The sequence below is a fragment of the Tachypleus tridentatus genome, chromosome 9, assembly GCF_004210375.1.
Source record: "Tachypleus tridentatus isolate NWPU-2018 chromosome 9, ASM421037v1, whole genome shotgun sequence".
NCBI lineage: Eukaryota > Metazoa > Arthropoda > Merostomata > Xiphosura > Limulidae > Tachypleus > Tachypleus tridentatus.
The window spans coordinates 71,136,632-71,204,051 of record NC_134833.1 but is presented as its reverse complement, the minus strand read 5'-3'; the positions used below and the strand labels follow the sequence as shown (position 1 = coordinate 71,204,051).

Sequence of the window (67,420 nt, the reverse complement as noted above, 5' to 3'; positions counted from 1 at the left end):
ATAATATTCATCACCTAGTAAACATAGAAGTTGTACAGAGACGATAATATTCATCACCTAGTAAACATAGAAGTTGTACAGAGACGATAATATTCATCACCTAGTAAACATAGAAGTTGTACAGACGATAATATTCATCACCTAGTAAACATAGAAGTTGTACAGAGACGATAATATTCATCACCTAGTAAACATAGAAGTTGTACAGAGACGATAATATTCATCACCTAATAAACATAGAAGGTGTACAGAGACGATAATATTCATCACCTAGTAAACATAGAAGTTGTACAGAGACGATAATATTCATCAACTAGTAAAAATAGAAGCTGCACAGAGACGATAATATTCATCACCTAGTAAACATAAAGCTGTACAGAGACGATAATATTCATCACCTAATAAACATAGAAGTTGTACAGAGACGATAATATTCATCACATAGTGAACAGTACAATAAGTCCCCTGAGACGATAATATTCATCACCTAGTAAACATAGAAGTTGCAGGGAGAGATAATATTCATCACCTAGTAAACATAAACACAAGACGATAATATTCATCACCTAGTAAACATAGAAGTTGTACAGAGACGATAATATTTATCACCTAGTAAACATAGAAGTTGTACAAAGACGATAATATTCATCACTGTAAAGAGACGATAATATCCATCAGTAAACATAAAAGCTGTACAGAGACGATAATATTCATCACCTAGTAAACATAGAAGCTACACAGAGACGATAATATTCATCACCTAGTAAACATAGAAGTTGTACACAGACGATAATATTCATCACCTAGTAAACATAAAAGTTGTACAGAGACGATAATATTCATCACCTAGTAAAATAGAATAGAATAAATTCATCACCTAGTAAATAATAGAAGTGCAGAACGATAATATTCATCACCAAGTATAAAAATAAGTTGTACAGAGACGATAATATTCATCACCTAATAAACATAGAAGTTGTACAGAGACGATAATATTCATCACCTAGTAAACATAGAAGTTGTACAGAGACGATAATATCCATCACCTAGTAATATAGAAGCTGTAAAAAGACGATAATGTTCATTACCTGGTAAACATAGAATTATACAGAGACGATAATATCCACCACCTAGTAAAGATAGAAGTTGTACAGAGACGATAATATTCATCACCTAGTAAACATAGAAGTTGTACAGAGACGATAATATTCATCACATAGTAAACATAGAAGCTGTACAGAGACGATAATATTCATCACCTAGTAATAATAGAAGTTGTAGAGAGACGATAATATTCATCACCTAGTAAACATAGAAGTGTACAAAGAGACGATAATATTTATCACCTAGTAAACATAGTTGTACAGAGACGATAATATTCATCACCTAGTACAAAGTTGTACGAGAATAATATTCATCACCTAGTAAAATAGAAGCTGTACAGAGACGATAATATTCATCACCTAGTAAACATAGAAGCTGTACAGAGACGATAATATTCATCACCTAGTAAACATAGAAGCTGTACAGAGACGATGAAAACAGACGATAATATTCATCAAGAGTACAAAATAATAGAAGTTGTACAGAGACGAGACGATAATATTCATCACCTAGTAAACATAGAAGTTGTACAGAGACGATAATATTCATCACCGAGTAAATATAGAAGTTGTACAGAAACGATAATATTCATCACCTAGTAAACATAGAAGCTGTACAAAGACGATAATATTCACCACCAAGTAAATAAAGAAGTTGTACAGAGACGATAATATTCATTACCTGGTAAACATAGAATTATACAGAGACGATAATATCCACCACCTAGTAAAGATAGAAGTTGTACAGAAACAATAATATTTATCACATAGTAAACATAGAAGCTGTACAGAAACGATAATATTCATCATCTTAAAAACATAGAAGATGTAAAGAGACGATGATATTCATCACCTAAATAAACATAGAAGTTGTACAGAAACGATAATATTCATCACCTAGTAAACATAGAAGCTGTACAGACGACGATAATCTTTATCTTAAAAATAGAACCTAGTAAATTATACCCTAGAAGTTGCTACAGAGACGATAATATTCATCACCTAGTAAACATAGAAGTTGTACAGAGACGATAATATTCATCACCTAGTAAACATAGAATTGTACAGAGACGATAATATTCATCACCACCTAGTTCTCACCAGTAGTAGATAGAAGTTGTTCAGAGACGATAATATTCATCACATAGTAAACATAGAAGCTGTACAGAGTCGATATTATCCATCACCTTGTAAACATAGAAGCTGCATAGAGACGATAATATTCATCACCTAGTGAAAATAGAAGGTGTACAGAGACGATAATATTCATCACCTAGTAAACATAGAAGTTGTACAGAGACGATAATATTCATCACACAGTAAACATATAAGTTATACAGAGAGATAATATTCATCAAATAGTAAATATAAAGTTGTACAGAGACGATAATATTCATCAAATATTGAGTATTAAAGTTGTACAGAGACGATCATATTCATCAATTACCAAACATAGAGGTTGTACAGAGACAATAATATTCATCACATAGTAAACATAGAAGCTGTACAGAGAAGATAATATTTATCATCTAGTAAATAGAGAAGTTGTACAGAGACGATAATATTCATCACCTAGTAAAAATAGAAGTTGTATAGACACGATGATAGTAATCACATAATAAACGTAGAAATTGTAGAGAGACGATAATATTCATCACCTAGTAAACTAAGAAGTTGTACAAAGACGATAATATTCATCACATAGTAAGTAGTAAGGTTGAACAGAGACGAAAATATCCATCACCAAGTAAACATAAAAGCTATACAGAGACGATATTACTCATCACCTAGTAAACATAGAAGCTGTACAAATACGATAATATTCATCACACAGTAAACATAGGAGCAGTACAGAGACGATAATATTCATCACCTAGTAAACATAGAAGTTGTACAGAGACGATAATATTCATCACCTAGTAAAAATAGAAGCTGTACAGAGACGATAATATTTATCACCTAGTAAACATAGAAGTTGTACAGAGACGATAATATTCATCAATTAGTAAAAATAGAAGTTGTATAGAGACACGATAATATTCATCACATAATAAACATAGATTTGTAGAGACGATAATATTCATCACCTAGTAAACTAAGAAGTTGTACAAGACGATAATATTCATCACATAGTAAGTACTAAGTTTGTACAGAGACGAAAATATTCATCACCTAGTAAACATAAAAGCTATACAGAGACGATAATATTCATCACCTAGTAAACATAGAAGCTGTGCAGAGAAAAATATATCCATCACCTTGAAAACATAGAAGCTACACAAAGACATAATATTCATCACCTAGTAAATTTAGAAGTTGTACACAGACGATAATATTTATCACCTAGTAAATATAAAAGTTGTAGAAAGACGATAATATTCATCACATAGTAAAAATAAAAGCTGTACATAGACGATAATATTCATCAGCTAGTAAAAATAGAAAATGCACAGAAACGATAATATTCATCACCTAGCAAACATAGAAGTTGTACAGAGACAATAATAATCATCACATAGTAAACATAGAAGTTGTATAGACACGATGATATTAATCACATAATAAACTTAGATTTGTAGAGAGACGATAATATTCATCACCTAGTAAACTAAGAAGTTATACAAAAACGATAATATTCGTCACATAGTAAGTATTAAAATTGCACAGAGACAATGATATTCATCACATAGAAACATAGAAGCTGTACAGGGACGATAATATTCATCAGCTAGTAAAATAAAAAGCTGCACGGACACGATAAAAATCATACCCTAGTAAACATAAAAGCTGAACAGAGACGAGAATATTTATCACCTAGCAAACATAGAAGTTGTACAGAGACAATAATATTCATCACATTGTAAACATTAAAGCTGTACAGAGACGTCAGTATTAATCACCTAATAAAATAGAAGCTGGACCGACAACATAAAAATCATACCATAGTAAACATAAAAGCTGAACAGAGACGAGAATATTTATAACCTAGTAAGAATAAAAACTGTACAGAGTCGATATTATCCATCACCTTGTAAACATAGAAGCTACTCAGAGACGATAATATTCATCACCTAGTGATAATAGAAGGTGTACAGAGACAATAATATTCATCACCTAGTAAACATATATGTTGTATAGAAACGAAAATATTCATCACCTAATAAACATAGAAGTTTTACAAGGACGATAATATTTATCACATAGTAAGTATTAAGATTATACAGAGACGATAATATCCACCACCTAGTAAAGATAGAAGTTGTACAGAAGAAATAATATTTATCACATAGTAAACATAGAAGCAGTACAGAGACGATAATATTCATCATCTTGGAAACATAGAACATGTAAAGAGACGATGATATTCATCATCTAATAAACATATAATTTGTACAGAAACGATAATATTCATCACATAGTAAAAATAAAAGCTATACATAGACGATAATATTCATCAGCTAGTAAAAATAGAAGATGCACAGAGACGATAATATTCATCACCTAGCAAACATAAAAGTTGTACAGAGACAATAATATTCATCACATAGTAATAATAGAAGTTGTAGTATACGATAATATTCATCACATAGTAAACATAGAAACTGTACAGAGACGATAATATTCATCACCTAGTAAATATAGAAGTTGTACAGAGACGATAATATTCATCACCTAGTAAACATAGAAGCTGTACAAAGACGATAATATTCATCACACAGTAAACATAGGAACTGTACAGGAAAGATAATATTCATCACCTAGTAAATATAGATGTTGTACAGAGACGATAATATTCATCACCTAGTAAACATAGAAGCTGTACAGAGATGATAATATTTATCACCTAGTAAACATAGAAGTTGTACAGAGACGATAATATTCATCACCTAGTAAAAATAGAAGTTGTATAGACACGATGATATTCATCACATAATAAACTTAGAAATTGTAGAGAGACGATAATATTCATCACCTAGTAAACTAAGAAGTTGTACAAAGACGATAATATTCATCACATAGTAAATACTAAGGTTGTACAGAGACGAAAATATCCATCACCAAGTAAACATAAAAGCTATACAGAGACGATATTACTCATCACCTAGTAAACATAGAAGCTGTGCAGAGAAAAATATATCCATCACCTTGTAAACATAGAAGCTGCACAAAGACATAATATTCATCACCTAGTAATCATAAAAGTTGTACACAGACGATAATATTTATCACCTAGTAAATATAAAAGTTGTAGAAAGACGATAATATTTAACACCTAATAAACATAGAAGTTATACAGAGAGATAATATTCATCACATAGTGAGTATTAAGGTTGTACAGAGACGATAATATTCATCACCTAGTAAACATAGAAGTTGTACAGAGACGATAATATTCATCACCTAGTAAATATAGAAGTTATACAGAAACGATAATATTCATCACCTAGTAAACATAGAAGTTGTACACAGACGATAATATATCCATCACCTAGTAAACATAGAAGTTGTACAAGGACGATAATATTCATCACCTAATAAACATAGAAGTTGTACAAAAAGACGATAATATTCATCACATAGTAAACATAGAAACTGTACAGAGAATATAATATTCATCACCTAGTAAATATAGAAGTTGTACAGAGACGATAATATTCATCACATACTAAACATAAAAGCTGTACACAGACGATAATATTTATCACCTAATAAACATAGGATTTATACAGATAGATAATATTCATCACATAGTAAGTTTTAGGAGATGTACAGAGACGATAATATTCATCACCTTGTAAACATAGAAAGTGTACAGAGAGATAATATTCATCACCTAGTAAATATAGAAGTTGTACAAAGACGATAATATTCATCATTTTAGTAAATATAGAAGTTGTACAGAGACGATAATATTCATCACCTAGTAAACATAGAAGTTGTACAAAGACGATAATATTCATCACATAGTAAACATAGAAACTGTACAGAGAATATAATATTCATCACCTAGTAAATATAGAAGTTGTACAGAGACGATAATATTCATCACATAGTAAACATAAAAGCTGTACACAGACGATAATATTTAACACCTAATAAACATAGGATTTATACAGAGAGATAATATTCACACATAGTAAGTTTTGAGGATGTACAGAGACGATAATATTCATCACCTTACAAACATAGAGGTTGTACAGAGATAATAATATTCATCACATAGTAAACATAGAAGCTGCACAGGGAAGATAATATTCATCACCTAGTAAACATAGAAGTTGTACAGAGACAATAATATTTATCACATAGTAAACATAAAAGCTGTACAGAGACGATAATATTTATCACTAAGTAAACATAGAAGTTCTACAAAGACGATAATATTCTTCACACAGTAAACATATAAAGCTGCACGGAGACGATAATATTCATCACCTTGTAAACATAGAAGCCACAGAGACGATAATATTCATCACCTAGTAAACACAGAAGCTGTACACAGACGATAATATTCATCACCTAGTAAACATAGAAGTTGTACAGAGACGATAATATTCATAACCTAGTAAACATAGAAGTTATACAGAAACGATAATATTCATCAGCTAGTAAAAATAGAAGCTGCACAGAGACGATAATATTCATCACCTAGTAATCATAGAAGCTGTACAGAGACGATAATATTCATCACCTACTAAACATAGAAGTTGTACAGAGACGATAATATTCATCACCTAGTAAACATACAAACTCTACAGAGAAAATAATATTCATCACCTAGTAAATATAGAAGTTGTATACAGACGATAATATTCATCACCTAGTAAACATAGAAATTGTACAAGGATTATAATATTCATCACATAGTAAGTATTAAGGTTGTACAGAGACGATAATATTCATCACCTGGTAAATGTAGAAGTTGTACAGAGACAAAATATTCATCACATAGTAAACATAAAAGCTGTGCAGAGAAGATAATATTCATCATCTACTAAATATAGAAGTTCTACAAAGACGATTCTAATATTTTTCACATAGTAAAAATAAAAGCTGTACAGAGACAATAATATTCATCACCTAGTAAACATAGAAGTTTACACAGACGATAATATCCATCACCTAGTAAACATAGAAGTCGTATAGAGACGATAATATTCATCACATAGTAAACAAAGAAATTGTACAGAGACGATAATATTCATCACATAGTAAACATAGAAACTATACAGAGAAGATAATATTCATCACCTAGTAAACATATATGTATAGAGACGATAATATTCATCACCTTGTAAATATAGAAGTTGTACAGAGACGATAATATTCATCAACTTGTAAATATAGAAGTTGTACAAAGACGATAATATTCATCACCTAGTAAACATAAAAGGTGTACACAGACGATAATATTTATCACCTAATAAATATAGAAGTTATACAGAGACAAAATATTCACCACATAGTAAGTCTTAGGATGTACAGAGACGATAATATTCATCACCTAGTAAAATAGAGGTTGTACAGAGAGAATAATATTCATCACATAGTAAACATAGAAGCTGTACAGAGACGATAATATTCATAAGCTAGTAAAAATAAAAGCTGCACAAAGACGATAATACTCATCACCTAATAAACATAGAAGTTGTACAAAGACATAATATTCATCACCTAGTAATCATAAAAGGTGTACACAGACGGTAATATTTATCACCTAGTAAATATAAAAGTTGTAGAAAGACGATAATATTTATCACCTAATAAACATAGGAGTTATACAGAGAGATAATATTCATCACATAGTAAGTCTTAAGATGTACAGAGACGATAATATTCATCACCTAATAAACATAGAAGTTGTACACAGACGATAATATTCATCACCTAGTAAATATAGAAGTTGTACAGAGACGATAATATTCATCACCTAGTAAACATAGAAGTTGTACAGAGACGATAATATTCATCACCTAGTAAACATAGAAGTTGTACAAGGACGATAATATTTAACACCTAATAAACATAGAAGTTGTACAAAGACGATAATATTCATCACATAGTAAACATAGAAACTGTACAGAGAATATAATATTCATCACCTAGTAAATATAGAAGTTGTACAGAGACGATAATATTCATCACATACTAAACATAAAAGCTGTACACAGACGATAATATTTAACACCTAATAAACATAGGATTTATACAGAGAGATAATATTCACCACATAGTGAGTTTTGGGGATGTACAGAGACGATATTATTCATCACCTTGCAAACATAGAAAGTGTATAGAGACGATAATATTCATAAGCTAGTAAAAATAAAAGCTGCACAAAGACGATAATACTCATCACCTAATAAACATAGAAGTTGTACAAAGACATAATATTCATCACCTAGTAATCATAGAAGTTGTACACAGACGATAATATTTATCAACTAGTAAACAGAGAAGTTGCACAAAGACGATAATATTCTTCACACAGTAAACATAAAAGCTGCACAGAGACGATAATATCCATCACCTTGTAAACATAGAAGCTACACAGAGACGATAATATTCATCACCTAGTTATCATAGAAGTTGTACACAGACGATAATATTCATCACCTAGTAAACATAAAAGGTGTACACAGACGGTAATATTCATCACTTAGTAAATTTAGAAGTTGTACACAGACGATAATATTTATCACCTAGTAAATATAGAAGTTGTAGAAAGACGATAATATTCTTCACATAGTAAACATAGAAGTTGTACGGAAACGATAATATTCATCACACAGTAAACATAAAAGCTGTTCAGAGAAAATAATATTCATCATCTAGTAAATATAGAAATTGTACATAGACGATAATATTTATCACCTAATAAACATAGAAGTTATACAGAGACGATAATATTCATCACCTTGTAATCATAGAAAGTCTACACAGACGATAATGTCCATTACCTGGTAAACATAGAATTATACAGAGACGATAATATTCATCACATAGTAAACATAGAAACTGTACACAGACGATAATATTTAACACCTAATAAACATAGAAGTTATACAGAGAGATAATATTCATCACATAGTGAGTCCTAAGGATGTACAGAGACGATAATATTCATTACCTAGAAAACATAGAAGTTGTACAGAGACAATAATATTCATCACCTAGTAAACATAGAAATTGTACAGAAACATAATATTCATCAAATAGTAAATATTAAGGCTGTACAGAGACGAAATATTCATCACCTAATAAATATAGAAGTTGTACAGAGACGATAATATTCAAAAGCTAGTAAAAATAAAAGCTGCACAAGGACGATAAATTTCATCACATACTAAACACACAAGTTGTACAGAGACAATAATATCCATCACCTAGTAAACATAGAAGCTGTAAATAGACGATAATATTCATCACCTAGTAAACATAGAAGCAATGCAGGGAAGATAATATTCATCACCTTGTAAACATAAAAGCTGCACAAAGACATAATATTCATCACCTAGTAAACATAGAAGTTGTACACAGACGATAATATTTATCACCTAATAAACATAGGAGTTATACAGAGACGATAATATTCATCACATAGTAAATATTAAGGTTGTACAGAGGCGATAATGTTCATCACATAGTAAACATAGAAGCTCTAAAGAGACGATAATATTCATCTGCTGCTAAAAATAGAAGCTGCACAGAGACGATAATATTCATCACCTAGTAAACATAGAAGTTGTACACAGACGATAATGTCCATCACCTAGTAAACACAGAAGTTGTACAAGGACGATAATATTTATCACATTGTAAGTATTAAGGTTGTACAGAGACGATAATATTCATCAGATAGTAAACATAGAAACTGTACAGAGACAATAATATTTACCACCTAATAATCATAAAAGGTTTACCCAGACGATAATATTCTTCTCCCTAGTAAACATAGTGGTTGTACAGAGACAATAATATTCATCACATAGTAAACATAGAAGCTGTACAGAGACGATAATATTCATCAGCTAGTAACAATAGAAGCTGCACAGAGACGATAATATTCATCATCTATTAAACATAAAAGTTGTACAGATACAATAATATTTATCACATAGTAAACATAAAAGCTGTACAGAGACGACAATCTTTATCTCCAAGTAAACAGAGAAGTTCTACAAAGACGATAATATTTTTCACACAGTAAACATAAAAGCTGCACGAAGACGATAATATCCATCACCTTGTAAACATAGAAGCCACAGAGACGATAATATTCATTACCTAGTTATCATAGAAGGTGTACACAGACGATAATATTCATCACCTAGTAAACATAGACGCTGTACAGAGACGATAATATTTATCACCTAATAAACATAGAAGTTATACAGAATCGATAATATTCATCACCTTGTAAACATAGAAGCTGCACAGAGACGATAATATTCATCACCTAGTGATCATAGAAGGTGTACACAGACGATAATATTCATCACCTAGTAAACATAGAACTTGTACAGAGACGATAATATTCATCACATAGTAAACATAGGAACTGTAAATAATATTCATCACCTAGTAAATATAGAAGTTGTACAGAGACGATAATATTCATCACCTAGTAAACACAAAAACTGTACACAGACGATAATATTTAACACCTAATGAACATAGGAGTTATACAGAGAGATAATATTCACCACATAGTGAGTATTAAGGTTGTACAGAGACGATAATATTCATCACCTAGCAAACATAGAGGTTGTACAGAGACAATAATATTCATCACATAGTAAACATAGAAGCTGTACAGAGACGATAATATTCATCAGCTAGTAAAAATAGAAGCTGCACAGAGACGATAATATTCATCACCTAGCAAACATAGAAGTTGTACAGAGACAATAATATTTATCACATAGTAAACATAAAAGCTGTACAGAGACGACAATATTAATCACCTAGTAAACATAGAAACTGTACAGAGAAGATAATATTCATCACCTAGTAAACATAGAAGTTGTACACAGACGATAATATCCATCACCTAGTAAACATAGAAATTGTACAGGATTATAATATTCATCACATAATAAGTATTAAGGTTGTACAGAGACGTAAATATTCATCACCTGGTAAATGTAGAAGTTGTACAAAGACGATAATATTCATCATATAGTAAACATAAAAGTTGTACAGAGACAAAAATATTCATCACATAGTAAACATAGAAACTATACAGAGAAGATAATATTCATCACCTAGTAAATATAGAAGTTGTAAGAAGAGACGATAATATTCATCACATAGTAAACATAGAAGCTGTACACAAACGGTAATATTCATCACCTAGTAAATTTAGAAGTTGTACACAGACGATAATATTTATCACCTAGTAAATATAGAAGTTGTACAAAGACGATAATATTCTTCACATAGTAAACATAAAAGCTGTACAGAGACGATAATATCCATCACCTTGTAAACATAGAAGCTGCACAGAGACGATAATATTCATCACCTAGTAAACATAGAAACTGTACAGAGGATGATATTCATCACCTAGTAAATAAAAAAGTTGAACAGAGACGATAATATTCATCTGCTGCTAAAAATAGAAGCTGCACAGAGACGATAATATTCATCACCTAGTAAACATAGAAGTTGTACACAGACGATAATATCCATCACCTAGTAAACATAGAAGTTGTACAAGGACGATAATATTTATCACATTGTAAGTATTAAGGTTGTACAGAGACGTAAATATTCATCACCTGGTAAATATAGAAGTTGTACAAAGACGATAATATTCATCATATAGTAAACATAAAAGTTGTACAGAGACAAAAATATTCATCACATAGTAAACATAGAAACTGTACAGGGAAGATAATATTCATCACCTAGTATATAGAAGTTGTAAGAAGAGACGATAATATTCATCACATAGTAAACATAGAAGCTGTACACAAACGGTAATATTCATCACCTAGTTAACATATATGTATAGAGACGATAATATTCATCACCTTGTAAATATAGAAGTTGTACAGAGACGATAATATTCATCACCTAGTAAACATATAAGCTGTACAAATACGATAATATTCATCACACAGTAAACATAGGAACAGTACAGGGAAGATAATATTCATCACCTAGTAAACATAGATGTTGTACAGAGACGATAGTATTCATCACCTAGTAAACATAGAAGCTGTACAGAGATGATGATATTTATCACCTTGTAAACATAGAAGTTGTACAGAGACGATAATATTCATCAATTAGTAAAAATAGAAGTTGTATAGACACGATGATATTCATCACATAATAAACTTAGATTTGTAGAGAGACGATAATATTCATCACCTAGTAAACTAAGAAGTTGTACAAAGACGATAATATTCATCACATAGTAAGTACTAAGGTTGTACAGAGACGAAAATATCCATCACCAAGTAAACATAAAAGCTATACAGAGACGATATTACTCATCACCTAGTAAACATAGAAGCTGTGCAGAGAAAAATATATCCATCACCTTGTAAACATAGAAGCTGCACATAGACATAATATTCATCACCTAGTAATCATAAAAGGTGTACACAGACGGTAATATTTATCACCTAGTAAATATAAAAGTTGTAGAAAGACGATAATATTTAACACCTAATAAACATAGGAGTTATACAGAGAGATAATATTCACCACATAGTGAGTCTTAAGGATGTACAGAGACGATAATATTCATCACCTAGGAAACATAGAAGTTGTACACAGACAATAATATTCATCACCTAGTAAATATAGAAGTTGTACAGAAACGATAATATTCATCACCTAGTAAACAGAGAAGTTGTACACAGACGATAATATCCATCACCTAGTAAACATAGAAGTTGTACAAGGACGATAATATTTAACACCTAATAAACATAGAAGTTGTACAAAGACGATAATATTCATCACATAGTAAACATAGAAACTGTACAGAGAATATAATATTCATCACCTAGTAAATATAGAAGTTGTACAGAGACGATAATATTCATCACATACTAAACATAAAAGCTGTACACAGACGATAATATTTAACACCTAATAAACATAGGATTTATACAGATAGATAATATTCACCACATAGTGAGTTTTGGGGATGTACAGAGACGATATTATTCATCACCTTGCAAACATAGAAAGTGTACAGAGAAGATAATATTCATCACCTAGTAAATATAGAAGTTGTACAAAGACGATAATATTCATCATTTTGTAAATATAGAAGTGGTACAGAGACGATAATATTCATCACCTAGTAAACATAGAAGTTGTACAAAGACGATAATATTCATCACATAGTAAACATAGAAACTGTACAGAGAATATAATATTCATCACCTAGTAAATATAGAAGTTGTACAGAGACGATAATATTCATCACATACTAAACATAAAAGCTGTACACAGACGATAATATTTAACACCTAATAAACATAGGATTTATACAGATAGATAATATTCACCACATAGTGATTTTTGAGGATGTACAGAGACGATATTATTCATCACCTTGCAAACATAGAGGTTGCACAGAGACAATAATATTCATCACATAGTAGACATAGAAGCTGCACAGAGACGATAATATTCATCATCTATTAAAGATAGAAGTTGTACAGATACAATAATATTTATCACATAGTAAACATAAAAGCTGTACAGAGACGACAATCTTTATCACTAAGTAAACAGAGAAGTTCTACAAAGACGATAATATTCTTCACACAGTAAACATAAAAGCTGCACGGAGACGATAATATCCATCACCTTGTAAACATAGAAGCCACAGAGACGATAATATTCTTCACCTAGTTATCATAGAAGGTGTACACAGACGATAATATTCATCACCTAGTAAACATAGAAGCTGTACAGAGACGATAATATTTATCACCTAATAAACATAGGAGTTATACAGAAACGATAATATTCATCACCTTGTAAACATAGAAGCTGCACAGAGACGATAATATTCATCACCTTGTAATCATAGAAGGTCTACAGAGACGATAATATTCATCACCTACTAAACATAGATGTTGTACAGAGACGACAATATTAATCACCTAGTAAACATAGAAACTGTACCGAGAAGATAATATTCATCACCTAGTAAACATAGAAGTTGTATACAGACGATAATATCCATCACCGAGTAAACATAGAAATTGTACAAGGATTATAATATTCGTCACATAGTAAGTATTAAGGTTGTACAGAAACGTAAATATTCATCACCTGGTAAATGTAGAAGTTGTACAGAGACAAAAATATTCATCACATAGTAAACATAAAAGCTGTGCAGAGAAGATAATATTCATCATCTACTAAATATAGAAGTTCTACAAAGACGATTCTATTTTTCACATAGTAAAAATAAAAGCTGTACAGAGACAATAATATTCATCACCTAGTAAACATAGAAGTTTACACAGACGATAATATCCATCACCTAGTAAACATAGAAGTCGTATAGAGACGATAATATTCATCACATAGTAAACAAAGAAATTGTACAGAGACGATAATATTCATCACATAGTAAACATAGAAACTATACAGAGAAGATAATATTCATCACCTAGTAAATATAGAAGTTGTAAGAAGAGACGATAATATTCATCACATAATAAACATAGAAGCTGTACACAAACGGTAATATTCATCACCTAGTAAACATATATGTATAGAGACGATAATATTCATCACCTTGTAAATATAGAAGTTGTACAGAGACGATAATATTCATCAACTTGTAAATATAGAAGTTGTACAAAGACGATAATATTCATCACCTAGTAAACATAAAAGGTGTACACAGACGATAATATTTAACACCTAATAAATATAGGAGTTATACAGAGACAAAATATTCACCACATAGTGAGTCTTAAGGATGTACAGAGACGATAATATTTATCACCTAGCAAAAATAGAGGTTGTACAGAGAGAATAATATTCATCACATAGTAAACATAGAAGCTGTACAGAGACGATAATATTCATAAGCTAGTAAAAATAAAAGCTGCACAAAGACGATAATACTCATCACCTAATAAACATAGAAGTTGTACAAAGACATAATATTCCTCACCTAATAATCATAGAAGTTGTACAGAGACGATAATATTTATCACCTGGTAAACAGAGATGATGTACAAAGACGATAATATTCTTCACACAGTAAACATTAAAGCTGCACGGAAACGATAATATCCATCACCTTGTAAACATAGAAGCTACACAGAGACGATAACATTCATCTCCTAGTTATCATAAAAGGTGTACACAGACGATAATATTCATCACCTAGTAAACATAGAAGTCGTATACAGACGATAATATTCATAACTTAGTAAATATAGAAGTTGTACACAGACGATAATATTCATCACCTTGTAAATATAGAAGTGGTACAGAGACGATAATATTCATCACCTAGTAAACATAGACGGTGTACAGAGACGATAATATTCATCACATAGTAAACATAAAAGCTGTTCAGAGAAAATAATATTCCTCATCTAGTAAATATAGAAATTGTACATAGACGATAATATTTATCACCTAATAAACATAGGAGTTATACAGAGACGATAATATTCATCACCTTGTAATCATAGAAAGTCTACACGGACGATAATCTTCATCACCTACTAAACATAGATGTTGTACAGAGACCATAATATTCATCACATAGTAAACATAGAAACTGTACACAGACGATAATATTTAACACCTAATAAACATAGGAGTTATACAGAGATAATATTCACCACATAGTGAGTCCTAAGGATGTACAGAGACGATAATATTCATTACCTAGAAAACATAGAGGTTGTGCAGAGACAATAATATTCATCACCTAGTAAACATAGAAATTGTACAAGAAACATAATATTGATCAAATAGTAAATATTAAGGCTGTACAGAGACGAAATTATTCATCACCTAATAAATATAGAAGTTGTACAGAGACGATAATATTCAAAAGCTAGTAAAAATAAAAGCTGCACAAGGACGATAATATTCATCACCTACTAAACACAGAAGTTGTACAGACACAATAATATCCATTACCTAGTAAACACAAAAGCTGTAAAGAGACGATAATATTCATCACATAGTAAACATAGAAGCAATGCAGGGAAGATAATATTCCTCACCTTGTAAACATTAAATCTGCACAAAGACATAATATTCATCACCTAGTAATCATAGAAGTTGTACACAGACGATAATATTTATCACCTAATAAACATAGGAGTTATACAGAGACAATAATATTCATCACATAGTAAGTATTAAGGTTGTACAAAGACGATAATATTCATCACATAGTAAACATAGAAGCTCTAAAGAGACGATAATATTCATCTGCTGCTAAAAATAGAAGCTGCACAGAGACGATAATATTCATCACCTAGTAAACATAGAAGTTGTAAACAGACGATAATGTCCATCACCTAGTAAACACAGAAGTTGTACAAGGACGATAATATTTATCACATTGTAAGTATTAAGGTTGTACAGAGACGATATTATTCATCAGATAGGAAACATAGAAACTGTACAGAGACAATAATATTTACCACCTAATAATCATAAAAGGTTTACCCAGACGATAATATTCTTCCCTAGCAAACATAGTGGTTGTACAGAGACAATAATATTCATCACATAGTAAACATAGAAGCTGTACAGAGACGATAATATTCATCAGCTAGTAACAATAGAAGCTGCACAGAGACGATAATATTCATCATCTATTAAACATAAAAGTTGTACAGATACAATAATATTTATCACATAGTAAACATAAAAGCTGTACAGAGACGACAATCTTTATCTCCAAGTAAACAGAGAAGTTCTACAAAGACGATAATATTTTTCACACAGTAAACATAAAAGCTGCACGAAGACGATAATATCCATCACCTTGTAAACATAGAAGCCACAGAGACGATAATATTCATTACCTAGTTATCATAGAAGGTGTACACAGACGATAATATTCATCACCTAGTAAACATAGACGCTGTACAGAGACTATAATATTTATCACCTAATAAACATAGGAGTTATACAGAATCGATAATATTCATCACCTTGTAAACATAGAAGCTGCACAGAGACGATAATATTCATCACCTTGTAATCATAGAAGGTCTACACAGACGATAATATTGATCACCTACTAAACACAGATTTTGTACAGAGACGATAATATTCATCACATAGTAAACATAGGAACTGTAAATAATATTCATCACCTAGTAAATATAGAAGTTGTACAGAGACGATAATATTCATCACCTAGTAAACACAAAAACTGTACACAGACGATAATATTTAACACCTAATGAACATAGGAGTTATACAGAGAGATAATATTCATCACCTTGTAAATATAGAAGTTGTACAAAGACGATAATATTCTTCACACAGTAAACATAAAAGCTGTACGGAGACGATAATATCCATCACTTTGTAAACATAGAAGCTACAGAGACGATAATATTCATCACCTAGTAAACATAGAAACTGTACAGAGGATGATATTCATCACCTAGTAAATAAAAAAGTTGAACAGAGACGATAATATTCATCTGCTGCTAAAAATAGAAGCTGCACAGAGACGATAATATTCATCACCTAGTAAACATAGAAGTTGTACACAGACGATAATATCCATCACCTAGTAAACATAGAAGTTGTACAAGGACGATAATATTTATCACATTGTAAGTATTAAGGTTGTACAGAGACGTAAATATTCATCACCTGGTAAATATAGAAGTTGTACAAAGACGATAATATTCATCATATAGTAAACATAAAAGTTGTACAGAGACAAAAATATTCATCACATAATAAACATAGAAACTGTACAGGGAAGATAATATTCATCACCTAGTATATAGAAGTTGTAAGAAGAGACGATAATATTCATCACATAGTAAACATAGAAGCTGTACACAAACGGTAATATTCATCACCTAGTTAACATATATGTATAGAGACGATAATATTCATCACCTTGTAAATATAGAAGTTGTACAGAGACGATAATATTCATCACCTAGTAAACATATAAGCTGTACAAATACGATAATATTCATCACACAGTAAACATAGGAACAGTACAGGGAAGATAATATTCATCACCTAGTAAACATAGATGTTGTACAGAGACGATAGTATTCATCACCTAGTAAACATAGAAGCTGTACAGAGATGATGACATTTATCACCTTGTAAACATAGAAGTTGTACAGAGACGATAATATTTATCACATAATAAACATAAAAGCTGTACAGAGACGACAATATTAATCACCTAGTTAACATAGAAACTGTACAGAGAAGATAATATTCATCACCTAGTAAACATAGAAGTTGTACACAGACGATAATATCCATCACCGAGTAAACATAGAAATTGTACAAGGATTATAATATTCGTCACATAGTAAGTATTAAGGTTGTACAGAGACGTAAATATTCATCTCCTGGTAAATGTAGAAGTTGTACAGAGACAAAAATATTCATCACATAGTAAACATAAAAGCTGTGCAGAGAAGATAATATTCATCATCTACTAAATATAGAAGTTCTACAAAGACGATTCTATTTTTCACATAGTAAAAATAAAAGCTGTACAGAGACAATAATATTCATCACCTAGTAAACATAGAAGTTTACACAGACGATAATATCCATCACCTAGTAAACATAGAAGTCGTATAGAGACGATAATATTCATCACATAGTAAACAAAGAAATTGTACAGAGACGATAATATTCATCACATAGTAAACATAGAAACTATACAGAGAAGATAATATTCATCACCTAGTAAATATAGAAGTTGTAAGAAGAGACGATAATATTCATCACATAATAAACATAGAAGCTGTACACAAACGGTAATATTCATCACCTAGTAAACATATATGTATAGAGACGATAATATTCATCACCTTGTAAATATAGAAGTTGTACAGAGACGATAATATTCATCAACTTGTAAATATAGAAGTTGTACAAAGACGATAATATTCATCACCTAGTAAACATAAAAGGTGTACACAGACGATAATATTTAACACCTAATAAATATAGGAGTTATACAGAGACAAAATATTCACCACATAGTGAGTCTTAAGGATGTACAGAGACGATAATATTTATCACCTAGCAAAAATAGAGGTTGTACAGAGAGAATAATATTCATTACATAGTAAACATAGAAGCTGTACAGAGACGATAATATTCATAAGCTAGTAAAAATAAAAGCTGCACAAAGACGATAATACTCATCACCTAATAAACATAGAAGTTGTACAAAGACATAATATTCCTCACCTAATAATCATAGAAGTTGTACAGAGACGATAATATTTATCACCTGGTAAACAGAGATGATGTACAAAGACGATAATATTCTTCACACAGTAAACATTAAAGCTGCACGGAAACGATAATATCCATCACCTTGTAAACATAGAAGCTACACAGAGACGATAACATTCATCTCCTAGTTATCATAAAAGGTGTACACAGACGATAATATTCATCACCTAGTAAACATAGAAGTCGTATACAGACGATAATATTCATAACTTAGTAAATATAGAAGTTGTACACAGACGATAATATTCATCACCTTGTAAATATAGAAGTGGTACAGAGACGATAATATTCATCACCTAGTAAACATAGACGGTGTACAGAGACGATAATATTCATCACATAGTAAACATAAAAGCTGTTCAGAGAAAATAATATTCCTCATCTAGTAAATATAGAAATTGTACATAGACGATAATATTTATCACCTAATAAACATAGGAGTTATACAGAGACGATAATATTCATCACCTTGTAATCATAGAAAGTCTACACAGACAATAATCTTCATCACCTACTAAACATTGATGTTGTACAGAGACCATAATATTCATCACATAGTAAACATAGAAACTGTACACAGACGATAATATTTAACACCTAATAAACATAGGAGTTATACAGAGAGATAATATTCACCACATAGTGAGTCCTAAGGATGTACAGAGACGATAATATTCATTACCTAGAAAACATAGAGGTTGTGCAGAGACAATAATATTCATCACCTAGTAAACATAGAAATTGTACAAGAAACATAATATTGATCAAATAGTAAATATTAAGGCTGTACAGAGACGAAATTATTCATCACCTAATAAATATAGAAGTTGTACAGAGACGATAATATTCAAAAGCTAGTAAAAATAAAAGCTGCACAAGGACGATAATATTCATCACCTACTAAACACAGAAGTTGTACAGACACAATAATATCCCTTACCTAGTAAACACAAAAGCTGTAAAGAGACGATAATATTCATCACATAGTAAACATAGAAGCAATGCAGGGAAGATAATATTCCTCACCTTGTAAACATTAAATCTGCACAAAGACATAATATTCATCACCTAGTAATCATAGAAGTTGTACACAGACGATAATATTTATCACCTAATAAACATAGGAGTTATACAGAGACAATAATATTCATCACATAGTGAGTATTAAGGTTGTACAAAGACGATAATATTCATCACATAGTAAACATAGAAGCTCTAAAGAGACGATAATATTCATCTGCTGCTAAAAATAGAAGCTGCACAGAGACGATAATATTCATCACCTAGTAAACATAGAAGTTGTACACAGACGATAATGTCCATCACCTAGTAAACACAGAAGTTGTACAAGGACGATAATATTTATCACATTGTAAGTATTAAGGTTGTACAGAGACGATATTATTCATCAGATAGGAAACATAGAAACTGTACAGAAACAATAATATTTACCACCTAATAATCATAAAAGGTTTACCCAGACGATAATATTCTTCCCTAGCAAACATAGTGGTTGTACAGAGACAATAATATTCATCACATAGTAAACATAGAAGCTGTACAGAGACGATAATATTCATCAGCTAGTAACAATAGAAGCTGCACAGAGACGATAATATTCATCATCTATTAAACATAAAAGTTGTACAGATACAATAATATTTATCACATAGTAAACATAAAAGCTGTACAGAGACGACAATCTTTATCTCCAAGTAAACAGAGAAGTTCTACAAAGACGATAATATTTTTCACACAGTAAACATAAAAGCTGCACGAAGACGATAATATCCATCACCTTGTAAACATAGAAGCCACAGAGACGATAATATTCATTACCTAGTTATCATAGAAGGTGTACACAGACGATAATATTCATCACCTAGTAAACATAGACGCTGTACAGAGACTATAATATTTATCACCTAATAAACATAGGAGTTATACAGAATCGATAATATTCATCACCTTGTAAACATAGAAGCTGCACAGAGACGATAATATTCATCACCTTGTAATCATAGAAGGTCTACACAGACGATAATATTGATCACCTACTAAACACAGATTTTGTACAGAGACGATAATATTCATCACATAGTAAACATAGGAACTGTAAATAATATTCATCACCTAGTAAATATAGAAGTTGTACAGAGACGATAATATTCATCACCTAGTAAACACAAAAACTGTACACAGACGATAATATTTAACACCTAATGAACATAGGAGTTATACAGAGAGATAATATTCACCGCATAGTGAGTCTTAAGGATGTACAGAGAGGATAATATTCATCACCTAGCAAACATAGAGGTTATACAGAGACAATAATATTCATCACATAGTAAACATACAAGCTGTACAGAGACGATAATATTCACCAGCTAGTAACAATAGAAGCTGCACAGAGACGATAATATTCATCATCTATTAAACATAGAAGTTGTTCAGAGACAATAATATTTATCACATAATAAACATAAAAGCTGTACAGAGACGACAATATTAATCACCTAGTTAACATAGAAACTGTACAGAGAAGATAATATTCATCACCTAGTAAACATAGAAGTTGTACACAGACGATAATATCCATCACCGAGTAAACATAGAAATTGTACCAGGATTATAATATTCATCACATAATAAGTATTAAGGTTGTACAGAGACGTAAATATTCATCACCTGGTAAATGTAGAAGTTGTACAAAGACGATAATATTCATCATATAGTAAACATAAAAGTTGTACAGAGACAAAAATATTCATCACATAGTAAACATAGAAACTATACAGAGAAGATAATATTCATCACCTAGTAAATATAGAAGTTGTAAGAAGAGACGATAATATTCATCACATAGTAAACATAGAAGCTGTACACAAACGATAATATTCATCACCTTGTAAATATAGAAGTTGTACAGAGACGATAATATTCATCACCTTGTAAATATAGAAGTTGTACAAAGACGATAATATTCTTCACACAGTAAACATAAAAGCTGTACGGAGACGATAATATCCATCACTTTGTAAACATAGAAGCTACACAGTGACGATAATATTCATCACCTAGTAAACATAGAAACTGTACAGAGGATGATATTCATCACCTAGTAAATAAAAAAGTTGAACAGAGACGATAATATTCATCTGCTGCTAAAAATAGAAGCTGCACAGAGACGATAATATTCATCACCTAGTAAACATAGAAGTTGTACACAGACGATAATATCCATCACCTAGTAAACATAGAAGTTGTACAAGGACGATAATATTTATCACATTGTAAGTATTAAGGTTGTACAGAGACGTAAATATTCATCACCTGGTAAATATAGAAGTTGTACAAAGACGATAATATTCATCATATAGTAAACATAAAAGTTGTACAGAGACAAAAATATTCATCACATAGTAAACATAGAAACTGTACAGGGAAGATAATATTCATCACCTAGTATATAGAAGTTGTAAGAAGAGACGATAATATTCATCACATAGTAAACATAGAAGCTGTACACAAACGGTAATATTCATCACCTAGTTAACATATATGTATAGAGACGATAATATTCATCACCTTGTAAATATAGAAGTTGTACAGAGACGATAATATTCATCACCTAGCAAACATAGAGGTTGTACAGATACAATAATATTTATCACATAGTAAACATAAAAGCTGTACAGAGACGACAATATTTATCACCAAGTAAACAGAGAAGTTCTACAAAGACGATAATATTCTTCACACAGTAAACATAAAAGCTGCACGGAGACGATAATATCCATCACCTTGTAAACATAGAAGCTACACAGAGACCATAATATTCATCACCTAGTTATCATAGAAAGTGTACACAGACGATAATATTCATCTCCTAGTAAACATAGAAGCTGTACAGAGACGATAATATTTATCACCTAATAAACATAGGAGTTATACAGAGACGATAATATTCATCACCTTGTAAACATAAGAGCTGTACAGTGACGATAATATTCATCAGCTAGTAACAATAGAAGGTGCACAGAGACGATAATATTCATCATCTATTAAACATAGAATTTGTCCAGAGACAATAATATTTATCACATAATAAACATAAAAGCTGTACAGGGAAGATAATATTCATCACATCGTAAGTATTAAGGTTGTACAGAGACGTAAATATTCATCACCTGGTAAATATAGAAGTTGTACAAAGACGATAATATTCATCATATAGTAAACATAAAAGTTGTACAGAGACAAAAATATTCATCACATAGTAAACATAGAAATTGTACAGGGAAGATAATATTCATCACCTAATAAACATAGGAGTTATACAGAGACGATAATATTCATCACATTGTAAACATAAAAGCTGTGCAGAGACGATAATATTCATCACCTTGTAAATATAGAAGTTGTACAGAGACGATAATATTCATCACCTTTTAAATATAGAAGTTTTACAGAGACGATAATATTCATCACCTTGTAATCATAGAAGGTCTACACAGACGATAATATTCATCACCTAATAAACATAGATGTTGTACAGAGAAGATAATATTCATCACCTAGTAAACATAAAAGCTGTACACAGACGATAATATTTAACACCTAATAAACATAGGAGTTATACAGAGAGATAATATTCACCACATAGTGAGTTTTAAGGATGTACAGAGACGATAATATTCATCACCTTTCAAACATAGAGGTTGTACAGAGACAATAATATTCATTTCATAGTAAACATAGAAGCTGTACAGAGACGATAATATTCATCAGCTAGTAACAATAGAAGCTGCACAGAGACGATAATATTCATCATTTATTAAACATAGAAGTTTTACAGAGACGATAATATTCATCACCTACTAAACATAGAAGTTGTACAAAGACGATAATACTCACCACCTAGTATACATAGAAGCTGCACAGAAACGATAATATTCATCACCTAGTAAACATAGAAGTTGTACAGAAACGATAATATTCATCACATAGTAAAGATAGAAGTTGTACACAGTCGATCATATTCATCACATAGTAAACATAGAAGCTGTACAGAGACGATAATCTTCATCACAGAGTAAATATAAAAGTTGAACAGAGACGATAATGTTCATCACATTGTATGTATTAAGTCTGTATAGAGACGATATTATTCATCACATAGTAAACATAGAAGTTGTACAGAGATGATAATATTCATTACATAGTGAATATAAAAGCTGTACTTATCTGGAAGAGACAATATAACAAAAACATCCTTATTGGTCTGAATGATAGTAATTGTTTATACTGAAACAATTAAAGGGCCTCTGATTTAAAGACAAGAAGAATTTGCTCTTTCTCTCTCATAGGTATTTGGGTATTTATGTTGATATACCCAGGAGGATCTTCCTTCCTTTATATTTGTTTCAATATTTGTCATTGTACATGATGGCTGGAGTAACCCTGATTTACTCAGGCCCCTCTTATGGCAGTGTTCATGCACAATCTACATATTCACTTAGTGTAAATAAATCTTTTCTCTTTATAGTTCCATAAGTATTTGCATTTTCATTAAATAGGTATTAACTATAAGACATTTATATAAAACCCTTTTAATGTTTGTTAGTTAATCCCTAAACTTATATGAAATCTAGTTTATAGGTGGCCTCTTTTTCTTTTGTTTTGAAAATATATATTCACTGGAGAAAGGTGTTTATGACTATCCTCATCAGGTTTGCAGTACCTGTTTAGTTCGCGTACTAGTTCATTTTTTCTCTAATTTTTTTAAAAATAATTTATTGTACTATGTAGGGATCTATCTGCTATTGTTTATATGTGTGTGTGTGTTTGTGTTTTTCTTATAGCAAAGCTACCTTGGGCTATCTGTTGAGCCCACCCAGGGAATTCGAACCCCTGATTTTAGCGTTGTAAATCCGTAGACTTACTAGCGGGGAGCTTGTTTCTACATGTGCGTATTTGAGCATGAATTCTGATGATGTTGTTCTAGGTACTTTATAAGCTGTTGTAAGTAGTGTGTTTTGTGTTGTTTGTAGTTTTGCTTGTACTAGTTTTTTGCTTACATTTATCCATACAGCGCATCGTCAGTTACGGGTCTAATGAATGTTTTATATATTTCTATGATGTTATCTGCCGTTGCTCCACTATTTTTTACCAGTTAGGCTCCTAGTTGTAGTTTGTTCTTCGCCAATTTTTTGTTTTAGTATTATTTGTGTGGTTTACCCATGTTAGCTTTGAGTCAAATCTTAGTACTAAAAATTTTGCAGATGTACCAGTCTGAAGGAATGGGCCATTCATATAGATCTGATGTGTTTAGTTAACTTTGTGAATACTACAAGTTTATTTTTATTCTATATTTTTGACAATGTTCATTATTCTATTTAATTGTGATTGTATGTTTGTGTCTGCTATTGCTGGTGTTGGTGCACTTTTCCGGACTGCCACATTGTCAGCGAACTGTGAGGAGTATCCATTATTTGGATCTTTTAGAATATTATTATTTACGTACATGATGAATAGGATAGGGCTAACCACCACTCCTTGAGGGACGCCTGCTTCTGGAGTAAAATACTCTGAGAAGGTCTCTTCAACATTGCCTTTACATATTCTGTTTTCCAGAAAGTTTGATAGTCAGCGAATAAGAATAGTCCCATTTCTTAGATTCGGAACCGGAGACCGTTATGTCATACAGTGTCGAAAGCCTTCTCAATATCGAGAAAGCAAGCGACAGTGCATTCTCGTTTATTAAGACTATCAACAACTGCTTCTGTTAATGTAACTAAATGGTCTGTAGTTTGTCTGAATTTTCTGAATCTATTTTGTCCTTCTAGTAATTTTGATGTTATCTCCAGGAATGTAGAGTCTGTTACTGATTATTCCTTCACGAATTTTGCCCACACAGCTGGTCAGCTGATTGGTCGGTAACTATTTGGATTATTGGCTGAGTTTCCTTCTTTATGGAACATTAATACATTTGCATACTTCCAAGAAACCGGAATATAACCAGAGTATAATGATAAATTAAAAATTGCTGTAAGATGTTCAAATAATTTCAGTGTGTATTTTTAAAGAAGGATAGCTTGTATATCTTCTCCTGGAGATTTATTTTTTGTATTAGTTATTGCTTCTATGAGTTCTTGTACGAAAATTGTGTTTGTTAACATTGTGTTTGTGTATTCCTTTGTGTTGTTGATAAACGTCCCCCGCTAGTACAGCGGTATGTCTACGGATGTACGTGTTGTTGATTTGACAGTTATTTAAATTGACTGGGAAGAGTGATTCAAGTAATTCACTGTTATTCGTTATAAAGTTGTTATAAAAGTATGTGTTTATGTTTGGTTCGTTGTGTGTTTTGAAGTTGTTGTTTAAATGTTTCGGCTTTTTCTTTATTTGTATGTTTCATGGTATTATTGTGTTCTAGTGGTGGGTATTTTCTTGTTGCTGTGTCTCAATTTGTGAGTCTTTCATTTAGTTGGGAGTAGAAATTGTCCCATTTTTCTTGTTTTAATAATTTTACTTCTGTTCTGATTTTGTTTCTTATTTTATTTGTTTGTGTTTTTAATTCTCTATCTCTTGTTTTCATGTTGTCTTAATTGACGTCTAAGCCTGACTAGTTTTATTAGTTGTTTGTACCTGTTTCTATGCATTATTTATGGTTTTATTTATTGTTTTCGTATTGCTTTAGTTGCTGCGGTTTGAAGGCACTTCATGATTATTTGATAGTAATTATATATAATAGATATCGATAATTACAAGAACGGTTAAAAATAACGTTTGTCTGTTTTGAATTTCGCGCGAAGCTATACAAGGGTTATCTGCACTAGAGATCCCTAATTTAGCAGAGTAAGAACAGAGGGAAGGCAGCTAGTCATCACGACCCATCGTCAACTTTTGGACTACTCTTTTACCAACAAATAGTAGAGTTAACCGTAACGTTATAATGCTCCCACAGCTGAAAGGGCGATCATGTTTGGTGTGACAACAATTCGAACCTGAGATCCTCATATTGCGAGACGAACGATCTTACTACGTGGTCATGCCTGAACGTGAACATGAGGAGACTACACGAAGAGCTACAAAAATAACTGCAAGGCTTCAAGTGAGAACCAACTTTTGGAAGGATGTGCCTCACATTGTATCTGACATCGGATTTTACGTTATATCAAACGCCGTTTTTAACGTTAATCGTACATCGAATCTATTACAACAACTTGTTTTGTCAACTCTTCCTAAGTAGTATCTAATAAAGTTAAGCGTTTTCAACTGAATTCAATCTTGCCGTTACTCTGTTATACGTTGTTTTGCCCCCAGCTAGTACAGCGGTAAGTCTGCGGATTTACAACGCTAAAATCAGAGTTTCGATTCCCCTTGGTTGGCTCAGCAGATATCCCGATGTGGTTTACTATACGAAAACACACATTTACGTTATTTTTACTTTATTCTAAATTGAAATGTCCTTTTAAAATTTTTGTCTAACGTTGCACTTACTTTTGTATCTAACGCTATTTTTACTTTAGGATTGTTACGTATTATAATTTATTACGGACGAGTCTCTGATTTATTATGTTACGTATTAATGTTTCAAATAACTGGAAATTTGAATTTGAACTTAGCTCGTTTGGAATTCAGTATAAAGCCACAAATATGCTATTTGTGCTCTGCTCACCACGGGTATTGAAAACCAATTTCTAACGGTGAGTCCGCAGACACATTACTGTGCCACTGGGGGTTTGAACTTAATAGTTACTTTAGTGTTAATATGTACTAAAGCTGTATTATTTGCCAAGAATATTGATACACAAAATTTCCTTTTTTAGCACAGATATATTTTAATATAGAAACAAAAAATAATACAATTTATAATAAGGGTTATCATTAATATTTATTATAAATACTGGCAACATACACACTTACAGACAGTATTGGATCTTATATCTGGTCCAGAACTGAATATTTTATCGACGATCCAGGCCCATGAAGAGCAAATTAGTTCTACACTGATTTTGTTACACCTCGCCTAAGCTAAGGATGTCTTTTCTTGGCTAACTTAACACCGTTGACTTTTGCTTTTTACCGATGAAGATATTTAAAGTCCTTGTATAAATTAATAACATCTGAAGTAATTAACTAAAATTGACCGATTTGTAATTTTCGGGATCCAGAAACGTTTCTGGTCAAATACTGTAGTTTTCCTGATGTATAGGCGTTGATCACAGGCTTATAGCACACTGACTGTAGCTGACCAATAATAATAATCTCCCGTCTCTCGGCTAGCCGCTTTCATACAAATCACGCGAGTTTCTATACATTTCAACAATGTTTGAAAACATGCTAACGTTTTCGTAAAACAAATATTGTTGACTTCTACTCTGAATAATCTCGAGAGCATGCGGGAATTTCGCAATACACAGTGGAGAATATACATCACATGCAAAAAAGAAAACTGTTCTGAAACCAGCTTAGATATTACACTAAACGTATAACGATAAATTCATTACAGGATCTAATGTTTATTTACTTAAGGATCTAACATCGTATCCACCAGAGTCTAGCTCTGTAGCTCAGTAATCAAATACAAATACGAATATTTCATATTTCTATTAATACGAATATGGGAAAAATGATAAGTATTCGAATACGAATACACAAGAATGTATTCGTAAATATTTTGTCAGGTAATATGCAATAATAGTAAAACAACTGACAACAATATTTCAATACTTTTATTTTATGAAACACACATTTTAGAAACTGAAACAAACAAAATCTGAACAAATAACATTTCAAAACTTTTATTTTTAAAAGTGCAATAATAAAGTTTGGGAGCAAAAGTATATATTTAAAGGAGACTTATAGATATTATAACTGTCCATTATTTTTTATGAACATTATTCTCTGAAATGTCTTGTCAGTAAGACACCAGCCATAAGGTCTGAGAGTTTTACTTCCGATACAAACAAATGCTCATCTGGGACAGAAGATGCTGAAACACTTAGGTTGCGTTTAGGTAGCAGCGACAGGGTAGGATAGTTTTTCATAGATCTTTTAATACTATACAGGGATGCTTTTTTCAGGAATGTAAAAACCATTGAGGTGTGCGTTGATCTATGTATCCTCTGAAGATTAGGTGGTTGCTTTCTTGGAGACAGAAAAAAAGACGAAAGAGTTTAATTCTTTTCGAGGGGGAATTTAAGTTTCTCTTTTCTGTTCCATGATTGTAAGATTATCTATTGATGGTACTTTCTTGATTTGTTGTTACAGGAGCATTCGATTGGATTCATAGACTATACGTCTAGTAAAACTTCAGTTCAGTTTAAGTCTGGGATTCAATACCGTAGTCAAGCAGAAAACATTTAGTTTATTATATTGAATCAGTCAGGAGTGATCAATTCCCTTCAGTACATAGGCAAGATTTAAATTAGATCTGAATTGTCAATTTCAGTCATTAACCCATAAACACATGGCACTACATAATTGGATATAACTATGTTCTGACCCAAGATGAAATCTGTTGTCCCTTCAAAAGGTGTCAGTATTTTCATCAAATGTGCAAGAACAGTTCGATTATGAAGAGTAAGTTTCAATGTACCAGTATCTAGATTATGCATGTTGTCATGGATAATCTTCAATAAAGACTTAGTCATCTTAATTTCTGGATTCCATAGAGTTGATGTTACCGACTGAACTCTGACCTCTCCCTTCAGTAGATCAGTTGCTTGTGTTGATTTTCGTATGTAGGTCATGATGGCTGATGCCTTGGAAATTATTTTCAGCGGTGGTCCAACTTCTTTCATACCACCCCTGACAACAAGCTGTAGCATGTGGAAAAAGCGAGGGTTCAGTTATTTTCAATAAGAAATTCGGACAAATTGTCTGTTAGTTTAGATTCATCCATTATTTCATCTTGAGAGTCATTATCTGTAGATGAGTTATCACCACCTCTCACACTAAATGGAGTTTTATAGTTCACGTCTAGGTGAGCAGAAAGCCTTGATCATGTTAGATGCGTAACTGGATTAACACACGACACCTTGTTGTTGATGTTAAATAGATTTATTATTTCCTCGTACTGAACTGAAATGCTATCAGATGTTTGACGCCTGTTTAAAAGCCCGACATGTCAGCACAACTGTTTACATTTTCCAGTCAAGTATAAAATGACCAGTGACTCCAAGAGCATTTGTCTGCTACTCCAAATATCCACGATGACATTGATGTTGGGAACAAGTTTTAGTAAAGAGGTGACATTTTGTTGGACTTCATAAAACCTGCTTTCGGTCAACATTGTAGATAGATGTTTGCGATTGGGAGGAATATACCAAGAATCCGTGGCTTTCATTAGATCCTGAAAACCTCAAAATGTATCAAAACTCTGTCACTGAGAAGGGTTGCAGTGTACCGGTAATAAAATTGTCGAGTTTGTTAGTGATGTGATTCTGACGAGGGTGTGTAAACTTGTATTTAGTTGATTCTGTACAGAACACTGCCACTGTAGGCTGCTGCACTTGACCAGAAATACCAGAGCCAGGGGTAGACTTCTGTTGCTCTGTCTCATGACTGCATCAGAAATATAAAAGCGAAAGAGTATCTCAATTATATAATATAAAATATAGTTTACAATAGAAAGAATTGTTTGTTTGTTTTGGAATTTCGCACAAAGCTACTCGAGGGCTATCTGTGCTAGCCGTCCCTAATTTAGCAGTGTAAGACTAGAGAGAAGGCAGCTAGTCATCACCACCCACCGCCAACTCTTGGGCTACTCTTTTTACCAACGAATATTGGGATTGACCGTCACACTATAACGCCCCCACGGCTGGGAGGGCGAATATGTTTGGCGCGACGTGGGCGCGAACCCGCGCACCTCGGATTACGAGTCACACGCCTTACGCGCTTGGCCATGCCAGGCCGTTAGAAAGAAACAACGACACATATAACGATAAATAAAAACTATGAATATAATTAAAAACATAAGAATTTTTTTTCACTTTTACAATATGATTTATAATACTAAAATATATCATAATAAATATTTAAGTCATCTAATACACAATATAGTTTATAATTAAAACATATATTACTTAATAAATGAAAACAATAAGAAATATAGTTTAATACGCATGAGAAACTTAGTTTACTTAGATTATATTGGGCCCGGCATGACCAAGCGCGTTAAGGCGTGCGACTCGTAATCCGAGGGTCGCCCGTTGCGCCAAACATGATCGCCCTTTCAGCCGTGGGGGCGTTATAATGTGACGATCAATCCCAATATTCGTTGGTAAAAAGAGTAGCCCAAGAGTTGGCGGTGAGTGGTGATGACTAGCTGCCTTCCCTCCAGTCTTACACTGCTATATTAGGGACGTCTAGTACAGATAGCCCTCGAGTAGCTTTGTGCGAAATTCAAAAACAAACAAACAAACTTAGATTATATTGTATAATTTACATAGAATATAATTCATGTTAATAAAAATAATAAAAAGGCTTACCTTCAGATGAGTCAACAGATTAAAAGCTGTTTTTATTGTTTAAGTAGAAATACTCCGCTCACAGTATTTTCACTTTGCCTTGATGTGACCATATCTTACATTAGGAAGTACGAAGTTTTCATGTAGCACTCAAATTCTCTAGACAACTTGATATTCTTAATAACTATGTAATACAATAACTTTTAAGGTAGTCGCAAAATACCAATCCGCATTTACGTACTTCAAATTTTTGTTTGTTTTTAATTTCGCGCAAAGCTATACGAGAGCTATCTGCACTAGCTGTTCCTAATTTAGCAATGTAAAACGGCTCGTCATAACCACCCATCGCCTCCTTCTGGGCTATTCTATAAACAACAAATTGATCGTGACATAATAACGCCCACACGGCTGAAAGTGCGAGCATGTTTGGTGTGACGGGGATTGGAACCTGCGATCCTCAGATTACGAGGCAAGCATCCTGACATTATTTCAATTTTAATAATAGCAGTCTAGAAGTTGGATGAGTACAAAAGTTAACACTTTTGTAATACTCTTACAGTATTAAGTAGTCACTAACACAGCGAAAACGAATGCCGTGCCATTGTATTCGAATATTTCCAAAGCTGTATTTGAATGCATTGAAATACAAATATCACATGTCTTGTATCTACTTCATTATCTAATTTTGTACCTGTTTTAGAATCTAAAAGTTGTATAAGATTTAATATGAAATGTTGGATCTACTTTTGAATGTAACATTGTAATTACTTTAGAATGCAAAGTAATATCAAATTTGGCATCTAAAGTTGTATCTGCTCTGGTATGCAACGTTGTGTTTCACTGTGATATCTAATATTGTGTCAAGTATATAATGTTGTATCTAACGTCTTATATATTGAAATATGTGACACTGCATGACAATGTGCTCTAACAACCGAAATTCTAACTACTCTGGTATATAACGTGGTAACTACTATATATCTAAAGTTGTGTAATTTACCTATAAATGACCTTTCGTAACCTACATTTGTGACTAAACAGGTCAAAATAGCCAACAATACCTGCATACATCTCATTAGAAAATAAATATGTATTTTGTTTAGCGACTTCTGGTGCATTTATTGGTGATCGCTTTCTATAGTACAGACACTGAACTATATACAAAGTCAACATTTCAGATTATTTGCTTATTCATTCTCTTACTTAGGTGCCTGTTTATATATTAATTAACGTCACAAACGAGAACATGTGTGGTTTGATTGCATGCATCGAGCATGAAAAATCCGGGATTTTGTTTCGGTGTTGCGTAAGAAATTATTATAACAACATCAACAAAAGAGTTTCCTTGTAAATAGCCTGAGGAAAATACACCTGCGCAGTCATGAGTACATTCACTCTACGGGAATTTTGACTGATAGGATAAGCCGAAACCTCTTTTCAATTCAACATAAAGCTGTAAACGTTTGATGTTTAGATATTGTGCTTCTACCAGTGCTAAGCCTACGAACTCACTACTAACATAAATAATACGGTAGTACGATATTCATTGTGAATTGATTCTCTGAGGATGTTTACAGCAACTGTATTATTATTACTACTTTATGAAAAAAATAAGTTATACCATACAAATATCTTCTTTCATCTCAAAAATACTGTTTTAATAGATGTTACGTTTCGACCTTGGACCAACATCAGACACAACTGAAAGGAACAGGGGTTTCGAGGCCTTAGGATTAAATAAAACTGCTTTTGATCTTGAGCATTCAAAGTATTACATTTATTCACTAATATCATAATTTCCTCAAGTAGGGCATGGTTATATAGTTCCCGATGGTTTGCATACAAGTGTCTCGTTGTCCCACTCTTGAGATCTCTGCCTGAAGCACCCTGTATAATAGCATACATATTTTTTAATAAAGAGCATGCAGCCAATGAGTGTTTGTGTACAACGATTTTATGTATGCAGTTAGGACGTTCTAAGAGGTTTGGATATAATAGATGAAATAAATGGTAGTTGTTAAAACAAAATGTTCAAATGTTGTCATTGATCAAAGACTTTGTAATTCGGATATTTCAAATCGATTCCGCTGAAACTCCAGTGAAGCTACAGCCACTATTAAAGCATGGAATAGTCGTCGATAGTTTAACACGTTGCATGATATGCCAAACAAATACCCTCGAGAAAACTTACAAAATTTATTCTGTAGATAATATAGCCAAATGTGTTAAGGTGCGCGACTCGCAATCTGAGGGTCGTAGGTTCGCATCCCCGTCGCGCCAAACATGCTCGCCCTTTCAGCCGTGGGGGCATTATAATGTGACGGTCAATCCCACTATTCCTTGGTAAAAGAGTAGCCCAAGAGTTGGCGGTGGGTGGTGATGACTAGCTGCCTCTAGTCTTACACTGCTAAATTAGGGACGGCTAGCACAGATAGCCCTCGAGTAGCTTTGCGCGAAATTCCAAAAACCAAAAAACCAAACCTGTAGATAATACAAGTCTCATCAATGCTGAAAAGATAAGAACAGATATGTAACTCTTTGATAAAAGAATGTTATGACATTGATTCTACAATACAGAAAGAGATCAGCTTAGAATATCACAATAGCTGTTCTTCCAACTATACAAGTAAATCTAACAACAGAGAGTGGACTATTCTGTATAATTGCAAGAATATCATCCACTAACAGATGCTTTATCGTAAAAGGTCAACCAAACTAGCAGTGGAATAGCAATGCCAGTTAATATGTTAAAATTAAATAGTACAAGAGCGACATTGAACTTTATATGAGAAACGTAAAAATAAGAAGATAAATCGAAACAAGCAGATAAAAAAACGAATGATTTAATGATGTGGTGAACATAAGATGAGAACCTAATAGCAATGGGCACCATGAACTTGCAGCAAGCATGAAAAATATTTGCACTTAATGCGCAAAACACAACAAGTTCTCACTCGTCATATCCAATAGAAGGCACAGTTTTCACATGTTCATGAAGTAAAGATTGACGATAAGAACATTGTTAATTAGTGGGTTGGAAGACTGTCGCTCTGAGGCTGACCTGAAACATTACCTAGCTCTGTAGTGGTAACAACATATATATATATATAGAATGTCAATGTTCTTTCATAAAGAAGAGTGATGATGGTTAAGAATCGTAGAGATATGACAACAAACTTTATTCCAGCAGTCTATGATCCAATAATAAGAGCTAAGCTCAAATGACTTCTTCAAAAGTCTTAGTATAAGATAGCCGAGTCCAAGAATTATGGTTACACACACACACACACATATATACATATAAGGATAAAACATTGGGTTCAGTCTATGATACATGAGAAGTTTAGCAAGAAATGTAATGTTAAATGACATGTCTAGTCACGTTATGACCTGCTCTTTTCTTAGAAAAATCTCAACAAACGATGTTAATTTATGACTAAACAGAAGATTCCAGAACCCCAGGACCTGTTTGCAACACAAAGCTGTTCAATATAACACAAATAAGAAAGTATTATTGTACGCATATGTCTGCCTCAATGTCATATAATAATCAATGCGTGCATTGTAGTGAATGATACCACTATTCTGCAGCAAGCGTGATAGCCAATGAAACAAATATCTGTGTCATTTTTGCTTAATGTAAACACGTATACACCTTCAACTGTGTTACACTTCTCCAATTTGAATTATATCGTGAAATTTAAAGTAATTTCATGTTGAAATAAGTAGAAATGCCTTTCCTGTAGAATTATGTTCACGTAGTCAACAAAATATTAAATTAAAATCAAATCAAATCGTTTAAAAATAGCTTATTCAATAATGATTGACGATGACCATCTAGTTCAGAAATAATGTCTAAATAGAAAATAAAACATTAAGTGAATCTGCAACGTCTGGAAATAATTCATTTGTGTCAGTCCAATACATTTCTAAATCACAACTGCTGGAAAACGATAGGTGCGAATAAGGAAAGTTCTTCCCCCGAAAGGAAGTAAATGTAGGAATGGCTGATGTCAGTCCTTCATAAACAAATCACACAATATAGTACGGATAGCATTTGTATCATTTCTACACAGTATAACAGACATACAGTGTAGTAGAATGTTAACAGAGAAAAAATGACAAATATCAATTAAGCACAATGCTACATATAGTGCTATCTGTGTTCTGCCCACCACGGGTATCGAAACCCGGTTTTTATGGGTGTCACTTAGTAGACATACCGCTGTGCCACTGGGTGGCGATTAATTGGACAATAACTAACATATAGCAATACACGTAGCTATTCAATCAGTTTAGCATAATTTATTCATTTTTTTGCTGTTTACATTCTACTACACTGTGTGCCTCTACTACTGGGTAGGGATGGTGGAACTGCCATCCTTACTATTTTGTTTGCATTGTTTTTGAAGGACTGATATTAGTCATTGCTACAGTTACTTCCTTTCATTGATAAGTTTTATTTACTTGTTTGCTGGTGTTTTAATTCAGTGTTTCAATAGATATAGGAAGATTGTATTTATAACCAAGTTTTAACCCAGTGAGTTTCCAACTGTAATATTCATCGTTTATACATTTTTTGTTTTTGAATTTCGCGCAAAGCTACTCGAGGGCTATCTGCGCTAGCCGTCCCTAATTTAGCAGTGTAAGACTAGAGGGAAGGCAGCTAGTCATCACCACCCACCGCCAACTCTTAGGCTACTCTTTTACCAACGAATAGTGGGATTGACCGTCACATTATAACGCCCCCCACGGCTGAAAGGGCGTGCATGTTTGGTGCAACGGGGATTCGAACCCGCGACCCTCAGATTACGAGTCGAACGCCTTAACCCACCTGGCCATGCCGGGCCATATTCATCGTTTATCTTTTATTGGAGGCAGTATATCTGCCCTATACTGTGTACTACGTTTTGGTCCTTCAATTGTTTCTCCAAGTATTTTTATCTGGTAATCTGTGTTTTTTTCACCCAAAAGCAGAATTGTCACTGTGTGTTTCATTTCTAATGCTGCTGTAAGAGTTTGTTCACTGCACGATGCCCAGAAACTGAACAATATAGAACATTTTGTTAATGTACCTAATATCAGTTGCTAAAAGAATCTTTTGCCATTTAGGTGTTGCTGATCTAGAAAAGTTGTGCTATGAATGCGTACTTATTATTCAGCGTAATTATCCAATGCACTATCCTGCCATCCATATTGTAAGTAAATCAGTCATTTAATGATGTACAGTGGGTTCATATGATGGTGATAACGGTTGACAAGTACTAAAATGAAGTGCAGCTTTTAGTTTTTTGCCATACAGTAACAGCATTTAGAAGCAGTTAACGTAGAGCTCGCATGAACAGTTAATTTTTCATACAATGTTGTACCTATAACAAAAGCTTCCCAGTGGTACAGCGGTACGTTTGTGGACGTACAACGTAGAAATCACTTTGTGCTTAATTACAAAAAAAAAAAAAACACCAAAAAATTACTCAATTTTTTTTAGTACTTGTATCTGTGTCAAGAATGAACAGGGAGTTCTAGGGAGGATAAGCCAGCACCAGTACACTTTCTAAAGTACACTTCAAGAACTGAAATATGTGTCTATTTTCTTGTACCCACATCAAACAGATATCAGATTTAGCCAAAGCAGATGGAGATGAAGATGTTTTTAGTAAATCTGACAAAAAAATCATAAACCTAAAAAGGTGCAGATACCACTTTTGGTTTCAGACTATATCCAGTCCTTGACTTAAAAACTCCACTTTCATTAATAGACACTTTCCTGGTTTTAATTTCAAACTTACATCCTTGATGCAGTGGTATATCATTTTAAGGTTTTAAACAGTCTGAAGTGTAAGATAAAAGTTTAGTTTGTTATCTATGCAGATAAAACATTTATCTTATTACAGCAGTCTAAATTTAATCTCCATCAATCCCACGAAAATGACAAATACATTACACAGAACAAATGGCATGACACGAAATTCGAACAGTGTTTATGGGTTGCTGAAAGTAGTGTTACGTTAACTTTTTTTTAAAATCCAGTATAACTTACTAGTGGTTCGAGGTCAGATCAAGTACGGTGTAGTGGAAGAATGGGGAGCATTTTGTGTGTAGTTCTGGAAAGAGTTAGGCATATTTTATCACATATTCATCCCTGGTGCACAACACAAGCCCGTGCATTAGTTGTTTTGTTTAACGTATACTACCTATGTCTATGAGATGAAGTGTGATTATTGTCAGACCTAGTCAGTCATCTGGTTCCACAAACAATTAACAAACTTTTTGAACAAATCATTAAATTCATGTCTCTTTAAGCCATCAACTAAAGACTTCGTGTGTGCTGGCAGCTGTTCATAGATTTTTGAACACAGCACAGTTACTATGACACTAGCTTGACTTATTTACTTCATTTTGTTTTTATTATTCCAAGTGAGAGCTCAAGAGCCAAATGTCTGAAGTTATAAATTAACACTGGTATGACTCTATCAGCCTGCTTTCCTTCGCCTTTATCGCTACAGCAAGTAGGAAAAAACTGTAGGCTGCATCCATAACACACCAAAAAACACTGATTCCAGGTTTGACAGCAAAACTGCCTACTTAATATGCACATGTATGGTCCTCTGTTCTTAGTCCTAATACTGTAATGAATGAAAGGCTTTCATGCAGAAAAGCAGTTTATTTATGCAATAGGTAATTATTGTGGTAGATACATTCCTATATTATCAATACCTAAACCCATCTTTACACGACGAAAGGCATGACCAAGACTATGTTGGAGAGGTACTTCATCACTCCCATCTCACTTACTCCATATATCAAAATGAAGATTGTACTGACTGGCTTAAGTGATGGTTTCTTTAGGAAGTCCAAAATACCGTAAAGTTTTTTCAGCTCCAGTATTAACAAGAAATTTAACCTCATGTTGATGTATTTTAATAATATGATGCCAAATTTATGATTCTCCAAATCGGTCATTATGATAAAACAAAACAAACAAACTTATCCCATTTAAAACAATAGCAGCTGAACCATCACACATTGCAGAACCTACTGTAATGCAGTTGGTAGAGTTAGTGATCAACATTGAAAGCTGTTTCAGAGAAGAGTATGTTGCTTTAGTTACTAATGCTGTTGTTTTTCATTTCTTTTAACATATTATTGTTCAATGTGACCACATCGAGCCATTGCTACGAAAACCGCCTTTGTCAGAAATCAGATGTCTCTGACACCAATGTATTACTGTGACTGACTGTTGAGTTAGGGGAGAATCGTGTCCGTAAAAGATGAGGATAAGAATAATGAAAATTTCACACTGTTAAATCACATTACGCTCTTAGTATGGTTTTACACAAATCTTAGATTCCTCACTTCAGCCATTATTTTAATTATATACATCCAATGGAGGTAAGCCCAAAACTATGATAAATATACATATATATATATGTATATGGATCACCATTTTAGGTAAGAAACTGAGCCAATAATGTATTACTCTTAATAAACAATTTTGTGAGCGTATATGTTCCTTAGCCCTAAGTTAGAGTATTAGCGCAACATTGCCATGAAAACACGTGCATAGAAATTTAGAAGTATTTTCATGTATATACCTGAATAAAAGCATTTTTTTTTTTTTTTTGCTGGCTATGAAAGGGTGATTCATAACATTTTTTTTTCTGCCGTCACATATTTAAAAAAAAAAACATGTCGTTATCAGGAAATTATTCATTTTCTTTCTTAATTCTTAGGCCTATGAGATTTTATGTGTTTTTCCTGAATAGTTAAAAGGAATGAATTACTTAATATATAAGGTACGAAATATGGATAAATTATAATAGAGGTTTTTATGTCTTGCTGTTAAAATTAATCTAAATATATCGTGTTTGCTTCCAGGGACAATGCAATGTTTTAAAAACCCTAGATATGAGTGGGTTAAATGTTTTCTGCTGGTTTCCAGAGTTTTCACTCAGCCACACAAATGAAAGAATACATGAATGAGATTATGGTAATTATATTAACAACTTGAAAATGTTTGGTACTGATTGACTACACATTTTTTTTTTTTTGCTTTTCCCACTCTCAACCGTTTGGAAATTCCCGCCTTCCCGTCCTCGTGGTTGGAGTGCACACATATTTTCAATTATTCTATGATGGTTAACTTTAGTTCCCCGATGAGACAGTGGTACGTTTTCAGATTTACAACGCTAAAATTATTGGTTCGTTTCCCTCGGTAGACACAGCAAATAGCCGGATGTGGCTTTGCTATAAGAAAAAACACACACAGTTAACTTTATGTGTGAAATACAGTTGACAAATTATGTTCTCGCTTTATGTTTTTGGTCATTAACGAAATTTACAACAGTTTTTAATATGTGTTAACTGATTTAGATAAGTTTACGTACTCATAACCTCTGTATTTATTTTCCAACCAAATTATCCAACATGGATAAGTTTGTTTTAGGCAATAAACCCTACACGCTACGTAACTTCGTGATATACGTTGGGCTTCGGATTCACATATTAGGAAGATACAACTAAATTGAAATAAGAGTATATATTAGCAAAAACAACAAGTGTAGAAACAGTTATATGTTAGAAATAAATTTAAATGTCTGTTACTAAAACATTATGTTTAACCCTAACAACTATTTTAGATCCTTGATGTTTGTCTCTTGCACTGCAAACTGAGTATGTACAAAGTAACTACGTGAACGATTTGTAAATATTGTCTCTTCACTAAATTCGGATGAGCGAAAATGAAGTCAGTTCTCATATGTTTCATTTTTTTATCCTCTAAGCCTACACATTGTGTGTTTAGGGTAGGAAGATATTTGAATATAAAGCGAAAAAAAAAAAAAGGCACCTGAGTCACGTGACGACTAGCGCTGAAGATCACGTGCTTAACTAATTAACTATCCAGTGGATTGTACACAGGCGAAGGTGGTGGTAGTGTGGATGTAATTCTTTAGGTAAGTTACAAAGTTAATATAGTATAATGAGTTAACATTTGCTAACAAATGACAATCTCTATTTCTTGACTGTTTTGTTTTGTAGTACTATCGATAATCCTGTTCATGGTCAGGCTAGTTCGTACCAATACTACATTTATACACTAGTATAGTGATGGGAAAAATGGTGTTCCCTGTAATATAGTTGACAGTGTGAGTCTCGGGGAAGTAAGAAGTTTAACTTCTAGTGTAGCTATGCAATTGAAAACAACTTTTGAATCACGTTTAGGTTATTATGAACTTCATAGTTTCCCCACCATTAGGCACATTTACTGTCTCTCATTTTATTTTTTCTTAGTAATCAAGGTCTGTTTGATTGCAGTCAATAGTAACACATTTATTTCAGCGGTATATACACTAGAAATAATTGGAAGGGAAGAAATGATAGATATTTGCACGAGTGAAGTAATAACTCGTTTCAAAATAACAGCTTCATGAAAAGGAATGTTTGCTAAATTACAGTAAATTTTAATACAGTGCAGTAGCTAATAATTTGTGGATTCTGTCATTGTGATTTTGTTGCTTCATTTTGAGAGTTTATAAAACTACAAGTTACAACGGACTTTCGGAAAAAACGATATAACCAACAACAACAAAAGAGTAAAGTGTAAATGATTTTAAGTTAAAGTCTTTTCATCGTATTAATAAAACTAGTCGTGTAGTACCTTTTTAAAGGTTTTTTTAAAAAACTAGTCGTGTAGTACCTTTTTAAAGGTTTTTTTAAAAAACTAGTCGTGTAGTACCTTTTTAAAGGTTTTTTTAAAAAACTAGTCGTGTAGTACCTTTTTAAAGGTTTTTTTATAAAACTAGTCGTGTAGTACCTTTTTAAAGGTTTTTTTAAAAAACTAGTCGTGTAGTACCTTTTTAAAGGTTTTTTTAAAAAATTAGTCGTGTAAGTACCTTTTAAAGGTTTTTTTTAAAAATTAGTCGTGTAGTACATTTTTAAAGGTTTTTTTAAAACTAGTTGTGTAGTACATTTTTAAAGGTTTTTTTTAAAACTAGTTGTGTAGTACATTTTAAAGGGTTTTTTTTAAAACTAGTCGTGTAGTACATTTTTAAAGGTTTTTTTTTAAAACTAGTCGTGTAGTACATTTTTAAAGGTTTTTTTTTTAAACTAGTCGTGTAGTACATTTTTAAAGGTTTTTTTTAGATAACAACTCATAATTATTTTATGAATAAATTTCAAATATTGAAACTAACCCTGAGCTTTACACGTTATTTATTGATGTTTGTTTTATATATACCAAGCTATAGTAACATGCCTTGTAGAAATTTCATAGCGGGGTAACCATGTAGTCATTCTTTAGGGTGTAAAATAGTGTAATGCGTATTGAAGTTTGGTAAACTGTTATAAAGCTGTTTTTATTCATCATAATTTTTATATTCTGAGAAAAAGCGAAAAGTTACGAATGTCCTCTTACCGTTAGGTATTCTACTGCAGGGATTTTAAAAGGCGTACAGTACTACTAGGTACAGAACAGAAAACATTTTGACAGAGAACGAAAACTTTAATTTGAATTTATAGGTTGAACTTCAAACGTTGGAAGGTGTGAACGGGTTTCTAATAAAATGTTTCTGCTTTTATATCGATCCTATACTAAATATGTAGCGTGAATGATTTTAAATTATTCTAATTAATCTGTGTTGTCATTAGCAGTAAAATATCATTGCTTTAAAAATTCATATAAATTCAAATTAATATTTTAGAAAATTCTTCCTTCTGAATTCTCGCAGAAACAAAAACACAACTCCGACGCACTTGAACAAACTGTGTTTTTCTTATCCCCCTTGCTAGTACAGCGGTAAGTTGACGGATTTACAACACTAAAATCAAGGGTTCGATTTCCCTCAGTGGGCTCAGCAGATAGCCCGATGTGGCTTTGCTATAAGTAAACGCAGGGTTTTCATGATACGTAAGAACTCGGGCTGGAATTATACCCAAGCTTTTTTGACCCCTGGTATTTTGTGAAAGGCCTTGCCCACCCTGGATGTAGTAGATATAGTGCGCTTGATATGTTAGTTTCTTTATATTTATTAGATCTCGTACTTGTATCAACACCGTTTATTCTATTTACGCCCGCTCAGCTATCGTTATACTTCAAACGGATATTTGCTATGAAGTGTTTAATTGATAAGCAAAGGAAGCAAACTTAGTTTGAGGAAGTGAAGTAATTATTCTTATCGTTAGGATGTAATGTTCTAAGGTTAACGTTAGAAAAAAAGGTTATAATGAGATGTTTCAGATTGTTGTCAAATTCCGATTACAGAATGCTATCATTAGAACAAAATCATAATTTAAAAAATCAGTCTGTAAGTGAGTATATCTAATTAAATATATCTCGTTCTTACTTGTACAGATTAGAATGCATTGTTTCATGAGTTTGGTAGGCTAGGTTAGGCTACCTACCTTCCCCGAACGATGTTAGTAGTGTTGTTTAGTTAAATTGTCATTTCTTGTGAATTTTTTTTTATTTGATAAAATCGACTGTTTACTTGAATTTACAATTTTTGATTTTTCAAACGTTACTGACTAAAATATATTCTGTGTCCCATTCTTGCAAATTGTTAACATTAAACTCTTTAAAAGTTGAAATGATCGGTGAGAAAAAAAATCAGGTGGATAATATTCAAAAATGTTGTATTTATTTTTAAAAAATACGCATTTACTGGTCTCTAAGCCCCTTGATTTGAAGGAAGAATGTATTATCTAGCGATGACATGAGGTGGATTGAAATTGCATAAACGGTAGAACTAGTCTAGCAATGAGGAGTGAAACAGTCGAACAACAGTTGTTTAAACCAAACTTTACTCACAGGACAAGACGGATAAATCTTTTAACCACGTTTTCACTGTTTCCTAGCTGTTTTCAAGTACGACGCTAGTAATTCTCGTAATGTTGCTGACCTTTTCCTTGACCTACTTTGGTCAAGGTCTAGGGATGGTGCAACGGTTATAAAACACAACTAAAAGTAATTTTCAGTTGGAGGCTAAGTCACAATGTTTGAACGTACGCGCTAGTGACCTACAAATACTATACGAACTCAAACTGGAAACGACTAACTCTGTACCAAGACCACCAGGAAATGTTTTAATAACATAAAATAAGGAACATCTCGAATACGTATTTTTTGTGTTGCTTTTTTTTTGAAATCGTGTCATCCTATGACTATTGGATGGTTTTAAAATAAATCCCAGGAGAGAGAGAGAAAAAAAGCTGTTGCTCTGAGATAAACACGTATTTTGGTTGAGTGTTTACTAATCTAACGTATTACAGCTCGTGTTTGAAAATCAGTTTTATTTCGACAATTTTCATGGTTATGCGTGACAAATTTACAAGTGTTGCCAATGTTAAAAGAATTCGAAAACGTTTGTTTCTGTATAAAATGCTCTGTAGGTAGAAAGATCGCATATAATTTCAGTGCGTTTATAAGGAATATTGAGGAATTTTGGCTTCATCGAAGCAAATCTATTTTTAATATCTGACGGTAAAAAATTTGTAACTGGTCGGGTTGGTCTCCATAACAATTAAATAACTACTTAAAATTACAGTAAAATGATTTACAGCATCTTGCATAGTGATGTACTTCTGTCACAATTATTTAAATGAATTTAATGTTTTCACATGCTCTTCAGACCAGAGATAAGTGAATTTTTCTTAAAAATACATCTTGCAAATGATAGATTTATCTAAGAAAGATGGCCGTGTGGTAGTTTTATATAATTATCATAATCGTACTTCCTTGTTAAGGTTTCAATCTAACCGACTATTTCGGCTTTTATCATGAACCGTTGTGTGTGAAGGAGTGATATTATATTTGTTTGTTAGATTTAACCTTTTAATAAAAACAAAATATTCAACATCTAATAATACAGAAACCACGAATTCGTATGTTGTATTAAAATATGCTAATACGAAGCCAGAGTTAACATGCGTGTATCATTACCACAATGTTTAAAACAAGCTCACCATAAAACGTTGACCCAAATCAATACATAACTCTGCCAGCAGGTGTGTTGTGTCCCCCCCCCCCATACTTCAAGTCCGGGTTTACTATCATGCCCTTTTATTTTACTATAAAGTTCAAGGCTCAGTTTGGAAATCACAACTTGTTTTCCCTCCATCTGTAAGCTTCAGAGCTCCACACATTACTAATATGGGTTCGATATCCACTGTGGACTAGTGTATGTTTTATATGTAATTTTTTCATTGTCGTGGCAATGTCCATTCTCTGTGTCCAGTGTTTTCTTTGTGTAATTCTTAAACTGTTATGATTTTTGCTAAGTAGTCTCAAAAACCGCTATGAGGTTTATAATTTCACGATAAAATTATTTTTGTGACGTCATATTTATTCAACTAAAAGTACGGTGTTTCAAGTACACATCAGCATTGGTATTGTTGTCTCCATAACTTCAAGAAGTGGTGCCGTCACCATTACAATAAAATTTCCAAGTCGGGAAAAACGAATACTTGAGTGTTTTGTGTGTGTGTGTGTGTGTTAGTGTGTGACTGTTTGCAGTTTAGCAGCCGTCGGGAAAACCACTAAATTCATGCCACCAAGGTCACTGTCCCACAAATTAGAAAACGAGGCTATCAGTGCTGACGTCTTCTTCAAACACGCGTTTTTCGGTCGAGTACCCTGTCAGTAGCGCACAAAACTTGCTTGAATACTTGTGTATTTAATTGTATGAAGTATGATTTAGTAAAAACTACTTCTTGACAAACTTTTCACTTGTGTAGGCGGAACAGACGAGCGCCAATTTCTAGCAATGATTTCAAATGGAACATACGATGGCAACACACAACCGCAACTAAATAGAATAAGTGAATACTGCCAAAAATATAGAATAAAAATAAACACAGCAAAAACACAACTAATAGTCTTTATGAAATTGACAAAACACAAAAAAACAACAGCCAGAATTATATATGAATGGCACACTACTTCAGACTGCCCCATCGGCAACATTTTTAGGTCTAACCTATGATTCAAAATTAACTTGGATTAATCACGTCAACGAAATTAAAAATAAAGTCTGGCGAAGAACTAACTATGCTAGGAGACTAACTGGTAAAAACAGTGGATCATCTACAGATAACTTACTAAAAATATACAAAACATATGTTAGACCAGTAATAGATTATGCAGCTTCAGCATGGATAAGTGTAAGCAGTAAAATAATTAAAACCAAACTACAAACAATCTAAAACACACTCCTTACAACAACATACAGAGTTCCAAGAACTATATCATCTCAGTTCATTCACAAATATTCGAACATACCAACCGTACCAGATAGACTCCTACATAGTACAATAATGTACTTCGATAAAAATTGGAACAAGATAGGTACTTCATACATGATGAAGTTAATCCTAAATATCTCTCCCCAGTCAATTGATATTATAATAAATATTAATTTAAAAAAAGTGCCACCAACAAACTTGACATTCTGCTAATAGAGCAAAATAATAACTATACATGTGCCACAATACATGGACATTGCCCTGAAAAGGACCAATTTAAGTTATGTTATTACTTACTATTAATCAGTCCATTCCAACAAAGTAATGGAAGGAGGAATAGGTCTAGTTGTACCTGACCCTTCTGGGTATACAAAATATATATACCCAAACACCGAGAGAGAGAGATACGATGGCATAACAGTGTAAGGTCTCGTACGTCGGAAATCGAATTTCCACGCGATATTAACCGCTGGTTATCATAATGTTTGGGGAAAAAAAGTGCAGAATTGATATGGATGAAATTTTAAAGTAATCTAATCCTGATGCAGGTGCTTTCCCAGGGAAGGGTAGTTAACTCTTCATTATGTGTGTTAGTTTGGCCACAAGTATTTAAAACGATCCAGATTTCGCATCCCATTTTGTGGGTGATGTGACACTCTAGAAACGTTCGTCCGTTCTTCAATATCAGCTACACATTTACAATAACAATTGAACAGAATAACCGACTACTGCCAAAAATATGGTGTGGCGATCAAAACTGGAGTAGTTCTGTTCCCAGAGCCACCTTTCAAAACTAATTTACACACACATGAAATTAGGGCAATGTTGTGGCAACGCACCAGCTGTGTTAGTAATATGACGGGTAAAACTAGAGGAAAAACAAAGAATATTACCAAAATATGCACAACCTAAACACGCTTAGGTATGGAATACGCGAGCCATTCATGAAGGAATATGGCTCTTTCGTTACTTAAAACAACTACAAACAGTACAATATTCATAACTTTCAGTTCCAAAGATAGTCTCCAGAACAACATAAACAGATTTCTGCATAGATATGAAAATATGCAAACACTCCAAAGTAACACAATACATTATTTTAAGAAAAAATTACATCCATAAAAGTAAAACTACGTGCTACACGTCTTGATAATCTACCACAAACGTAGTGGAAGTAGCCCTAAGTACTTCTCAATTACGCTCTGCTTATGAGGCCATCTGCTGCTGGCAATAGAAAGTATCACTAAGTTAAGTTATGTGTGTATTGAGAAAAAGTATTTTGAGTAAATATACAACTAACTGCTTAAAACAGTGGAAGTATAGCTTCATCATTAGAACTGTTCGCAATGTGAAATACTGTATCGCAAATCGAATCGGGAGTTAGTGACGATTAGACGGTCATGTATAACGTACATGGTCTTGAATGGGTCATAGGTTGAAGATATGCGCGGGGTACAAACCATGACTCACGTGTACTAATACAGCCAGAATTTGCCAGTTATACTTCATTAATATCCGTGAAGGAAGGAGGAAGAGGTCCACGTGACCGTCCGTGGTTCAGAGAAAAGCTAACACAATACGACTGAGATAATCATAATAACAAAACATTGTACATCTTTCACCATGTTAAACTTGTAAAGAAGTTTTTTCCGTTACCAATTAAATCCGCCTCTAAACTTTATTAGTTTCAATGTGAGTTCGTCGTCATGAAACTCTGGTATTAATCAACTTGTGCAAGGCATTAGCCCTACTTTTCACTGCGTGACATTACACTGTCCGAGGAAGGGGCAGATTTTGCGCAGCGGCTAACCTTGTTTTCAGTTATTGGACCATGGTGAGTGTTTACAGCGTTTCTAGACTCAAATAGTTCACGCCACGTGATGGGAGAGGTAAGACGAATTATACATGTAGTCCTTGTAAGATTTTTTCTGTGTGTGCGTGCGAGCGAAACTTGTATAGGTTGTAGTTGAATGTTAATATTCTAATCAATATTAAAAGTTAGAAGTTTTGCACCATCATAACAAAAATAATAACTTATCGATTACCATTTTAACCAAAAATTAATAGTGGAAATGTAAAACGTCATTTGAAAACCTGAGAAATTATGTTAAATGTTCTGTTAAACAACTCATTGAAAGTGATAAGAGGTATCCATCTTAGTTATATTTAGTTTAAGTTTTTATGGACTCTTCTTTTTAAAATATTTGAGAACATGGTACAAAACAAGTTGATAATGGAGTTTGAGCTTTGGAATAGGTTGTTTGTAAATTAGCAGCATAGCCAGGTCGAATCCTGCTCGCGACAAACATACCCGCCTTTTCAGTTGTGGCGCGTTCAGTCCTACTTTTCGTTGGTAGAAGAGTAGCCCAAAAATTGGCGGTGGATGGTGATGACTAGCTGCCTTCCCTCTAGTTTTACACTGCTAAATTAGGGCGAATAGTACATATAGCCCTCGTGTAGTTTTTCCAAAACAAAGACAATTAACAGGTATGTGAATTATGACATATTTGTACAATTATTTTAGCGATATAAACCCGTTTTACGCATGTTTTTAACACCATATTACTCGCTATTTTCAATTGAAATTTTGTTTAATTTTACAATTATGTTAAGAACCTTTTTATAATGTAATTTGAATGGTTCAATAGTATAGTACGTGAAGAAAAGGAATTTCATCAGAGCTAATTTTTAACATAGTTTTTATGCCGTGTTTTAATTTACTAACACTATCATGTTAATGTGGATTTTATAAATTTTAATAAATACTATGTCTCAGCTAACACTTCTGTGTTTCTCCTGTGTTAGCCTACAGCTGTTGTTTTCAACTTGAACTTGTAGCTAATAGAACACAAGATTGTTACACAGTTAAAGAGTACAAGCTATATTTTTACGGCGTAGCAACTCAGGACAGTGGCTAGCTCTTCTAATGTGAAACTCCGTGAATGTAGGAGGCTTAATGTGCTGATTTTTATTCCGTGCTGTGTCTTTGATTCCAGCTGTCCGTGACGTTCCAAATACTGGATCCGGAAATCTGTTGGTGTTATTATGTGCTTAGTTTGTCTTTGGATTACATCATTCTATATGTTGAGATCTTGGTGATCCTGTTGTAGAGAGGTTGGTTTGAGCAATTGTAATAACAGTTGAGACAAGTAATCAGTGCATGTGTCTGAAGTGGGGAGATAGCTACTTACAAAAAGTTACTTATTTAATCCATTTTCAAAGATCTTCCAATATGTAGGTCAAATCATAACAACTATACCAGAACATTTTGGTAACCACAAATCAACAACCAAAACAAACAATTATTTACCTTCCTGTAGTAATGTTCAGTTGATTTGTGAAGGTAAGCGATAAAATTTCTTTCCGTGTATGGCAAGTAGAAAAACATCTTACGTGGGTACAAAGTATCTGATATTTATAACTGCGTATTGCTAAAAAAATAAACAGACTACACTGTTTTTCTTATTAAATCCTGGTAGTTATGCCAGTAAAATAGCTTGACAATAAAAGAATGAATTTCGCTGGAACGTCGCTGATGAAAGAGGGTGCAAACTAATTAACATAAACATGCGGTACCGAAAGTTGTTTATACGTTCATTTTTTTCAATCATAATTTCATGTATAAACAAAATAATAATCTGTTGTTAACAGAGAATAGGTAAAATTAGATCGCTGCTGAGTGTGTAAGAGAGATAGATAGAGAGAGAGTATATGTTATTGCAATTTTAGCTTTACACGTTGCTTTAATGTTACAGAAGTAGATTTGTACTTGCTGGAAATTAATCTCGCAGGAAACGTACAAAATGAGTACACAAATGATGTGCAAGTTTCTTTAATGCTGGTGTTTAATGTCGTTTCATTTGGTATCAGTAACAGCCTGGTTTTTTTTGTGTCATTGTGTCCTCAAGGTCTCTGGTGTAATTCGATTCAAATGTTTTTTGAGGCTATGTTCAGAGATGTCTTTAGTACAGCTAATAGTTTTGTGAAATATACAGTTTAAAATCACCTACATTTTTTGTATGAAGTTCGGGTTTGGATTTTGTGGCAATCATTTTATACTCTGGAGATTGTTTTGCTAAATGATTATGCTCAACATTTGTTGGAAGTTTGTTCTTGAACTATGACAATAGAGAAATTAAGCAGGATCAAAGAAAGGTTGCACAGGGAGTATTGTAGGCTTAATAACGTCGACAGAGAAAATGTCGAAAATCGCCAACTGAGGAGTGGAGACATCTAGCGAGTGGAGTCGTCTGAGCGTCTTCCACAGAGCAGTGTATGGGCTAGTTCCATAGCCCAGTTAACTTAATTACGTGGAAAGTAGGCGAAGTTGAGAAGTGTTCAGAATGTTTTTCCAGGTGAACGCTGGAATACATCATTCTCGAAGGATGTGGGTATGAACTTTGTAGGTACACATGGAGGTATAATCAGGTGTTGAAGGTTCTAGAGTGGTTTGCTGTTAAGGCTTGTTAGTTTGTAGAGGAACACGTAATTGACAGACATTAAGGAAATTTCGAGCTTCCTAAGAAGGGACGATTCTGAGAAAGATAAAAACTAAATTTGAAAAGGGGGCTTAATCTGGCGTTAAATGGGGGTTATACACTGATCTTGTATCACAATTCATGTTATCTCTCAAGACTGTACTAACTAAACGACTTGATATAGTGATAGAGACTTAGAAGTTAAGGTGTTAATAGTAAAACTCGCTCTAGGAAACATCACATGGGCTCAAGGGAGTATAGGTAGTTTGAAGGCTGGAGTTGTGAGGTATTTGTAGTGGAAATGTGATGTTTGTAGGAAGGTTTCTTCAGGAGAGTCGGAATAGTTGAATGACCCCTGGAAGGGGTAGGCCAGGTTGCCGGCAATAGCTGTGCATGAATTTGGAATCATTACAAAACGACCAGATGCAAGTAATGACTCATGGTGCCCAGTGCTTACAGATGGTGTTCATTTGTTGTTGGGGCAGGCCGTCAATGTTGTACTGAATACTCCTAAAAGCAGCAATACCCACAGTTTCCAGCTGGCCTGACCATCGGTTGAGGCCATTAATCTGTCCACTGTGTACTTTATAATACGTGGTGAGTTATCGAGGTTTTTTTTCAGTTTTTATTAAATTGTAGACTACGTGCAAAGATTTGCAATAGAATCTGTCAGTTTCTTTTTTGTTGTTGTTTTCATGTTAACTATTTTAGATGATGATTTAAAAAATAATTTATATATCGATTCGTAAATAACTCGGGATGTGAAAGCCCAAAATTGTTTTAATTGGTAACTCGTACAGAAACAAAAGGTAATAGTATGTGTGCTGTTACAATGTTGCATGCTATTTACATTGTGTTTTGAAAAACCTTTAACAAATCTACTACTAAAAATATTTAAATGGGTACCATGATATGTAAAGTGAATAAAGTAAGCGAGTCAATAATCTGCTGTTTTGATTTGTGTTCCAACATTGTAAACTACAGTGGTTGTATTTCATAGGTGCAACACATAAATGTGACAGATGTTGGCCAAGTCTTGTTCGTAATTTAGACAAAAAAATTATAATGAAACCTCTAGGTTTCTTTGCCAGACTTCCTTTTTCGGCACTATTTCTTAAGAGGTTTTTGGCAATAAAGTAGCCTGCGATTTTGAATGTCAACTTACAAGGGTTTTTACTACTGCTTGTTCTATGTATTATGTACATTTAAGTCAACTGAATATTATTTTTCCGGTTGTGTTACATGCCCTGTGTTTTAGAGTATGTTGCTTATTACGAGTCTCTGTGAGAGGAGTACTTATCACATTGTCTTAGCATAATAAAATAAACATTTTTTACCATCGAGTTGATTCTTATGACAATTTAAAATACATAGCGCTGGTTGCACAGATGTCTGAATGTCTCTTATGGTGCATACGTCGTGGAGTCTCTCTCGTTATAACAGTAATTAATTTAAAACACCTTGCATGTGGGGAAAAAAGATGCGCTTCTTTATGGGTATTTGAGTATGTTGTAAATTTTAATACCCAGGAGGGTCAGGTGCAAAAGACCCATTCCTCCATCCCTAACTTTCATTTTCAGCTGCTACTATGTTGTAATGATTGAAAGCAATGCCATATATTGTCTTGAAATGCTTTTTTATTTATTTTCTTTAATTCTATTTATATAAAAGTATTTATAAAACTATGTACAGGGTGGCCCGTAAGCCCCTACCCATCCATATGTTATGTTATATTCAATTACGCATGTATTATAAATTTCTTTTTTTCAGAGAAATATGGCCGATGTAAGCCTATTTGCACTTGAAGAGCGTATTGTGACAAGTACGTGGGTACATGAGCGCAATAATACTGGTGACACCACACAGATACACTGGATCCATAAGATATATGGATGGGTAGGGACTTACGAGCCACCCTGTATATTATTATTATACTAATTCTAAACGTCTAGTTTGGGGGGGTAGAGTGTGCGATTTAAAGGAATGAAATCAAATTTGTTGGTCAAACTAGTGGCCACAATTACAGCATTGATAAGACTTTACATCATATATTTGTTCATCAGATAGCCAGGCTGTATTTTTCTTCAACTTGGAGCATGATGATGGTTTAAACAAAATATGCGGCCTAGATGTATCTGTTAAAAGTAGATAAGAGACAGTCTCGTGCAGACTTGCTTTGTGTAACCAATATTATAACCCTTCCAACAGAAATGCACATAATTTGCGCATTAACCTGGATATGCTTTCACTCAAAAGACAAATAGACCTGAGAACGTGTTTTGTACTAGAGGGTATAAATTGATTATTTTAATTAATTGAAGGATTAAACAACATACGCATCTTGGAAAATATTCAAATTCATACAAAAATCCCTCTGTGCCTATTTTTTACTCAATCAAATTTCGGTGTACTTATTATCTATGTGCAGAATCCTTTTAGATTTTATAAGATATTTTGAAGTGATAGATTAGCTAACTAACTCGTGGGCTACTCAGTCGGACAGTATGGTTTTAGTGTCGCTCGAATAACACATTCACGACCCCAAAATGTGAAATGCAATTCTTTTGAGCGGTAACGGGACGCGAACCACGCAATATCTGACTTGCAGTCAAACACGCTAATTACTCTGCTCTTTAAGAAAGGAATAAAGATTCAAATACTACTGATTAAAAGACACAAACGTGATGTATAAGTTTCTGCTTCTACCAGCTAAACGTGACTGACCCTCTGACCGTCTGGTCCGAAATTTATTCCAGTGGCATTTAACTCCTAATAAAGTATTCTAGCAACAGTAACACCACCTTTTTATCTAGTATTAGGCGAAGTTTAGAAAGAAATGTTTCTAGTATTCAGAGCTGTTCCGATTTCGATCTCCAATCGCAATTATCTTAATGTTAAAAAGTGTGTATACATTAATTTTTAATAACGTACTTTACGATAAAAGTAACTTTTTTATTACGTGCACTATTATTCATAACATTAAATAATAAAGACAACATGTATATAGTATAGACACCTATACTATATGTTTATGGTAACATAAACATGACGCAAGCTTCGAATAAATAAAATCTGTTATTAGTAGCATCTTATTTAAAACAGTAATAATTTGTATGGCAGTGTTATCCAATATTCTTTTGTAATCCTTAAGCTAACAATAATAGAGTATGTCTGAGGTCTTACATTAAATATCGACTTTCGATACTATCTGTGTGTACAGCACGGATAGCCCGTTTTGTAGTTTTGTGTAAAAACAAACAAAATAACATTGAAATCACATAATTAGCCCTTTTTTCTACAGAACTGTCAACGCAGACTGTGGGAGTCTGTAAGGTGGTGGATTTGTGTACAAGAACTTCCTAGTGAAATTAGAAAAACGTGTATTCTTCAAATATACTGTTGGTTGAACGCACTTTATATTCACCGAGGAAAAGCTCGTACACTGGAATACTAAGTTTATTTATTATAGCTATAATAACTAGTATGCATTTGTGGTATTAGTTGCTTTGACCTGACATCTTGGTTAGTAAGATAATCTGTTGTTCAAGCAGGACACTATTTCCTGTTACCAACCATTCGTGGAATTACCCGCCCAGAACATGGGTGGAACTACATAAGGGGTTTTAATTCTAAAGTTCACACAACAACTTTCCAGACGTTATTAACTTGTTGAGTTTACGAAACAACAGAGTGCACAAATCACTTTCATAATGTAGTTGAAAACGCATTTCCCTTGGTCGTATTAGGGGTTATGTCATATTGACAATGACGTTTATATTTCCCATCTCCAGCTGTCTGTCGTATCTCGGCGACCGGATGAGGCCTAAGTTTCGTCGAAAGGTCACATCGGCATTGGTCGTATAAGTATAGTTCAGTTAACATTTTACATCCATCTTTGCTTTCACTCATAAGTTATTATAATACACTTATGATTAGGGTATGGGTTATGTATATTTCTTTATATTCCATTTTGTGAAATCATGATATTTTGTTATATCTATTTAGCTGAAAGAGGTAGAAAATCGGTGCACTGGCTGGCCGTCGAAAAATCGGGGTTCGTAATTTACAGGTAAATTTTTCAAGGACTTTGAGCACAGCACTTGAAGTGTGAAAAGGATAAAGAGTTGAAGATGGTTACGTTACTCTTAATTGAAACAATATTATGTACAGATTTTGAATGTAAAGTTCCGCTTTTGCTAGTCTTATTTAACACCTGTGGTTATTTATATTAAGCTTTGTGGTACACTCGTATAGTGTGGACCAAGGGCTTCTATGTTGAAGCTAATCTTTATGCAAATTTGAATCTTTTTGATGAGTTATATTTTGTCGAATTGCTAATCTTACTCGAAAGTTCACAAACTTGTCGCATGGCATGTTAATAAAACATTGCTACCCAAACAATCTCGTTTTACAAAACAACTTGGTGAAAAGGTGTTACATTTGAAGGTAGACAAAGTTACCCCACATCTTCTGAGAAGACGTTTTATTTTTTATTCATTTATCCATCGTTTTTCCTACTCCTTTTTCGGGTCCAGCATGGCGAAATGGTTAAGGCGCTCGAGGGTCATGGGTTCGAATCTCCGTTACAATAAACATGTTCACCCTTTCTGCCGTGGGGGCATTATAATGTTACAATCAATCCTACTATTCGTTGGTAAAAGCGTAGCTCAAGAATTGGCGGTGGGTGGTGATGACTAGCTGTCTTCCTTTTAGGCTGCTAAATTAGGGAGTATAGATTACCCTCGTTCATAAACAAACAAACAAACTCCTTTTTCTACTGTTAGTTTTGTTTTGTAGTCTTTGGAAGGTTTAAACTTGACTACTTGATTTCTGCGTTGAGTAACTCCACACACTTAATGTCTTATGTAGGCGTCGAACCTAGCGAAAAAAATTGTAATAGGACCTTATAAAATACATAGCATATGATTGAATAAGATACTATTCACTTGTAAAGGTCTGTGTTCACTTGTAATGATAGCATGGTGTTTGTCTTGTTGTCTAGTTCTTGCTTCTATACATGCACAATTTATTTATCAAACTCAAAACACGCATGTTAGCGAATATCAAATAAGGTAAAGTTGCGAAGAAAATCGAGAACAAATCACCAAAATTGCTGAAACCCAACATACAACAGCTTTAATATGTTTTTGCTCAGTGTGACGTAGTGATTAGCGTAATCACACTATAAAATAATGGTTGGTGCCCCCTTGCCATAAAGACACGTTCCGTATTTCGGGGCCATGAATGCACTATATCGGTAGTTCTCAAACTGTGCGACGCAGGATATTTCAAATTTTCGAGGAAAACACAGCGATATCGACATCTGTCGAACACCGCGCGAACTACCACCTCGAGATAGTTCACAGTTTTAACATTAGATTGCGCTACGTTCCTTTCGATGACGTTTTCAAATGTTTGAGATATGTTTTTGTTTACTTCTACTTTCTTCTACGCCAGTAACTTTCTTGTTTCTTATATTTTGTATAAATACCTCTCGACTCTTCGGATCCGTCAGTAATCGAAATAACTGAAGGGTATTGTGACCAAGTGCTTGCGAGGTGTAGCAAAGTTCAGTGAATTATTTCGTTGAATTTTAGTCCTTGTACATAAAAATAGAAAGATTCTTGAACACTAATAAAAAGTGTGGGAGTAAAGAAAAGGATGGTGAACCACAGACCAGTGGCAAAGTTGTGAAGAAACAAAAATATTGGAAATATGATGATAGTTATCTAGATTTTGGTTTTATTTCAGTAGATGTTACTCATGAAGAATGTTTGCAGTGTGTATTATGTCTAAAAGGTTTGGCTTCAGAGTGCATGCTTCCAAATAAACTAAAACGCCACTTACAGACCACTCATCCTAACATGGCTAGTAAATCCTGTGATTATTTTACCAAAAAGTTAAAATAATTGAAAGAAGAAAAAGGTACATTTTTGAAACAAGCATCGCTATCAAGCAATGCTTTGCTAGCATCATACAAGGTGGCATATAGAGTGGCGAAATGTAAAACGCCTCACACCATCGCAGTAGAATTGATTTTACCGGCTGCAGGGGATATGGTGAACGTTATGATTTGTGAATCTGGGGGAAGACTGCTTTCAAAGGTGCCTTTGTTCAACAGTACTATCAGTCGTAGAATCCAATACATGCCTGAAGACCTCAACGATCAGCTAACTGAAGAAATGAAAAGAAAGGAATTCGGGTTACAGCAACATGAAGCGACGGACAGTAACAAGGATGCTCATTTGATTTGCTACACACGGTTCATGGACGGTGACAAAATTGTGGAAGATCTTCTCTTTTGCAAAGAGTATGAAGACTTGTTTGAGATCCTTGACACTCTCATGTGTGAAAACAATTTAGACTGGACTAAGTGCGTTGGTGTCTGTACCGATGATGGTTGTTCTATATTCGGCTGTTATGGAGTATTGCAGGCACTCGTACGAAGCAAAGTTCTTAATGCACTGTGGATCCACTGCATAATCTACAGGGAGGCCCTTGCATCAAAACACTCGAGTCCTCCACTGAATCTAGTCCTGGAAAGTGTGTTAAAAGTGGTGAACTTCATAAGAACTCGGTCACAGAAGGCGAGGTTTTTTAAAAACAACTGTGAGGATATGAGATCTGAGCACACATCTTTTTGTTGTACTACCGTAGCTCGCAATGGCTCTCCCATGGGAATGTACTAATTACCACAGGAATTTTAATCTCAAAGAAGAAGAACACGAATGTGCTAAAAACTCCTTGGATACTAATTTTTGTCAAAATTAGCATATCTGTACGATTTCTTTGAAAAACTTAATGCGTTGAATCTCTCTGTGGGGAAACAACACACACATTCTGAAACTCGCAGAGAAGGTTTCAGCCTCCAGAAAAAAGTTAGTGCTATGGAGATGAAGAAGGTATCAAAGACTGTTTCCCGCTGTTGCAACAGTTTGTTACATCCAATGAAGTTGATTTAACCTACGAATTAAAATCTATTTTTGAGGAACACCTAACACAACTCAGTGAATGGTTTGAAAATTATTTTTCAGAAGATACGGAGATTTTACATGGATCCAAGACCCATTCAAAGCTAAAGCCCCATTCTGAACTTACTTCTGCAGAAGAAGATCTTATTGATCTGTCTTGTGAGAAGACTTTTTAAAACAAAATTTGGCAGCATGGAACTGAGTTTTAGATATCGGTGAAAGATGAATATCCGCTGCTAAAGCTCAGCGAATCCTAATTTCATCTGCGACGTCATATCTATGCGAAACTAGGTTTTCGGCGGTTGCTGTGATAAAAAGCAAGTGCCATGTAAATCAGTGTGGGACAGGAAATGAGGGTGGCGGTATCCAATGTGATTCGAAGGTTTGAAAAGCTGTGCAGTGTCCAACAGGCGCACACATCCCATTAGTAATTGTGGTTATTTAAAAATGAAATAAAATATTGTTTTTTACTTTCAGTTTACGTGTATTATTCTTTCAAACGGCTACTAATTTGTTATGACATAAATACATATTAGTAATAAGTTGTTTGGGCCTAACTACTTAATAAATGGAACTGTTAGGTTTTTCTTTTTGCCTGGGGGCGCCTTAAAAAACATGGTGATAACACTAAGGGCGCAGTGAACTGAGAAAGTTTGGAATACGCTGCACTATATTATAACTGTCGAATCTTCAAGGAAAACCCATGAACTGTAAGAATGTATTATTAACTAGCCGCCTTCCTTCTAGATTACGGAATTGAATCTTGAGGACAACTGTTTGCAAATATCCTTTATTTATTTATTAGCTTTACGCAAAACATCTGAAACAAATATCTGTGTGATAAACACAAACAAACTTGAACTATTTTAAATATAAACAATAAACAAACAATAATTAAATATTTCTTTTTCTTGAATAAGAAATTGGTTTAAAAGTGTGTGATCAATTCATTCCCTACACAGTTCAGACCAACTGTACTAACTATGTTCAATTTTTTAATTTTAACATTTCCTTCGTTCCGGTAAACTCAATAAGGACGTTTTTCATTAAGACTAGTTTTATCAAGGTGAAATGTTGGTTGGGTGTGTTTAAACGATGACTGTTTTGAAAAGTTTGGTTTGTTTTGAATTTTGCGCAACGTTACACGAGGAGTATCTACGCTGGTCGTCCCTAATTTAGCAGTGTAAGACTAGAGGGAAGATAGCTAGTCATCACCATCCACCGCTAATCCTTGGACTACTCTTTTACCAACGAATAGTGGGATTGATCGTAACATTATAATGCACCCATGACTAAAAGGGCGGGCATGTTTGGTGTGACGGGAATTCGAACCAGGACCTTCAGATTTCGAGTTGAGCGCCATAACCACCTGGCCATGCCGGGCCATTTTGAAAATTAACGAAATGCCTGAGATATATAAAAGTGCCTTTCATCGAGGCCTGGCATGGCCAAGCGCGTAAGGCGTGCGACTCGTAATCCGAGGGTCGCGGGTTCGCGCCCGCGTCGCGCTAAACATGCTCGCCCTCCCAGCCGTGGGGGTGTATAATGTGACGGTCAATCCCACTATTCGTTGGTAAAAGAGTAGCCCAAGAGTTGGCGGTGGGTGGTGATGACTAGCTGCCTTCCCTGTAGTCTTACATTGCTAAATTAGGGACGGCTAGCACAGATAGCCCTCGAGTAGCTTTGTGCGAAATTCCAAAACAAACAAGCCTTTCATCGTTAATTGAATTTCATTCCCAATATAAGGAACAGGTTCATAACATAGCTCGAAAATAAGTTTTTAAACTTTTCGAATCTGGTAAAATACTTTAATAATAAAATTAAGTTACATTTAACTTGTTGTTTAAGACTCACTACGTTGGTAAATTAATATTTAAAATTATAAACAGACTTTTCTCTACGTTAAGATGCATTTAAGCCCGTTTATAATTATTACATTTAACTTGAAATCAATTCATACCAACGTAAAAATGCTTTGAACGTATACGAATATTAAAATAACCCACTGAAGTTCATAAAATCACGAGTGTGAGAAAAGGTTCCAGAAAAAAACTTAAATTGTTATAATCAAAACCAGTATATGCGAGTCGCTTGAGAATTTCAAGATAAGCGGCAACCACAGTATATAAATAGTTCAGGTACCAGTAGTTCTCCTTCAAACTTGTATTCTGTTACGTCAAATGAGCCGAAACGTCGTGTCTTGTAAACGTGATATTCGCATAGGGAATTAGAACGATGTACAGAAGAAATTTCGCGCAAGATACGATACGATTGATGAAATGTGTGTGTGTGTGTTCATTCCTCCCCTTCTGATAGCGGGCAAATTTAAATTCCTGCGCGTGTCCTTCTGTAAGCTTCCTTGTAGCCATCAGTTTAAACTTAGAAACGAATAAGCGCAGCTAACCCTTATGTAGTTTTTATTTTCATGTGTAATCTTGTGAATAAGCTTAATTGTTTTTTTTTCCTTTTAGTGTTAATCTAGGACACTTGTTTTCTTTTATGGAATAATAGTTGCTTAGGTCTAGATAACAGTATTATTGTTTTTGATTTAGTCAAGCAGTAACATTTAGGATAGTTTTTAATCTAAAATCCTTAGTGCTATGGAGGATTTATGAAGCCTAAGAGTGACATTTAGTGTAAAAACCTCTAGTTTCGTTTATATTTATATCCTTTATCTACAGAATGAATTTCTCGATTCTTTACTATAACTCGGTGTATTTGCAAAACAAATGTGTGTGTGTGTGCGCGCGCGCACACGAGCGTGGACCTCTGGATTTCTTCAGGTTGTTTTGTAATTTAACCTACTTTTAATATTTATCATTTGTTACAAAGCATTGGAGAAAATAAGGTTGTGTGGGCCTTAGGAATAATAACGTTTGTAGGCCTTACGTCCCATGTAATTTTACATAGAATAAAATTATCAATAGGCCCCTTATTATGACTATGGGTCCTGGGGCGGAGCTCCCTCTAGCTTCTACATAAATACGTCATTGCTAAAAAGTATTTTACACATTCGAATGCTATTGCAAGATACTAAAGTAGTTTTTGTATGCTAAAATGACGTCAAATGTGCTTGTCGGGGTTAATCCATTGTTTACACGAGAGATGTGATAATTATTCGAATACTTTCCATGGTCATAATTTGTGTTTAATTTAACATTTATGGATTTTTTGTTCTTCCAAATCACTTAATTCATACATCATGTGCAAGTATAATCTGTGTGTATCTTTTATCCTTACCTTTTGCTTTGTTGATTAACGTTTATTGTCCATTTACAGTTTTTAAGTGTACATATTAAGTTTTAAACAAGTGTTATTGAATGGGCCCCCGCTAGTACAGCGGTATGTCTCCGGATTTACAACGCTAAAATCAGGGGTTCGATTCCTCTCGGTGGGTTGAGCAGATAGCCCTTTGTGGCTTTGCTATACGAAAATCATCATCATCGTTATTGAATGGTCTTGAAGATAACCTATTTAATGCACTATTTTCACTATGAAAATGAGTGGTCCAGTTGAAAAATGGAGTTTTATTTGAATCTGTTAATTTTATTTTATCTCTGATTAAATTGTTATCACAAAACATGCGTGCACTAAATTGGTTATCAACTTTAAAACTTATCGTGTAAAGAAATGCTTGTTCTGGTTAAGGAAGGATTGGGTATATAACCTTTATCATTTTTTTATCTTGTTTGCTTTGATTTTGTGCATGCGTAGAAGCTAGTTTATCTAATAACAAGTCTGTTTCATATACTGTTAACACAAGGTATCATGTATTTATTTTTCTTTCTTTCTTTCTAGGCCATGATCGCAAAATATCAAACCGTCTAGGAACGCTTCCACACATGTCGTCTGTTGTAAGGCTAATAATAAATATGTTTATTGACAGAAACTTCTTCACTACGTTTCTGCATGTCGTATTAACAGTAACTTTAGCCAGTGTAACTTTCGATGAAATAAATCGTTTAGGACCTTCATGTTTAAATTCATGCCTTACGTATAACTCTGGGAATTCGAATAATACTTCCACTTCAGAAAGCTGTTATTGTGACAACGAATGTGCTGTTTATAGAGACTGTTGTCTTGATGCTAAGACCGTTAGACAACAACCTCAAGATAGTCCGTGGCATTGTATTTCTAAAGATGAATATACTGGAGTGTTTCTGAGAGCTACATGCAAACCTAAATGGCAAGGAGATCAAATGATTCGTAAGAGTTGTGAAAACACTATTTCAGATGACCAGTATGATCCGATTAGACACCTTCCAGTGACTAATCCCAACACAGGAGTGACGTATCGAAACTATTATTGTGCTATCTGTAATGATGATACAAGCTATGATATGGTGTTATGGAAACTGCTGTTAAAATGTCCCTTTCTAAATTTTTATATTATCTATCGACAAAACTTAACTTTCGAATACGTACGCGACAATTTAGAGTACCACGATTCGAAATGGGGCATATGGTTAGATGGAGATGATGATAAGTTACGCTTTTATGATTGTTCTGTTAAATTTCAAATGCCTGATGACTTAACGCCCAACCTTAGACCATGCGTTCGTAATCTGATTTCTGAATGTGCATGGAACTGGAACATCTCTGATGTGAAAGAAAAATGCAGTTATTACACCAGTGTAGTATATCATGAAGATAAAGCCTATAGAAATGTTCACTGCGCCCTCTGTAATCACGTGAATTTATCTGAACTCTCTTGTTCCAAAATTGAGTCTAATATTGTTATGTATCGTACTTTTTATCCACGTGCTTTTCCATGCTGCTTGACGTCAATGAACACTCAGGAGCGTTGTTGGAACAGTAACACTCTGCAGAAATGGAGAAATATTTGACCCATTCTTCAGGAAATGCAGAAATATCGTGTGTGGGTTTTCCTGGTATGAACCCCAAAATGGTAAGTGTGTGGCGTTAAAAGCACAGCCGTCATCAACCTTTGACCAAAACTCAGTCACAACGACTATGATCAGCGAGACAGACGTAAACAACGACTGTTTCACAACCAATGTAACTCTTAAGAATCGCTGTACATCATTACATCAAAACAATTCCGAAATTGCTTCAAAATTACCACCGGCTACCACAAACCAGTCCATTGTCTATGGAACTGATTTTCTCAGTTGTATCAAGGTTTCTTTTGACGAAGACGAATATATCTTATTGAATAATCAAAGCGTTTACATCCCGAAATACGAGCATGTGTATAACAAATCATCTTACGTTATCCACAAACGAAGTTTACTCGTGTGCGCACATTATCTGAATCAAAGTTCAGTGCACGAGGGAAAATTTTCTATTTACATGGGTTATGTTACTATAATTGGCCTTGGAATTTCTATTATTTGCCTCTTTCTCCATTTTGTGGTGTTTCTCATGATTTCAGATCTTCATAACCTTTCGGGACGAAACCTGGTATCTTTAGCTTCTGCTCTCTTTTGTGCTTATTTCTGTTTTGTCGTCGGCCAGTTAAACATTCTTTCCCCTTTAGCATGTACTGTTGTCGCTATCTTGACTTATTACTTTTTTTAGCATCCTTTTATGGATGAATGCATTGGCTTTTGATGTTTGGAGTACTCTTAGAAGTGCTACGCAAGAACTACGTGTTTCAAGTGGGAACAAATGGCCAAAGTTTATAGGCTATTCTCTTTACTCTTGGTTGAGTCCAGTTCTTTTAGTAATATTATCGACCATCATTGAACAGTTAGAATATGTACCAGAGAACTACAAACCAGGATTTGGAATCTACCAATGCTGGTTTGGACATAAGCGAGCCTTATCGTTGTTCTTTGCTGCTCCTTTAGGACTGGTGATGTTGGCTAACATGATTTTTTTGTATGGAGTGCTAGAATGATAGTTACCACATCATCTAATATAACTAAGAACCAGATGAAGTCTAACAGAAAGAACTTTCGTTTGTATTCACGATTAGCTCTTCTAATGGGTCTTACTTGGATTATTGGTCTTCTTGCTGGTTACATTGATATTGAAGTTTTATGGTACTTATTTATTTTTTTTAATACTCTGCAAGGATTGTTTATTTTCATCGCTTTCTCGTGCATTCCAAAAGTTCGAACAAGTCTTCAACAAAGATTTATTTCTGTTTTTCCAAAATTATCCACTTTCAGGAGTCGCACCATCAACTCTGGAACATGTTCAGGATTGACTTCGCTAACTGTTGTATCGTCACATCAAAACAGCCATCAGAATATTATACAGAGGGAACTGACACATTCCAACAGCACCCCAGCTGCTACTTCTTCACATCGATAATTTTTTCAGTGATGGCGACTGTGAAATTTTTAAAAATACTTTTTAAATGTAACGTTTTTTATTTTCGGTAAATTAATTTGTCGAACTCGGTTTATAACGATATATCGGAGTATTATCTTACGTATAAAAGGCGTGGCCAGTTTTAAATAATTTTAAGTGAAATATTGTGATAAATAAATATATTGTAACAATGTTGTTTTATTATTTGTGAATCGTAAGTACTGAAGTATTTAAAATGGGACAGTTGAAGAGCTGATAATGGAGGTTGCATTTGTTAAATTTATTAACCTCACCACGGATTATATTAATGTATAGTTTTTTTTTCGTCCCGAAACGTTGAGTATTTTGTTTGACACTGGAAAAAAAATCTTTTCGAATTTGTTACATGTTTTTTTAAACCTTGAAATTGATATAGCGAAGCAACTTGTACTTTTGTTAGTTTCTAACCATATGTTTTGATTATTTTTATATTTGAAAGTCACAAACTATCCGTCTTTGTTTTCTTGTGTAAAGTTGTATTATTATTGTTTTTTGGAGTGGAGTTATTCAGAAATTATTGTTTAGACTGAAGAGACGCATTGCATTTCTTTTGTTTCTGTTATGACAAATGAGAAGACCATGTAAAACTATCAAGCAAAATGGCTATTTAACTATCTGTACCATCGTGTATTCACCAATCCTGTAATGAGTTTTGTTGCTGTTGGAATTAGTTACAGAGCATTGGAGCTCGTGTTCAGATATTGATGATTGACAGATTTTGTTCTGCTGCTGTTTTGGTTTCATTTTTCCCTTAAATTCACACTGTTCAAATATTGGGTAGCTATCCAGTCGGGTTCTGTGATGACGCCATTGAACAATTATAGAAACATTTTCAATTTAAGGTTAGACGTAAAATTCGTATGACAAAAAGTACATAAAAAACGCGAATATTTCCAAGCGAACTGTTGTCGATTTGTTTTAAACATCAGAGAAGTTTTAAATACGTGAGCGCCCAATCAAATAATTTTTTACTACAAGGAATTTGTTTTAAGATATTTTATAAATGTGTATATATTTTAATTATAAACTATACTTGACTTAATACATTCTCGACACTTTAACGAATATGTCGATTATGTATGATCTTTCCATATATGTTAAATGTTAATTTGCTTGAACCTGCAATATGGAGAAATTGTATACAATGTAGTTAACTGTTTGTTTACTTACTTGTATGTTCTTCTAAGTAATTCTAAAAAAGAAAAAACGCCGATGGTTTGTATTCTGTAAAACCAGTATACTGTAAACTCTTGAAATAACATTACTGCCGGTACACTTGTTAAACGAAGTCTCAGTTATTTAACGTTTCGGACCATGTATCGATGAATCACACAACTATCTCATTTCTCAAAATGATAATTTCTGTTTAATTGACTAAAAAACGTCATGTGAGTGTGTAATGTCGGCCAACAGTAATTAGTCATTATGCTGTTTTCCTTCTTATCATTGTAAAATAGTCTTTTGAAATGCATGAAAAAGTACCAATAAAACAGTATTCAAAGGTTATTTCGTCAAATTCATTTTTATAGAGGTATTTTGTATCTAAAAATATTAAATATGTCATGTTATCTCGATAAGATCTTTACCCTACTCCAGGTGTCTGGTAAACGTATGAATTTTTCTTTAAGATTCTTAAATTTGTTTTAAATCTGTAACAAACTGTAAAGATGATTACTTTTTCCACTAAAATTTGAATGGTTTTTTGAAGTAACGGTAATTTCAAGAATAAAGTTTTCTAAAAGTACGAAGAAAGCGAACCTATTTTTAGTAATATTCCAGTCAAGTGTAAATTTTAATGAATTTATATTTCTGTAAACGTTCTTGTTTGTGTGTGTAATAAACTTAATGTTTTCGAACGTAGTGACGCTTCTTTTTTTAAGCTTATTTTCGTGATTATTTTAAGAAAAAAATATTGAAATTTTCTAGTGAATTTGTAAGGCTTCACATTTGTTTTCGTATCTGCCCTAGAGTGACATTCAACTTGAGCATAATGACGACAGTACAACCTTAACAAATTTCTGTAAGACAACTGACTGATTGCTCTTGCATATTAATATTTTTACGTATATTCCACAAAAGGATAAAGATACCTAGATTTATACGCGTGGTTTGAAAATCATTTTTAACTGAATTAAAAAGTCGGGAAAGATTAAATTTAAATAAAAAGTATCCGTTTTCGTGAAAAAGAACTAGCATATCTGTGACATAAAGCTTTCACCTCGGTTTGAACTTGACAGAAGAAAGATGAGGTAAAATTTGTAACATGGATACCTGAACAAAATAAAGAACAGAAAAAAGGCCGCGAAAATGATGCAATCATCGTCTTCTCAATAAACCACTTCAATAATAATAATAAAACATGAACAGGGTTGTGACATGGATGGCACCAGTCTCACTTGAAAAAGCCATTTGAAAATAAAGATACTACAAAACAATCATCCTTACAACAGGAATACTATCACTTTTGTCTGAATACATCTGAAAAAATAATACAGATCTAAGGCTGTGACAAGATTGTGATCACATTCGGCTTCAACAAAATTGTTCTCATGATTCCTTCACCGGTTAGTTTTAGCACGTATTTGTAATATTTCGTTGTCGAAACATGAATTTGTGCTCTAGATCAAGATGTATTTTCTGTTATATGAAAATGATTTCGTATAATAAATTGATAAAATGGGTTGGAACTTGTATTGTAAACTGACCCACTTACAGTATTTTAACATAGGAGTAAAAACAAAGAAAAATATGTTTAATGTCTATAGCTCTGTGAAAGTAGCAAATCTATATTAGAAAATTAATAATGATGTAATATCGGATTTAAAAGAATATACATATAATTATTTTACAAAATATGTGTGTGACCAGGTGATTAAGGTGCTCGACTCGTAACCTGAGGGTCGCGGGTGCGAATCCCCTTCACACCAAATATGCTCGCCCTTTGGGCCGTGGGGGCGTTATAATGTGATGGTCAATCCCATTATTCGTTGGTAAAATAGTAGCCCAAGAGTTGGCTGTGGGTGGTGATGACTAGTTGCCTTACATCTAGTCTTACACTGCTAAATCAGGGACGGCTAGCGCAGATAGCCCTCGTGTAGCTTTGCCCAAAATTCAAAAGAAATCAAAAGGTATGTACAAAATTACGTTAAAGTAAAAAAAATGAATAAAGTAATTATAATTCTTATCTTTAACATTTGAATATTTCTTATCTTTATTTCAAAGTATAAATATACATTGGCTGAAATGATTTTAGTCTTATTTATCGATTCCAAAACAATAAAATCATTGTGTTCTACAGTTGTGCGTGTAGCTCAAAATGCAAAATGAAATTATATAGA

At 33.4% G+C, this 67,420-nt stretch overlaps 2 protein-coding genes across 2 annotated transcripts; both read left to right on the top strand.

Moving 5' to 3' along the window:
• The first annotated feature begins 40,963 nt into the window (after window positions 1–40,963).
• On the top strand, window positions 40,964–65,588 carry LOC143227395 (uncharacterized). The gene is made up of 3 exons (XM_076458846.1): window positions 40,964–41,028; window positions 61,560–62,576; window positions 63,601–65,588. Exons 2-3 carry the CDS (start codon window positions 61,604–61,606, stop codon window positions 64,041–64,043), a joined length of 1,416 nt encoding a protein of 471 aa, XP_076314961.1. The 5' UTR covers window positions 40,964–41,028; window positions 61,560–61,603; the 3' UTR covers window positions 64,044–65,588.
• LOC143227396 (zinc finger BED domain-containing protein 5-like) lies at window positions 56,847–57,479 on the top strand. The gene has a single exon (XM_076458847.1). It carries the CDS (start codon window positions 56,847–56,849, stop codon window positions 57,477–57,479), a length of 633 nt encoding a protein of 210 aa, XP_076314962.1.
• Window positions 65,589–67,420: the final 1,832 nt, after the last annotated feature.

What these genes read in the sequence shown, in the direction of transcription:
- LOC143227395 (XM_076458846.1), top strand. Translation starts at nt 61,604, where the DNA reads ATGTCGTCTGTTGTAAGGCTAATAATAAATATGTTTATTGACAGAAAC. An exon ending in TCAGGAGCGTTGTTGGAACA is followed by an intron (nt 62,577 to 63,600) that starts GTAACACTCTGC and finishes GCTAACATGATT; the next exon opens with TTTTTGTATGGAGTGCTAGA.
- LOC143227396 (XM_076458847.1), top strand. Translation starts at nt 56,847, where the DNA reads ATGGTGAACGTTATGATTTGTGAATCTGGGGGAAGACTGCTTTCAAAG.